This window comes from Diospyros lotus, chromosome 5 (assembly GCF_014633365.1).
Source record: "Diospyros lotus cultivar Yz01 chromosome 5, ASM1463336v1, whole genome shotgun sequence".
NCBI classification, from domain to species: domain Eukaryota; kingdom Viridiplantae; phylum Streptophyta; class Magnoliopsida; order Ericales; family Ebenaceae; genus Diospyros; species Diospyros lotus.
In genome coordinates, this window is record NC_068342.1 from 12506884 (window position 1) to 12578972 (window position 72089).

Here is a 72089-nt window from a genome sequence, read left to right on the forward strand (position 1 = left end):
CTGCACAACCCAGCCATCACCTCTCTTCTCTCTCCCTTCTCCCATGGCCGTGGGATTGTCGATCGAGTTACCTTGTCTTGCCTCCCCGCTAGCATCGTCACATCACTGACCGTATGCTGGCACCTTGTCGATCGTCGTTGAACGGTCGACGAGGCAACAATGCTAGCGGCGAGGAGAGACGAGGCTCAGCGACGCGGTCTGCGGTTGCGCGATCATAGAAAAAGAGAGAGAGGAAGGAGATGAGAGCTAGGCGTGCGGTCATGAAAGAAGGGAGAGAGGAGAGAGGCGAAAATTGGGTAAAAGCATTTGGATTTTTTTGACCCATTTAGTAAGCCCATATCTAAGCGGGCATCGTAGAATAATCCCATTGTAGTAATAGTCCATGTTTAAGTTAATTTCAACGTCACAGTTTGAAAAAAATCTCTCTCCCTCTCTCTCATTCTTCCGCGTTGGTATGTTCTAAACAGTCGATCATGAGAAAACAAAATCTCAACTTCCCTCACGAATCATCGCTCATGGATGCTTCATCCAACTCGTCAATGGACGCAAAGCAGATCATCGACTCACTCACTGCGCATATCTCTCTCTATAACTCCTCCTCCTCCTCCCGCTCCGTCCCCGGAAACCCTAATCCCAGATCGCAAATCCTCAAATGGTTCTCCTCTCTCACCGTCCACCAACGCCAATCCCACCTCACAATCGTCGACCAGAAGTTCGCCCAGATTCTGCTCCAGATGCAACGCAAGCTCCGATCGAACGGCCACGGTTTCTTCATCATCCTCCCCGATATACCCTCGAATGACGGGCTTCCAAGTCTCTGCTACCGGAGGTCCCATGGCGTTCTAGCCAGGGCTAGCGAGTCGAATGAGTCGGAACGGTTGGTGTATGACTCGATTCGGTTGTTTAATTCGAAGGAAGGGGAGAAGGTCGATGAGTGTTCGTGCTCAGCCGACTGCCTCGATTCGGTCGTGGTGTGTGAGGGGTTTGTGGAAAATGTGGATGGTTTTGTGGCCGCGATGGATGGGGTGTCCAATGCGGCGTTTTTGAGGGGGGAGGAAAGTGGGTTGGGCTTGGATTGGGTTGAATTGGAATGGTTGAAGGCCAAAGGCTATTACAGTATTGAGGCATTTGTGGCGAACAGGTTGGAGGTGGCATTGAGGTTGGCATGGATGAATCTGAATAGTGGCAAGAAGAGGGGGGTGAAATTGAAAGAGAAGGCCAGCACAGCAGGCGTGGCAGCCAATGTCTATTGGAGGAAGAAGGGTTGCTTGGATTGGTGGGGTAAATTGGATGCTGCAACGAGGAGGGAAGTATTTCGAGTGGCCTTGGGAAAATCAGCCAAATCCCTGGTATTTCTTGGGTTCCTGTGTTCTTGCATCAAGTTGGTGTTTTTTTGCAGATACACATTTCCAAACTTTGTAAATAATGCACTCTTAAATGAATTTTCACTCTGAGAAATGAAATGGAACTACTGCATTCACCAAAATTATCGTATCTGAATGCTAGAGTTGTCTGAAATATGAACACGTTAACCAGGAAACAACAGAGATTTAATTAAAATTGGAACTTCCAATTCATGTTGAGGAAAGGTCTCAAGGACCTCTTCGGGTGTGACTGATTGATGGGGTTGTGTTTGGTAAAAGTCTCCCTTCTTGTTGTGGGGAGGTTTGTTTCTGCGTTCAGAAACCTTTGGAGAAAACACCTAGAAAGGAAGCAACATAAAAACCTTGCTTTTGGTTGCTGACCTAGGTGCTGAAGTTTAAATAAAAAACGTTGGGAAGTCTTTTGCAAGAGAGTTCCATAAAATGTATGGAGTTGATGCTTTTATTTGACACCATTTTTTTTTTGGAGTTATCAAGGTTTGATGGGAGTATGAGTGGGTTCACATGATAGTAAGCTAGGAATGACTTTGCAAAGTCAGCCAAACTGGCTCTCTGTTTTATAAGCAGAAAGCACCCTAGCCAAATGCTCTATTGTGCTGAAGCAACCTGTGCATCAGTGCCAAATGGGCCGATATCAGTCTGTAGGCAATGAGAAACCCACTTTTAGCTTTCAGACAGTTCCCTATATGGACTAAAAGGGAGATGTCTTCATGTCCTTATCATACTTGTGTACAAAAAGACTCCTTTCCTTGAGATTGTCTTTTACCAAAAAGAATTGGTGCTCGAGGGAAGTATGGCTTTATCAAGTTAAAAATTAGTAAAATATTGGAAAAGATCATTCAGGTAGCATTCAGCCATAGCCAGCTCATCTTTTTGAAACTTTTTATAGAATATGGAGGTGTGAAAAGGGCATATTGATTATTTGGGTGGTGTTTGTTTGTTCTTGTTTTTCTCCATGCAGTTGGCATCCCTCTTGATGCTATCTTCTCTAGTTTATTTATATCTTACTAGTTGTAGTTGTTTCTCGTGCCCAGTTTTCTGCAAGTGGGTAGCTTCTCTTTTAATGCTATTTTCTTTTATTTTACAAAAAATTACATCAATTCTATATCGTTATGAACTTTTTCTTGTTTATCAATGGAGAAGAAAAAGAGCAATTTGTGTATACATGATAAACACTGTTTAGAATGTTTTCCCAAATTTTTGTGTACAATAAAAGGAAGGCTTGAGAAGGTACTCTTTTTTGTCCAGTGTGGTGCATATGGAGGGGAGAAAAGCAAGATCTTTTGTTGGAAACCTTATCGTTTTGCTTTTTCTTTGACATTGAGAGGCATTCCTTTTCTTCTGTAGCTTTTCAGTCTACTCCAACATTTTATTTAATTATTTTGGTTTTGGGGGGGGGGGGGGGGGGATCAATCTCCATGTACTTCAGAGATTCTTCACATTTTGCTTGTGCCATCTGAAAAATAATAGTGGAACAACAATGTTCAGCAATTGCTTTGTCATAGCATTTGTTCACACTTGTTAGGAAATTTTTAGAAAATGAACCAAAGTTTTAGGAAAGGTCAATTTGTGCTGGAACTGCTATTATTGCTTTACTGGAACAACCTGCTGTCAGTTTTGGAGACACCCTTTCATCAATTCATTCTATGATGTGAAATTCATCTTTGTTTTCAGTAATACATTTTTTAGCACATAGAAGTTGCAGGAACACAGTTCAACTAATGTTCAGCAAGATTCCTCTAATTTTCAGCAAGACAATGAATTCGGATCCTACCTACTTCCAAATGTTTTCCCCCCAAGCACTTTCTGCTTCTGTGCTTTCAATTCCTCTACAGCTAAATGACTATTAGCAGACCCAACTGATCAATTCACTCTTGGAGGTGTAAATTGTATGTTAAGGATGGTGCTCTACACATTCACAAGTAGTTGTCCTTTTGCTAATCAATGGTATTGTTGCTTCTTCCCGAAAAATTGATACCTGCCATAAGCCAGCCTTTGTAGGAGAAATTGGTACAAAATTTTTCAGAATTTTTACAGAGAACATATTGTAAAAATAGCCATGTGGCACAAAAGCTCCTACAGCTCAGTAGGATACATGTCACATGCATGACCGATGCAAAGCTTCTTAGGTGCTCCTGGAATGTGTCTCATCCTCCACTTATGTTCTCAAAAGAACAAATTTTGTAATTTTAGACATTTCCTTGACATCTTAGACATCTCTTGCTCATAGATTCTAGAACCTCTTCGTTAGAGCCAAGGGCAACACATGCTGTATAATGGAATCAACATATTCCCTGGCTAAAGTTGACGTGACACAGTGTTGTGGTTGCCACAATCCAAGCGGATCAAGCTGGAAACATGTGCTATTAGTAAATGGCAAGAGTAAAAGCATGATTTGAACCAGACTCTGTATAATCATGTATTTTAGCTTTGGTAAACACATCATGACTGCATATATTTCCATGACTTATTATTTGAGTTTACCATTCTGGTTATTCATGTCATTATATATACTTTATATGTGTATATGTGTTTATTGCTGTTGTCCTCTCATGCTACTTGAAGGGATATATGACTACAGATGTATTTGTCCACACAAATAAAGCAAACTTTGAAAATGATGAAGCATGGTAATTAGTTGGTCTGGATAATATACCGATAGAAGCATGAAAACGAATAGGAGAATAGGTTATTTTATGGTTATCAGAATTTAACACAATCCTTAAATTGAAGAAGATACCTGATGAGTGGAGAAAGAGAACTCTAGTGCCCCTTTACAAAAGTAAAAAAGATGTTCAAAGTGAAAGTTATTTCATTGATCAGTCTCATTATGAAACGTTGGAAAGAAAGATTGAACAAAGATTAATGAGAGAAATCAAGGTCTCTAAAAACCAATTTAGTTTTGTGCTTTGTAAGTCAACAATATAGCTGTCTACTTATTGAGGTGTCTAATTGAAGGGTGTAAAGACATAGAAAACATGCATATGGTATTTATAGACTTGAAAAAAATCTGTGATGGAATCTCCAAAGAAGTATTCTGGAGGGTCTTAGAGGAGAAAAAGTTTGGATTGCTTGTATATAGGTTATTACACATTTATGCGATTCGTGGAGGAGATATTGAGGTTTTTCCAGTTTCAATTGAATTACATCGAGGACCTATAATGAGCCAATCTCTTTGTTCATGTGATGGATGAACTCACAAAGCACATCTAAGAAGAGGTGCCTTGGTGTGTATTATTTATAAATGATATTGTTTTGGTGTATGAGATCAAAAAGATATGAATGTTAAATTTAAATTGTAGAGGAACATCTTAGAATCCAAAAGTTTCAAGTTGAAAATGGAACATATGGAATGTAAGTTCCATTGAAATAGAAGTATGAATTATGTCATAGTGAGATTTAAAGATCAAGTTATTATTAAAAAATAAATCTAAATTTCTCAGATCAATTATTTAAAAAGAAGGAAAATTATTGAAGATGTTACTGATATAATTAAGATAAAATGATTAAAATGGAAAGTGTGTGTAGCATTTAATACGATCGTAAAATCCTTTCAAAGCTAAAAGCAAAGTTTAATTGAACAATTATAAGACTATCTTTGTTATGACTCAAAATGTTGGATAAGTAAGTAGTAACATGTGCAAATATGGATATAATTGAGATGGCAATGTTACAATGGATGTGCGACTATATAAGAAAAGCCATAATTAAGAAGAAAATTGTATACCTAGCAAAAATAAGAAAAATATGTAACAAGGTTAGAGTGGCGCGTTGATAAATCTCGAATTTGAGACTTATGTAGTTTGGGAAAATTAAGCAGCCGTAGAATTCAAATTGGAGGGAGAGAGAGAGAATTTGAAAGGAGGGAGAATTGAGAGGAAAAGAGAGAGAGAGAGAATTTTGGAGGGAAAGATTTATGTTCTATTCAATTGCATAAATCTCATCCTCGACGCCTCTTATCCTTTTATAGGCAGCCTTATGGTTGTAACTGCAAGGGTACAAGTTGTTAGAGCTGCAACCGTTTAGTACAGTGTTGAATATAGGATTGATTAACACACAAGAAATCACCCTTTCTCACAGCAAAAACTCATCTGATAGAAAACAGTAATAGATAAACCAATATTAGAGTAAATCAGAACAATAGCAGAAAAGTAAGGAGACAAGAATCTTATCCTGGTTTAGGCATGAAATGCCCTACATCCAGACTGCTGGTGACCGAGTCAAAATCCACTAGAAAGCCAATAGGATACAACACTCCCTCTCACACACTCTTGGCTATGAACAATAGCCTCTCCTCCTGAGAATACAAGGACCGAGCTAAGCTGTTGAAATCCTGAATGATTTGAAGGGGATTTGGAGGAGATTGTGGTAAGAGATTGAGATTGAGAGATCCAATATTTGGAATGTTTAAGATGATTATTTGGGGCTGATTATTTGGGTGTAATTTTATGTTTCCATATTTGTTCTCTTTGTTCATGTTAAATAGGGGCTAAGCATGTAAAGGGTAGTAAGACTTATGGAATAAAAGTCTGATTCGATTTCCATATTCTTATTGTCTTCATGGTATCAGAGCCCAGGTCACTCTGAAAAACCCTAGCAAGCCATGGATGCCAGCCATGAGTTCACCCAGTCGGTAACTCAGGAGGGAGAATTAGAGATAATCCCCTCCATGGGTTCGACCGGCGGGTTTGAAAATTCTTTAATTTGTCTTCCTGTAGAAAAGCTGAATGGGAAGAACTATCGCGAATGGGCCCAATCCATCAAGTTGGTCATCGACAACAAAGGCAAACTGGGCTTCCTTACTGGCGAGATCAAACAACCATCTTCCAAGGAGGTGGCAGTCTTCTAGAAATGGCTGTCTGAGAATTCCCTCATCACCTCCTACTTGATCAATTCCATGCGACCAGCAATCAGCAAAACATACATGTTCCTGCCGACGACAAAAGATGTGTGGGAAGCTGTTCGCGAAACCTACTCTGACATCGAGAATGCCTCTCAAATCTTTGAGATAAAGACTTGGCTGTGGCAGATGAAGCAGGGAGAAGGGGAGGTGACGGAATACTACATGGAGATGCTGAGTTTGTGGCAGGAACTGGATCTCAGCTGTGAAGAATCTTGGGAGTGCATGGGTGACAGTGTGCGATTCAAGAAGAGGATGGAGAACGAGAGGGTGTACGAATTTCTGGCTAGGCTCAACAGAGAGCTCGACGGTGTGAGGAGCCGAGTCTTGGGTTGTCGGCCATTACCTTCCATTTGGGAGGTATTCTCCGAAATTCGGCGTGAAGAAAGTAGGCGGAAGGTGATGATGAAGGAGAAAATTGGATCTGGGCCTAAGGCTTTAGCCCTTGTGACTCGTGGGCCTCCCACAGGATCTGGGTTGAGGCAAAACAAAAGGCCATTTTGTGACCATTGCAAAAAATCAGGCCATTCCAAAGATACTTGCTGGGTTTTACATGGCAAGCTTGCTGATTGGAAGCCCAGACAGCCCAATAAATCTCATAGGTACCAGGCCTTGACTGAACAACAAATAGAAACAACCCATCATACTCAGTCAGCCTTTATTGGGGGTTTTAACCCCGAGCAACTTGAGAAGTTATATGCTATTTTTTCAACTTTTCAAGCCTCGGGTCAGTCTTCTATGCCTCCGCCATTAGGTTCCTTAGCCCACAAAGGTACTTTTTTGACTGCTCTAAGTACTACTTCGCATCGTACTCCCTGGATTATTGATTCTGGCGCATCCGACCATATGATTGATACTCATCATTTATTTTCAACATATTCATCTTGTGCTGGTAACTTGAAAGTAAAAATTGTAGATGCTACTTTATCCCCAGTAGCTGGCAAAGGGAGTATCCGTATTTCTGAATTTATTACTTTGGAGTCTGTTTTACATGTTCCTAATCTGTCTTGCAATCTGTCATGTGTTAGTCAGCTAACCAACCAATCTCATTGCTCAGCTACATTTTTGTCTTCCCATTATGTCTTTCAGGATCTATCATCGGGGAAGACGATTGGCAGTGCTAAGGAATGCGAGAGACTCTACTACTTTGATGGCGCTCAAATGAGTAAACAGTGTCATCCTTCTATTTGTAATTTTGCATCTAGTCCTAGGGATAGTGACCTTTTGTTATGGCACAAACGAATGGGTCGTCCAAATTTTCAATATTTAAAACGTTTGTTTCCTTCACTTTGTTCGAATAAAACTCCTTTGGATTTACAATGTGAAGTCTGTGAACTTGCAAAACATCGTTGCACTACTTTTCCCTCATGTCCTTATAAACCATCACTGCCTTTTACTTTGATTCACAGTGACCTTTGGGGGCCTTCACGTGTTCCCAATAGGACCCACACAAAATGGTTTATTACCTTTATTGATGACTATTCTCGTCTTTGTTGGGTGTATTTATTACATGATAAAACTGAAGTTAGTTCTATCTTCATGAACTTCTACACTATGATTTACACTTAATTTCACACAAAAATCCAAATTCTTCGTACTGATAATGGCACTGAGTACTTTAATCATTCTTTGGGCCCCTATCTTCAAGACAAATGTATTGTTCACCAAAGTTCTTGCATTCACACCCCCCAACAAAATGGGGTTGTTGAACGGAAAAACCGGCATATTCTTGAGGTAGTTCGTGCCCTACTGTTTACCTCTCACATGAAAAATAATTTTTGGGGTGATGCCATTTTGACCTCTGCATTCCTCATCAATCGAATGCTTAGTTGAATTCTCTCATTTGCAACCCCTCTCCAAAAATTCCAGGAGATCTTCCCTAATTCTTGGCTCAGTTCATCTCTCCCGCTTTGTGTTTTTGGGTCCACCGTGTTTGTCCACATTCACGCCTCCCAACGTACTAAGTTGGATCCGAGAGCCCTCAAATGTGTCTTCCTTGGTTACTCCCCTACTGAGAAGGGTTACAAATGTTATGACTCTCTTTCACAGAAATTATATGTTAGTCTGGATGTCACATTTTTTAAGCATACTCCCTATTACTCGCTTCCGGGAGAGTCCTTGAGTGAAGCTCGATCCTCAGACACCGATTTTAATGTTGCGATCTTTGAGTCTACCCCTTACAATATACCCTCTCCTTCTTTGTCCAATGCTGAAGGAATCTTGAACTCAGGGGGAGATGTGGGAAACCAAACAGACAGGGAACCACTTGTCTACTCAAGGAGACCTAAATCAAAGCCCGATGAGACTCTTGCATCCGAAGCACCAAAAGACTTTGAACCGGTGATAGCTCCGACTACTCATGAGCCAAAACCCAATCCTGACTAGGTAAAAAATCTCGATGACTTACCCATTGCTCTTAGAAAACAACCTCGTTCATGTACTCTCCATCCTATCTCAAAATTTGTATCTTACAATGCTCTTTCTGCCAAGTGTCGTGCTTTTACGTCTAACCTTGACAAAATCCAGATTCCTAAGAATATTCAAGAAGCCTTGGAGATTCCAAAATGGAGAGAAGCAGTGACGGAAGAAATAAGGGCATTAGATAAAAATGGAACTTGGGAGGTGATGATGTTGCCAAGGGGGAAGAAACTAGTGGGCTATAAGTGGGTGTTCACGGTGAAGTACAAGGCGGATGGCATAGTAGAGCGGTACAAAGCCCGCCTAGTTACAAAGGGGTTCACTCAAACATATGGTATTGACTACACCGAGACATTTGCACCAGTGGCAAAGTTGAATACTATACGAGTTCTCTTGTCCTTGCCAGCAAACCTGGACTGGCCACTCCATCAGTTTGACATCAAGAATGCATTTCTGAATGGTGAGCTAGAGGAAGAAGTATTCATGACACTACCACCAGGATTTTACAAGGAGGGAAAAGAAACCAGAGTATGTAGGTTGAAGAAATCTCTGTATGGGCTCAAGCAATCACCAAGAGCTTGGTTTGATAGATTTGCGAAGGTAATTAAGAATCAAGGATATCAACAGGGACAGTCAGATCATACTATGTTCTTCAAACAATCCAATGATGGAAGGAGGACCATTCTGATCGTGTATGTCAATGACATCATTCTCACTGGATATAACATAGGAGAGGTGGAGAGGTTGAAGAAAGTCTTAGCCATAGAGTTTGAGATAAAAAACCTAGGCCAAATGCGATATTTTATGGGAATGGAAGTCGCTAGATCCAAGAAAGGAATTAGTGTCTCTCAGAGAAAGTACGTTCTTGACCTTTTGACTGAGATTGGTATGCTTGGTTGCAAGCCAAGCAATACCCCGATCGAGGTAGGGAAAAGAATGGAAGACGTTGGAAAGCCTGTGGATAGAGAAAGATATCAGAGGCTAGTAGGTAGATTGATCTACTTATCCCACACTAGACCTGACATTACTTTCGCTGTAAGTGTTGTCAGTCAGCATATGCATTCACCAAAGGAGAGTCACCTAGAAGCAGTGTATAAGATTCTCAGATATCTGAAAAGATCACCAGGGCGAGGTCTATTCTTTAAGAAAGGAGATAGTAAGAAGATAGAGATCTATACAGATGCAGATTGGGCAGGCTCAACAGAAGATAGAAGATCTACTACCGGCTACTGTACCTATGTTTGGGGAAATCTAGTAACATGGAAGAGTAAGAAGCAGAATGTGGTAACTAGAAGTAGTGTTGAAGCTGAATTCAGAGCTGTTGCACAAGAGATGTGTGAAGGGCTATGGTTACAAAAGCTTTTGGAGGAACTACATATCACAGTAGAGTTCCCCATCAAACTATACTGCGACAACAAAGCTGCTATCAGTGTTTCCCATAATCTTGTTCAGCATGACAAGGCTAAACATATAGAAGTTGATAGACATTTTATAAAGGAGAAAATTGAGAAAGGGACAATCTGCATGACCTATATTCCTACTAGAGAACAATTGGCAGATATATTCACTAAGGGGTTATAGAGGTCTAGATTTGAAGAGTTTATATGCAAGTTGGACATGATCAACATCTATGATCCAACTTGAGGGGGAGTGTTGAAATCTTGAATGATTTGAAGGGGATTTGGAGGAGATTGTGGTAAGAGATTGAGATTGAGAGATCCAATATTTGGAATGTTTAAGCTGATTATTTGGGTGTAATTTTATGTTTCCATATTTGTTCTCTTTGTTCATGTTAAATAGGGGCTAAGCATGTAAAGGGTAGTAAGACTTATGGAATAAAAGTCTGATTCGATTTCCATATTCTCATCGTCTTCAAAAGCTCTCTCTTAATTCTCTCTAGAGACTGTGTAAGAAAATCAGAAAGAATGAATGCTGAATTGCCCTACCCCAGAACCTATCCGCCACTATTTATAAGAGAGAGAGGCAGTTACAACCAAGGACTTATATGCAAATAAAGAAATAATAAGGATTGTCGGAAATAACTTATAGAAGTTATTTCCGTTACATTTTAAACACATAAAATATAAACATACAAATTATTTCCAGCTACATACAAAAGCCCTCTACCGAGACTTGGCAACTTAAATAATGCAAATCCTAACATACAACTATGGCTTATTACAAAACCAGGCTAATTACAGCCTTGCCCCCTAACTATTAATTACATTCATGCCCTTGTTTGCCTTTTAGGGTCGTGACATTTCCCGTCCCCTTGAGATCTTTCTTGTCCCCTAGAAAGGACAGTAGTTGGGTTGCTCGGGAGTATTGCTTCAGCAAGTTCGGTAGGTACTCCCAGGTTGCATTATCTGGGTGCAGGTGGCTCCATTGGACCATCACTTCAGTTAGGGGAATAGTATTCTTGTAAGTGATCCTCCGGTCCACAATAGCTTGGGGTTCCATGGGCACCTCTCTGTCTTCGTCTATTGGGGGAAAATGGGGGCTGGTTGTGGCTGTAGGCTCCATTGTTTTCTTCAGCAGTGACACGTGGAACACTGGATGAGTGGTTGTCCCTTCAGGCAATTGCAGCTTGTAAGCTACCTTGCTCACTTTAGCAAGCACCGTGTATGGCCCAAAGTACTTGGAGCTCAACTTAGAGGCAGGGGTTGATGAGAAGGAGTGTTGGAGGAACCTCTTGACCTTTAGACATACTCTATCACCTACATTAAATTCCCGATCACTCCTTCTATCTGCCACTTGTTTCATCTCGTTTTGATATGTGGTTAGTTCCTTCTTCAATAGCTGTGTCACCCTCTGTCTTTGTTGTAAATACTCTTCCACGGTAGGTACTATTATGGGGGCGTTCATTAGGGCAGGTAGGAGAGGGGTTGGGTACCCAAATATGCCTTAAATGGGTAGTTCTTGATGGCATTGTGGTAGCTTGAATTGTACCACCACTATGCTATAGATAACCATCTGCTTTAACTCTTGGGCTTGGCAAAATACATACATCGTAGGTAGGACTCCAAGCATTGATTCACTCTCTCCGTTTGCCCATCCGTTTCCAAATGGTATGCCGTGGACATATGTGGCCCTACTCCCAAGCCTTTAAACAACTTTTGCCAAAAATGCCCTGTAAAAATATTATCCCTATCGGACACTATTGATCTTGGGACCCCATGAATCTTGACCACCGAGTTAAGGAACTGCCTAGCCACCTCTTGGGCTGTGAATGGGTGGGTGAGACTTACGAAGTATGCGAACTTAGTTAATCTGTCCACAATTACCAATATAGCATCCTTGCCCTCTGACTTGGGTAGTCCTTCAATGAAGTTAGACACCCCTTTCCAAGCCTGTTTCGGGATGGCCAATGGTTAGATGAGTCCCGGTAAGGCCACATGCTTGTGCTTGCACCTCTGACAAGTAGGGCAAGACAACACAAATTCCACTACTTCTTTCTTGAGTCCTGTTCAAAAAAACATCTATCTTACCTTGTGGTAGGTAGCTTGAATGCTAGAATGCCCCCCTAAGGGGGAGTCATGCAAGGATTGCAAAATCCTTCGTTTGAGCCTCTGATCATTCCCCATCACTATCTTGCCACGACATCTGATTAGTCCCTGTGTCATGGTATACCCCTTGCTCCTCATAAGATTCACTGCCAAATGTTCTTGTAGTTCTTTAAGCCACTCAGTATGCTCATAGCTCTTTGTGATCTCCTTTACCCAATCAGGGACCACAGCTATAATGGCACTGCAGTTGGCCTGTTAATCTCTTCTGGAAAGTGCATTAGCCACTTTATTTTCCTTCCCTTGCCTATAGTAGATTGCATAATCCCAGCCCAGCAGTTTAGATACCCCCTTCCTCTGGAGCTGGGTGTGTAGTCTTTGCTGCAACAAATGCCTCAAACTGTCATGATTAGTCTTAATGTTAAAGGGGCCTCCTTCCAGGTAGTGCCTCCACTTGTCCACTGCCACTAAGACTGCTAGTAGCTCCTTGTCATATACACTTAGTCCCAAGTGCCTTGGGGCTAAGGCTTGACTAATGTATGCCAACGGTCTGCCTTCTTGCACGAGCACTGCACCTACCCCCAATATCACTAGCATTTGTCTCTACCACAAAGGGTTTTGAGAAGTCAAGGATATCTAATACCAGGGGTTCTTGTCATTGCCTCCTTGAGGGCTGTGAATGCCATTTCAGCCTTGCGGTTCCACTAGAACTTATCCTTCTTTAGCAACTCGGTCAAGGGCTTACTAATTATCCCATAGTGTGAGACAAATCTCCAGTAGTACCCTGTTAGTCCCAAGAACCCTCTCAATTCCTTCACAGTAGTAGGTTGCGGCCATTCAGTCAAAGTAGAGATCTTCCTTGGATCAATACTAACTCCTTCCCCCGACATTACATGCCCCAAATATTCAACCTCCTTTTGTGCAAACAAGCATTTGGACATCTTGACATACAATCGATTGTGTTTAAGGATTTGGAATCTTGTCCTTAGGTGGGAAAGATGAAGTCCCAGGTTAGGGCTACATATTAGTATGTCATCAAAGAATACTAATATGAATTTTCTTAGGTAAGGGGCAAATAATTGGTTCATCAAGGCTTGAAAGGTAGTGGGGGCATTAGTGAGCCCAAATGGCATAACAAGGAATTCATAAAGGCCTTGGTGGGTTCAAAAGGCGATTTTTGGGATGTTTGCAAGGTGCATTCTAATCTGATGGTACCCAGATTGCAAGTCTAGCTTAGAAAAAATGGCTGCCCCATGTAATTCATCAATCAAATCTTCTATAATGGGAATAGGGAATTTATTCTTAATGGTTACGGTGTTGAGCTGGCGGTAGTCCATACAAAACTGTCAGATACTATCTTTCTGTTTGACTAATAGGACAGGTGATGCAAATGGGTTCTGGCTGGGTTGTATAATTGAGGAGGAAAGCATTTGTTTAACTTGTCTTTTGATTTTAGATTTTTGTATGGGTGGGTAATAGTAAGGCCTGATGTTGATTGGTTTTGAATTGGGTTTCAAGGGAATGGTATGGTCCAAGGCTCGGGTAAGGGGGAGAGGTAGGTTCAACAAACAATTCTTTAAACTCAATCAAAACTTCATTGAGTGTGCCCAAGGGGGTTACCTTTTCTTGAGATAGTGTAGGTTCCACTATCTGCTTCTCATTGCCCCTTGTTCCTGTGCAACCTTCTTCCTCCATTTCCACAGCTTGAATGGAGAATAGCTGGGAAATGTGGAACTTCCTCTTTTTAAGCAACTTATGTAATTTCTTCCTTGTAATTACTTTGCATTCCCTTGTCTCTAGTTTTCCCACCAATGTTAGCTTCTTGCCATCCACCTCAACTGTCACCTCTAGCTTATTGAATCCACCCTCAACACTCTATCACAACCCCCTAATTCCAGCACCCCTTAGGTCCATCGAGAACTTCGGCCCTTGCATGAGCCACTTGAAATCCGTGCATTTGTAGTGGCTAAACATATGGTTACCATTGGCCGCCATGTAGGGGAGAAGTTAGGATTTTGATTCAGTGGGGGCGAACTTAAATACAAAAAATATAATTTCAAAAATAAGACAATAATGATGATATTAAAATGCAAAAACTTTTTACAAGTTGGAATGAATCGTCTTGATTTTTTATGTGGAAATGATTTTGAGATGATTTTTTATGTGGAAATCGTCTTGATTTCTAATTGGGCTTTTTAGTCATAATCTTTTTCGTTTACAAAATATTTTATGTGCTTACTAACCTTCTCTCGACACTGGCAAAGAATATTTTGTGAGTTCATCTTGGTGTCATGTACCTAGCTGCTACATGAGAAATATTGTAATAATTAGTAGCTTTTCCGTTGATTAGAAGAGAGTTGAGCTTGCTGGCAGCATGTGCGACAAAGCTAACTAACGCCTATAAGTGGGTAGGCAAGTTACTGATTCTAGAAGGGATTTTAGGCAACCGTTTTGGCACCTATTCCCAATTGAGTAGGATAACTACCCTGCCTCAGCTAAATTGTACTCACTTTTGGATAATTGAATCAGTATTATTTCCCTCTCAGTTCTCTCTCTCTCTCTCTCCCCCTCTCTAACTTTCCCTCCGCAATTCTCGACTCAATCTTCCTTCTTAGTTTTTGCGAGTTACTCTCTTAATTAGAGAGAATTCTCACTGTCAAATTTAGGATCTGACATCTTGGTATCAGAGCAATTCCCGGGTCGAAGTAGCAGAGCAATGGCGGATGGGATAAGAAGGAGGTAAATGGAGATGCAATTGTAACAAGTATCCGCATCAATGGCAGAGGTCCAAGGTCGGGTGGATATAATAGAGGAAAAGGTTGGGGTGGCAGTAGATCAGAAGTTGGATGTGTTGGCAAAACGGCTCAGAGGAGATATGCGCTTGTAGATTAGGGAGGAGATGCAGGAAGTAAGGGAGCAAGGAAGCATGTTGTGCGATCAGCTGCAACAGTTTATGTTGATGTTCTCGAGCCAAACTCAGGTGAGAATATCGCTTGACTTTCCACCAAGAGAAAGATCAGAGCCAATTCTTCCCGAAATTGGTGTTAGTAACTGTCGTGTCGGTTCATCGGGGTTGGAAGGAAATCCGGCCATGGAAGGAGACTTCGTACGGAGAGGAGATGAGAGGTAATGAATCACTCATAGCAGTTGGGATTTCTAGTTCCCAAGCTAGAACTGCCGGTGTTCGAGGGAACCAAACCCTGGTGGTGGGTGTGGAGATGCGAGAAGCTATTTGAAATTCATCAAGTGGTCAAGAGGCAGAGGGTGTCACTAGCCTCGGCCTACCTTCATGATGCAGGAGATGAATGTTTTCAAGGGTGGTCTAGGGTGAGGGAGACTTGTAATTGGGAGGATTTTGCACAAGGGCTGTGTGAAAGGTTTGGTGAACGGAGCCGGTGGGATGCGGTGCAAAAATTCAACCGTCTAAGGTAGGAGGGAACGGTGTTGGACTACCAGGTGAAGTTTGAGGAGCTGAAATTCCTAATGCTAAACAAGAACCCCTTGTTCCCTTTTCTGACCGAAGAATATTTCGTGTCAAGCTTCATAGGGGGACTAAATGATGAATTGAGGATGGCGATGCAAGCTTTTCGACCAAGGACAGTGCAAGAGGCATCAAAAGGGGCCTTCCTATAGGAGATGACATTTGAAGTGTTGTTAAAGAAGCAGAGAGGACAGAATAGAGGAGTTATGTCCGGAGCAATGCCATATGGGGGAAGGCCTACGGGCAAAGAATTCATGAGGACTGGACAAGGAGTAAGGTATCCCTCGTTACCCCTAGTTTCCCAAAATTATCAAAATAGAGATAAATTGTTGGAACAGAGGAGATTGGCAGGGTTGTGTTTCAAATGTGGAGACAAATATACACTGGGGCATCAATGTGAGAAGCAGCTATTGTTGGAAGGGGGAGAAGAAGAAGAGGAAGAGGAAGAGGAAGAGGATATGGCAATAATGGTTGAGGCGCAGGAGGAGGATAATGGGGCCATTTCATTGCATGCCATCAAAGGAGTGGCTGGCAGCAAGATAATAAAAGTAGAGGGTCAAGCACAGGAGGGGACCCTAATGGTGCTGATTGATAGCGGGAGTACTCATAGTTTCATCGATGAGGGTACAACCAAGAAGATGAAGTATCCTCTGTCTAGCACACAACTACTGTCAGTTATGGTGGCCAATGGAGAAAAAGTGATAGGTAAGTCCACTTGCCTAGGATTTTGTTGGGAAATGCAAGGCGAATTATTTGAAGCTGATATGAGGTTATTGAAATTGGGTGGCTGTCAAATAGTGCTTGGGGTAGATTGGATGAAGGGAGTAAGTCCAATCAGTTTTGATTTTAATAAAATAGAGGTCTCCCTAGAGAAGGAAAGAAGGAGGGTAATTCTCCAGGGCAATTTGGAGATAGGATCATGTAAACTGATAAGAGGGAAGAAGCTGCACCAATTGTTTCGAAAGAAAATGTCTCAAGTGGCTCATCTCTTTGCCATTGAGACCAGGGAGGTGGGAGCAACCTATGAGGAATTGGAGGAAGATAGCTCATAATTCAACCACCAGCATTCTCACAGCCCATGGTAGGTATCTGAGTTGGCTTTACTTGAGTTATTACTGACAGAATATCAATACCTATTTGTAGAGCCTAAGTCTTTATCCCCTCTAAGATCCCTAGATCATTCTATACTACTTATCCCTCAAGCTGAACTTGTTAATATCAAATCTTACAGATAGCCCCCAAAGCTAAAAACAGAAATTGAAAGATTGGTGAAAGACATGCTATCCCAATCTACCATAAGACCCAACCGTAGCCCATTTGCATCCCCTGTCCTCTTGGTCAAAAAGAAAGATGGAACATGGTTTTTTTTGTATTGTTTATAGACAACTAAATGCCATCACCATCAAAGATAAATTTCCCATACCCATTATTGAAGACCTACTCAATGAACTTAAAGATGCCTTTATCTTTTTCCAAATTAGATTTAAGATCCGGGTACCATCAAATAAGAATGGACCCAACAGACATTGCCAAAATTGCCTTTAGAACCCATCATGGGCACTATGAGTTCACTGTTATGCCATTTGGCCTTACTAACGCCCCAGCCACTTTTCAAGCCTTGATGAACCAAATATTTGAACCCTATCTTCGAAAATTTGTGTTAGTATTCTTTGATGATATTCTAATATACAATCCTACATTTAACCTTCACCTAGAATACCTTAGGACTACTTTTAAGATCTTGCGATTCAATCGGTTGTACCTCAAAAGGTCCAAGTGTGCTTTTGCACAAACTCAGATTGAATACTTGGGGCATGTTATATCTAAGGAGGGTGTAGGTACTGATCCCAGCAAAATTGAAGCCATCATAGCTTGGCTGAAGCCTAATAATGTCAGATCATTACGGGGATTCTTGGGGCTTATAGGATAATACATAAAGTTTGTGAGGAATTACGGTCAGATCAGCAAACCATTAACATAACAATTGAAGAAGGAAGGGTTCAAGTGAGATCAGAAGGCAAATAAAGCATTTGAACTACTCAAGAAGGCCATGAGTGGGGTACTGGTGCTGGGAATGCCCGACTTCAAGAAGCCTTTTACATTGGAAATAGATGCAAGTGGGGTGGGAATAGGAGCAGTCCTATCTCAAGAAGGTAGACCTATAGTATTCCTTAGCCAGGCTTTGAGCCTCAAACATCAAGGGCTTAGCATATATGACAAAGAATTGCTAGCGGTACTTATGGCAGTGGACAAGTGGCAACATTACTTGGAAGGAGGCAGGTTCATTATCAAAACGGACCATGAAAGCCTCAAGTTTCTCCTACAACAGAAGCTACACTCCCACTTACAGAAAAAAGGAATGGCAAAGTTAATGGGGTTGGACTATGTCATTCAATTTAGAAGAGGATAGGAGAATGTGGCAACAAATGCCTTATCTCGCTGCTAAGAAGGAGGGGTGCTGGCTACTATAACATCAGTGGTGCTTGATTGGTTACAGGAAGTAGCTAATAGCTATAACCAAGGCACATGGGCAAGAGAGCTTTTAGAGCGACTAAGTATAAATGGAAATTGCAGGCCTAATTATACGTTGTTCAATGGGTTAATAAGATACGGGAAGATTGGTGATTAGAGAGAGTGAAGCCTTAAAGAATCAAATATTGCATTCCCTACATTGCTCTCCGCTTGGAGGCCATTCCGGAATTCAAAATACCTACAGAAGAGTTAAGCAAGTTTTCTACTGGCCCAACTTAAGAAGTTTGTGATGGATTATGTGATGAAATGTGACATTTGCAAGAGATGCAAACATGAAACGGTGCCCCAACCAGGGTTACTCCACCCTTTGGCCATTCCCAAAAAGGCTTGGACCAATGTTACCGTGGATTTCATTGAAAAGTTACCAAAATCAGAAGATAAGGACTGCATCTTAGTGGTGGTTGACAGATTCACCAAATTCAGTCATTTCCTTTGTTTATCCCACCCTTTCATAGCCCAAGAGGTTGCAAGAACGTTTTTGGATAACGTGGTGAAGTTACGTGGAGTGCCACAGTCTATTGTATCTGACAGGGACAAGATCTTCACCAGCTTATTTTGGAAGGAGTTAATGAAATCTTTGGGCACTAAGCTACATATGTCAACGGCTTACCATCCTCAAATGGATGAGCAATCTGAATGAGTAAACCAATGCCTTGAGTCCTATCTAAGGTGCCTCTGTTTCCTAAGGCAAAAAGGGTGGCACAAGTGGTTAGCCATGGCCCAATGGTGGTACAATTGATGCCACCACAGCTTTATTAACATGACTCCTTTTGGGGCACCATGCAGCTATAAACTAGCATTGTTGCCAGCAGTTGAAGAACCAACAACAGTGGCGCTAGTGGAGGCCTACATGCAACAAAGATAAGAAATCTTGAAGCTACTGAAGACCGAATTGACCAAGGCTCAAAACAGGATGTAACAGATGGTAGACAGAAGAAGAAGCTTGAAACTCAGCCATCAACACCTCAAAGCTATCTCTCACCAACCAGTATCCAAGTTAAGCCCCAAATTCTACGGTCCATTTCCAGTGTTGGCTAAGGTAGGGCTAGTGGCCTACCGACTACAACTATTGGAGGGAGCTCGAATGCATCCGATCTTCCATGTCTCTCTTCTCAAGAAAAGTGTGGGGTCACAAGTTCACAAATCCTTCCCTTTCGTCCAGTCTCCATGAAGAAGCGGAGTCAACAGTTCCTATGGCTATATTGGACAGGCGTGTGATCTACAAGCAAGGGGCTCCTATCATCCAAGCACTTGGACAACAACACATGGGAGTACCTCCCAGATTTACTGAAGCAGTTCCCAAACACAGCCAGCCTATACTGCATATTTCTTGAGGACAAGAAATGTTTGAAGGGGGGGGGGGGGGGGGGGAAGATGTCACGTACCTAGCTGCTACATGAGAAATATTGTAATAATTGGCATCATGTGTGGCAAAGCTAACTAACGCCTACAAGTGGGTAGGCAAGTTGCTGATTCTAGAAGGGATTTTAGGCAACTGTTTTGGCACATACTCCTAGTTGAGTAGTATAACTACTTCGCCTTAGCCCAATTGTACTCACTTTTGGATAATTGAATCAATATTATTTCCCTCTCAATTCTCTCTCTCCATCTCTAACTTTCCCTCCCCAATTCTCGACTCAATCTTCCTTCTTAGTTTTCGCAAGTCTCTCTCTTAATCAGAGAGAATCCTCATTGTCAGATTTAGGATCTGACACTTGGCATCTTTAAGCAAGTTTTGATTTGTTGAGTTTTTTTGTCTTGTTTTCTGTTTTAAGCTCATTGCTAAAGATGGTAATAGGTTTTTCATTTATCTATTTACATATTTATTTTGATGAATTTTTAAATAAGTTTTATGTCTATATCTTAATTTTATATTTATTTTAATTTTTAATGGAAAATTGAGATTTCTCAGTTGCATACTTGTTTTAATAAATATTTAAACGACTCTTATGCTTATATCTTAATTTTTATATTTATTTTAGTTTTAAATAAGTAATTGGGACTCATCCCTAATCCATTGCCATCTTTGCCTATCATTAGGCTATCAACTTTGTCTATCTGGTCGTCTTCAACATCACATCTTGCTTAGAGAGAGGTAAATGATCTCTAATTAATTTTATTTACTTGCTTGTTTTAATCAATTCTTAATATATCTTATATCTAAATCTTTATCTTTATACTTCCTTAAAGACCTGTTTATTGGAACTTTCTAAATCTAGTGTTCCAAAAATCGGCCTAGGCGATCGCCTAGGCGCCGGTGAGGCGTTAGGCGGCCCCTGGTCGCCGCGAATATGGCCTAGTTGGCCCCTCTAGGCGCCAGCCTGATTAATCAGGCGGCGGCAGTGTCTAGCCGCCTGGGACGCCTAATTTTTGGGTTTAAATCTTACCTTTCGTCAATTTCGAAGCCTTTCTTACTCCTCTCAGCCGTCTCGCCCTCTCATACTCCTCTTAGCCCAAGGCTGTTGTTGCCTCAACGCCGTCGGTACCTCCTTGCTGCCTCCAGCTCCATCGCGACCTCCTCACCGCCTCTACGCTGTCATGCTCCATCCTCCCTGCGTTAACGCCGCTGCCGCTGTCAAGCTCCATCTTCGCTTTCGCTTTCAACCCCTCTCTCTCTCTCTCTCGCGCGCGTTGTTGGGTGTTAGCTGTTAGGGTTTATTATGTTATTTAATTTTCTTTTCTATTTATATGTTAGATATATATATTTTCTTTTCTATTTATATGTTAAATATATTAGATATATATATTTTTCTATTTCTATTTATATGTTAGATATATATATTTTTTTCTTTTCTATTTATATGTTAGATATATATATATTTTCATGCCACTTTCAACTTTGATTTAATTGAAAATAACATCAAGTTACATCACAAAGTTAAAAAAAACAAAAAAAAAACAGTTTTCTTAAGCCTACCTAGGCACTAGCCCTAGCCTGGTGCTCGACTAGTACCTGGCGCGTTTTAGAATACTGTCTAAATCTTGAGAAATTAATTATTTTGCTAAGAGTAAGATCAGTCAAATTACTATTCTTAGAAATCACATTCAAAATATTTATATTTTTAGAATACTAAACTAGCAAATAGATTATAGAGTAAACTTTACAACTATGGTATTAAAATATGATTAAGGTTTTGTTGGGTATTGTTTATGGTGGAGTTTAAGCTTATGGATGCCTTTTAAAAGGCAGCTTATAAAAAGTTATTTGAGTGTTTAGTTTATTAATATAAAATATTATTATTTAAATACTTAAAAACCAAAAAATTTTCTGGCCAGTGGGGGCAGGCCTCATGTGGCTCTGCCCTTGTCGCTGTGATAGACAACGGTGTGGTGGCCACTAACTTACACTGTAAATCAGTGGTAGTAGCTTAACTGAGGAAGCTATGTGTATTGCAACTATCTATGAGGACCATCAACTTTCTCCTTTTGACTTGCCTCTTGACTTTTATTATCTTCTCTGTTGGCTCTCATTTCAATGCATGGAAAGATATCTCCCTTCCTTCATTTCTACCTTTGCCTCCCCTACCAACTCCATGTCTTCCTCATTGACCTCCCCTTCTTCCTCATCCTCCTCCTCTTCCTTGCCTTCCATCTTCAAGAGTTGTTGTTTGCACTGATGGCCTGGTCCATACTTATCATCACATTTGTAACAGAGCTCGAGCTGCCTTCTCTGCTCAATTGTAGTACCCTTCGCGCCATTGTAATTTGTCTTAGGGGGTCCCAGTGCTAATCCAACACTCATCCCCTTCGTGTTCACCCCTATAGGCTGTGGAGGGTTCACATTGCTCCTAAGCCACGGCTTACCCCTCCCAAAGATGGCCTCTAACGTTAATTCTGGAAGCCTGGCCTTCTCTGCGGCTTGCCTCATGGTGGTAGGGCAACATCATTTTGAGCATAGATCGTATTTCTCCTCTAAGGCCACTCACAAAATTCGATACAAAATACTATTCCATTAGGTAATGGCTGTGCATTTCACATAAGAGCTCTCAATTCTTTGAACTTGTCCAGGTAGTCAATCATCGTTCCTGTTTGCTTCGATATCTTGAACTCCTCAATCCCATTCGACATGTTCTTCTCCCTGAACCTTACACACAGCTCTTCTGCAAACTCATTCCATCCAGCCTCCACCTCCCTCGCCTTGATCCACCTTTGATAATAGGAGTCGGCAGTATCATTGAGATATGTAGCTGCCATGGTGACCCTCTACACCTCGGGCACATTATACAATTGAAAGAATCTCTCACATCGACAGATCCACCACCTCGGCCTGGATCCGTCAAACAAGGGAATCTCCAAATGAGGCATAGGGGTGGAGAAATTAGTGTGAGAATTTAGACCTCTTACCGGTGCTCCAATGCCCGCCTCTGACGGCTCACTTGGTTCAACCAATCCATTAGGTCGTGGGAGTATTCTGTGGCCAGAATGACTGGGATCCCTCATCGGTCGGGATGGGAATTTAGGCGGCAGCCTGAATTGTGGAAAGGCAGAGAGCATATTGAATATGCTATCAATTCTTTGTCCGTACTAATCAATGGTTTCCCAGTGATTCTCTAACTCCCGTTGCATCGCTTCTCTGGCAGCGGCTTGATCTTCCTTGTCCTGAGTGATCACCTTATGAGTTTGGTTCATTCCAAATTCCAATGCCTCCATGCGCGTCTCCAATTGCTTCATACGTGTGCCTTTCGTTATTGATTTTGCTTGAGTTGATATCATCTTCAATCTCCGAGGATGTCTCGCTCTGATACCAAATGATAAGTCTTAGATCTGAGACTTATGCACAATGTTCTAAAAGGCAGTTGTCTAGGCCCTGCCTAAGCACTAAGCGGCCCTTGGCCGCCGCGATTAAAGTTAAATCGGCCCCCTTAGGCGCCGACCCGATTAATGGGACCTGATCGGAGCCTAGGTGGCCCAAGCGGCTACCTGGGTCGCGCGCGGCCTGGACCTGTCGTCGCTTGGGTCATTCACTCTCTCTCGTCAAATGTGGCCTGGATTTGTCGCCTTTCTCCTTGCTGCTTGTTGCTTCATTTTCATTCTTGCTCCTTGCTTGCAGCAAGCAGCAAGCATCATCTTGCTGTTGCTGTTGCTTGTTCATCTTAAATAACGTCAAAAAATTAAAATTAAAAAATGTATATATATTTATCCTAGGCACTAGGCCCCCGTTGGATGCCCGACTAGCACCTAACGCGTTTTAGAACACTGCTTATGCAGTTTGGGAAAATTAAGTAGCTGTATAATTCAAATTGGAGGGGGAGAGAGAGAATTTGAAAGGAGAAGGGAGAATTGAGAGGAAAAGAGAGAGAGAGAGAGAGAGAGAGAGAATTTTGGAGGGAAAGATTTATGTTCTATTCAATTGCATAAATCCCATCCTCAACGCCTCTTATCCTTTTATAGGCAGCCTTATGGTTGTAACCACAAGGGTACAAGTTGTTAGAGCTGTGACTGTTTAATACAGCTATAGCTTATTACAATACCAGGCTAAACTACAGCCTTGCCCCCTAGCTACTAATTAAATTCATGCCCTTGCCCGCCCTTTAGGCGTATTGAAGATAAGACACACAAGGCATGATTAAGATGATCTGAATGCATAAGAAGAAGGCCGGTGGACACAGACACATATTTGAAATGAGTGGATAGAATTAAAGAAGTTTACATCCAAAGAGGTAGAGGAGGGCCAAATAAAATTGGTAGAAAACCTTTCATTGATGTTTCTTTTTTGTTCTTTTGCCTCATCTGATCAAGGAGATGGAGGAAAAAAATTGATAGAAACCTAAAAGCAAATCACAGTTACAAATTAATGCTGTCAAATTTTGTAGTAAGAGGCTATTACATGAATAATATTTATGTGGAGTTTCCAGGTTGTGGTTTGAGTTGCAAAGGGGACAATTTTTCTGAATGTCTTTGTGTATGGTTGTATGTGATTTAAAAGGTTATGAACACCAGAAACATTGGTGGGGTAGATAGTTGGTACAATGCCTTTGTTCTAGTTGACATTTTGTTTCCCTTTTGGGAGTTTATATCCTTGAATTGCAATGCAACTATTGTGTGAAGCTTTCAGCATGTTATTCTAAAATGCTTGCTTATATTTTTGCGTTATTCTGATACTTTTAACATTTCAGACAGCTGAAATCTTGAAGACGGGAACTAATACCTCTGAGGATCAAATATTGATCTTTGGTTCAGGAGTGGAAAGGTTACAGAGATTCAACTATACCTTGTCGTCACAGCAGACTGTAGCCACATCCTCAGGAGTGGTTTGCAGTCCTGCTTCAGCCTCTGGGAAGACTTCTTCAATAACCTATATGATCCATGGTTTGTATGTTCTTCAGGAGATTATCACTATTTTATTAGCATGTCAACACAGTGAATTCGATAAGGAGAGAGTATTTCTTAGTTCTTTGGCTTCCATCAGCACCATTTCCGATTTTATATTTAGGAAGCTGCGAGGATTGCTCATGGTTATTTCACTTGATTGTACCAAACTTGAGCTACTAGAAGGAAATTCGAACTTTCCCACAAAGAAATCCAAAGAGAAAATCAGTGCAGCTACCCGGAGGAAAAAGGGTGGGTCCCGCAATATGAAAAGGTTAAATCCTATTCCAATAGCCTCCAGAGACGATATTGGACTCAATAAAGCTGCCAAGGTATCATTCCCATTTCCCCTTCTTTTTCTGAAGTATTTTTGTTTTGTTCAGATAAGTTCTTGAGAAAATTTAGATTTTAGTAGTCCAGAAGGATGATCCAGGATCATGGGTATGGCTTGCCCCATACTAAGGTTGGTGACATTGTCAAGTCAAATTGGATGGCTGGTACACTTCAGAAGAAGGGTCCAGATACAGAGATTCCTTCTTCAGCAGTTGTCATGGTTGTAATTATCTTTTCAATTTCGTTAATATTTATTATTGATGATACCAATGCATTGTAACCCATTGACTGTACTCAGGGACCTACTGAAGGATCAGTCCGCAAAAATGTCCAAAGTGGTTCCAGGAAGTGTAAGAAAGAGAGCAATGAAGTCAAGAAGTTTGGTTTAAATGATCCTAAAGTTGGAACTTGTCAAACCAGAGGCTCGAGAATTTCCTCTTCCTCCCAAGTTGAGGCTGCAAAATCTGATTCAGTATCTGAAAATTCTGTTATGCAGAACATAGCAAATAATGTTTCAACTGGTAATGACAAACTTTTGCCTTTGAGCCCTTTTACTGGTGGGCCTATGGGAGAGGACAAGCTGGTCCAAAGCAATGAAGAAGACTACTCTACATCGTCACAAGGGCCCATTGAAGAGCAGCCCAGTGGATCTGCTGAAGGTCCCATTGATACTGGTTTGGACCATTACTCAGACAGAGTGAAAGAATATCACTCTACATCTTCCAGTTCTGAAATTATGAATAATACGGTGGACTCCAGCATAATGTCTCCACATATGCTTGTGGTTGGATCTGGTGATGTTATCTGCACTGAAGATAAGGACCATAGGAATTGTGGTCATGTAAGTGAAACAGACTCTACGTCACTGTTGTCTGATGTAAGAACGAAAGCCATTGATTCAGAGGAGGAAGTTACACCTATTCAGGAGCAGAAGAGTAGAAGCATTTATGACACTCAATCCATAAATTCTTCAGGATGCCCTTCTTATGAGTGGCCCAGGGTTTATCCTCTGCATTTTCCGTCCATTAATTCACACCTCCCTCCTGCAACTGATAGATTACACCTGGATGTTGGCCACAACTGGCAAAATCACTTCCGTCAATCTTTTGTACCAACATTGCATCAGGTGAGAAATACTGACAATGGATGCAGCCGGATTCTGTCTCGACAATTGCCAATGAGTCTAGACTGGCCACCAATGGTACGTAATGGCTATGGATTAGCTCCGACAGTTGCTTGTAGTCATGATTCTGGGTTTATCTCGAGGCGGCAATCTTTTCACCAGGGTTTCACTGCCCAAAACATGCAACACAATGTCTCAGCCACTGATGATGATAGGATATATTCTAGGGATTTTGTCGATTTGTCTGATTTGACAAATTCTCAAGAACTAATAGATGAACAAGATAACCACTGGATATCTGAAGAAGAATATGAGGTTCATGCAGTTTCTGGGATGGATTACAGCCAGTACTTCGGTGGTGGTGTGATGTACTGGAACCCTTCTGATCACCCAGGGACGAGCTTCTCTCGTCCTCCTTCTCTTAGTTCTGACGATAGTTCATGGGCTTGGCGAGAAGCAGACATGAATAGGGCTGTTGATGATATGGTTGCCTTCTCTTCGTCTTACAGTACAAATGGATTGACTTCTCCTTCTGCTGCTTCATTTTGTTCTCCTTTTGATCCTTTGGCAACAGGACACCAGGCTGTTGGTTTTGTTATACCGGGGAGCGAGGTAACTGGAAAATTACTGCATTCCTCTTCAGCAGTGACAGATTCAACAGCTGAGGAGAATGTCTCTGGATCTTTGTCAAGTTTACCTGGTGATAGTGAAGTGAAGACAGGAGATTCACTTCCTTACCCCATTTTGCGACCCATTATCATCCCAAACATGTCACGGGAAAGATCAAGATCTGAATTTAAGCGTAGTCATGATCTTAAAAGCCCATGTGTCCCTCCTAACAGGCGGGAGCAGCCTCGAATCAAGAGGCCACCTTCACCGGTAGTGCTTTGTGTTCCACGTGCTCCTCATCCACCTCCACCATCTCCTGTTGGCAATTCCAGAAAACATAGGGGCTTTCCAACAGTTCGATCTGGTAGCTCCAGCCCAAGGCACTGGGGTGTGAGAGGTTTGTTCCACGAGGGCATTAGCTTTGAGGAAGCCTGCGTACGCATGGATGGTAGTGAAGTAGTTTGGCCTTCCTGGAGAAATAAAAGCCTATCTGCCCATGCAATGGTTCAGCCTGTACCAGGGTCTCTGCTGCAGGATCGTCTGATTGCTATGTCCCAGTTAACTCGTGACCAGGAACATGTGTGTTGTTTTATTCTTTTTTAACCTCATGTTTAATTTTGTGGATGTGTTTTTCTCTGTTTTCTCACACAACAATTATTATATCACAGCCAGATGTTGCACTTCCTCTACAACTACCTGACTTACTGAATTGTCCAAATCGTAAAGCTTCTCTGTCATTGATGCACAGCCTCCTACATGATGAAATTGATAACTTCTGCAAGCGGGTATATGCTAATACAATTTATTTTCTGGCATTCAATATGTGCTGTTACGTCAAATTCTGCTGCTGAAACTTCTCCCTTTCTTGCATCTGTGTGATTGTAAAAATAATTGGTGGTTCATGTTTACGATGACATATAAGGTTGCGGCAGAGAATTTGAGTAGGAAACCTTACATAAATTGGGCTATAAAGCGGGTTGCTCGTTCTCTGCAAGTTTTATGGCCCCGTTCTAGGACAAACATATTTGGTTCAAATGCAACTGGGTTGTCCCTTCCATCAAGTGATGTGGACCTTGTGGTTTGTCTCCCTCCAGTGAGGAACTTGGTGAGAACTTATACAGCTCTATCTGCCCTTGTTTTACTTTCTATTTTTTGTCGTGCGTGCATTTCTGGTAAAGAAGTTGGAAGTTTGGAAATAAATGAACCTGGAGTGTGCTTTTTCTAGGAGCCCATTAAAGAAGCTGGAATTTTGGAGGGACGCAATGGTATTAAGGAAACTTGCCTCCAGGTAAGTAGGCAATCTAAAAAACACTAGTGTGCTTGTGAAAGTAATTGTTATAATAAGAATTCAATTTGTTAGCATTTCCCACCCCCATTCAGGTTCTTCTACATTTTGGAGCTTCTGCTTTTTCTCTGGCTGATGATTTGGTATTGCCTGTCTTAGCATGCAAATAGTAATCAAAATATCAAGTTACTTAAATCGATAATGCTGTAGCAAGTTGTGTGGTTACTCTTGCATGATTTTGGTGCACCATCTCCAAGCATCACATAGAGGACAAGATGATTGAGTAGGCTTCTTTGAACCAAAATATAGTATCTTTGACATGATGCACCTTTGGTTAGAAAATTAGAAGTAGTGGATGAATCTTGTTTATAGTGCTTCTCTTTCTGTGATCCCTATTTCTTTCGTTATTCCTTTAAATGCTAACGTTTTTCTGCTTCAGTGCTGTTTACTCTGTGAAATGCTGGAATCAGACAAGTCATTATCATTTTCTTATGTAGTATTACTACATCCTTTTGATCCATTAAAACATCACTTATTTGGTGCTGCCATAAAAACCAAAATTCCGCTGTTTTGTTTTCATAGATTTACTTTTAATACTTTCTCTTGTCTCCTCTAGAGCTCTGACTCCATTTCATTCTAATATCTATACACTTTTGAAGTTGACTTTGAAACTGCTGTTTTCTATAAGGTCATCATTGTTTTCTTTGATGATGATGTAGCCTATCCTACCTTCACATTGTGCAAAATTTTCCTTTCAGCATGCAGCTAGGTATCTTGCTAATCAAGAGTGGGTTAAAAGTGATTCTCTGAAGATAGTAGAAAATACTGCTGTAATGCTTCTTTCTATCCATTTAATTTCCTTATTTCTTTGTCCATACATATTTTCTTCTGACATCATCTCATCTAATGCATTTATGCTTACAGATCCCTATCATCATGCTTGTTGTGGAAGTTCCTCGTGACCTTGTTACCCCTGCAGCTTCCGCTATATCAACAGTAAAAGAACTCACGGAGGAGATCACTGAGGGAGCCAATAACTTCAGGGCTAATCTGGTTAATTCAGAAGCCTCTTCTTCACTGAAGTGTTCCAATATGAATAATGGTGATGGCAAAGATATGAAGTCAATTCGTATTGACATCAGTTTCAAGTCACCATCACACACAGGGCTTCAAACTACTGAACTGGTAGCTAGCTTCCAATAAAAGATCTGCTCTTTGTATTTTGCGTAGTCAAATCTTGTTCCTTGACATTGTTCTCATGTTTGGCAAACACTTACACGAACTAGGTTCTTCAGTGTTTTGAACTGGTTCAGCAACAGTTCGGTAAAAATTGTTATGAAACCATGCAACTTAAAAAACATTCAAAGGAGAGGGTCATAAGAATGGTTGAGAATACTCTAATTTAATTCTTTTTTTGAATTACGTCCTTGCTCCTTGGTAACACCTACCTTGTATTACAATGCATCTGGGGGGAATGCCTATTATTTAATTTTCATTATTCACTATTTTTAATTCAATGCTCAGCAGTTATGTACTCCTCACCTTATGGGATTCCTTTTCATGTCTCAGTAATTTCTTTTTATCTAAGATAATATCTCAGGAGTCAATTTTCCTGTTTCTGACAAGTGGTGTTGTTGAAACTTGAATCATTTCACTGAATTTTGATTACACTTTATCTCGTGCAGGTTAAAGAGCTAACTGAGCAATTTCCAGCTGCTACACCTCTTGCTTTAGTATTAAAAACGTTCTTGGCAGATCGTAGTCTTGACCAGTCCTATTCGGGTGGCTTAAGTTCATATTGTTTGGTGAGTTCTGATGTGTGATCTATTTAGTCGTTTTGATGCCAACATTTCAAAAAATTATTGATGTACTGGCTTATGATTTATGTGGTTGAATTCTCAGTTACATTCAGCTTTTTATTTTCTTGGAAGATCATTGCCTGTATGCACTGAGCAAATAAGTGTTTTTGAGTGTGTTGTGTAATAAATGCATACTATATGTCTCAAGAAAATTTTAGAAAACAGTTGCAAGATTTCATTGACAGAAGATAAGATGCATGAGATATGATAAGATGGTTTGGTCATGTGAAAAAAAAAACCAATAGAGGCTCTTGTTAGGAGAGTAGACGGAATGGAACAAGTATTTAGTAAAAGAGGTAAATGATGACAAAGAAAAACTTGATGGGAGAATCTTAGGCATGACGAGTTTTAAGGCCTGCCATTGATAGAAATGTTTGGCAAGCAAGAATTAATGTAGACAACCCCACATGGTGGGATTAAGGCTTGATATGTTGTTAATTGTAAGGTTGCATTGCTTTAATGTACATATTGTTTGTCAATCAAGAATGAACTTGTTAGCAAAAATAATATTGGGGAAATACATGTTGCATGAATGAAAGAAGTTGAGATGGGTAGGCATGATATAAAAAAGGAGTGTTAGATTAAGAAAAATCAAATTGATGAGATGATAGAGGTTTCATTTACTAAATCTAAAATGAAAGAAAGTTGATTAAGATGATTTGTGCATGTTGATCAAGAATTGTAAGTGCTTCAATTAGGAAGAGTAATGCTGTCTATATTGTGATATAAGAAGCATGGATACAGGCATGAGACACAAATATAACACAACAATATTCAAAAACTAACACATGGTGTGGCTCAATCTCATTAACAATAAGTATAAATGTGTTTTTGTATTTACTGAGGCCTTTTCATTTTTAATGAACTTTTACATCCTTTTACAGGTGTTACTTATCACACGTTTTCTTCAGCACGAATATCATCATGGACGGCCTATCAATCAAGTAAGATGTGAAACATTGAACCTATGGGGTAGTTATCTTTTTTCCCCCATGGTTTACAAGGCTGTCAAATTAGAGTGATCGTCTTCTTTTTTGGAGTTTAAATCTGTCTTCAAATTTGTTATACGTTACATATCTCTCATGCCAATTAGAAGTGTTGATAGTGAGCCACACAGTTTGCAAGCTTGTGTACAAGATGTATAATTGGTCTCATGTTGCTCTAGAAATGAACGAAGTGTCCTCACCAATGCTCAATGCTGTACAAGAACCATTTTATCTTAAGAAATAGAAGAACAATATCTAGAAATATGAATGTTCAGCCTGAGAAGTCTTGAACCTGGCACTTAGATGTATGCTTGTGCTCAGCAGCCATATTGCTCCATGCAACACGGATTTTAATGTTATGTACCTTACCATGTACATGTTTAAGGCCCCACAAAGAATTAGTTAAAGGTTTAGATAACATAAAAATGTGTGATCTAAGTGAACTTTTTGCTTTAGTTACTTGGATCAACTTAGCTTATATTTTCCTCTGTTGTTTAGGTTTATTTGTCCATAATTTTAACATAACCACGCTTAGGTTATCTGTCATCCTTTCTTTTGTTTTACTGAGCCAGACCAAGTGATGCCAGTGTTGCTATTGTGGTGGATGGAGTGTAGTTTTTCCTTTATTTGCTCTTTTTCCTTTTTTTGTGCTTCTGCTCTTTTGAGTCTATTTTGTTCCCTCAGTTTTCTCATTAAGTACCTTTGTGAAAATTCGGCATCAATTGTATGGTTTAACTCCTTATTGTCTTCTTGTTATGGGCATGCCAAGGTTTGCATTTCCAAATTCTTAGTGCTCCAACTTTATCTGGATCTTCTTCTTGTTATACATACATGACCCACGTGCTGCTACCTTTATATTCATGCATTGCCTGTATAATCAGGGCAGAATCATTATATGAAGAAAGTCTAATCCCCAATTTGTTGGCTGCATGCAAGGCATAAAAGTTTTCACCTTGTATTTATGCACTATGGTAAATGTATTAATCTATATTTTTACTAATTCATTTGTGTATTATTTACTTGTAGAACTTTGGGAGCCTTTTGATGGACTTCTTTTACTTCTTTGGGTAAGTCAAAAGCGTTTGAATCTTTTTTTGTGTATTATATACTAAAAGAACCATCATAAACCAGGTACAACACAGAAAACTCAGAAGCTAAAATTAAACAGCTCATATATAAAAATAGAAAAAGAAGAGGTAGAAAGAGGGGCAGAGCCAAACAAACATCTACATAAACAAAGAGAAGAGAATAGAGGCTTTAAGGCAATAGACAGAATGCTCCTCCATCAAAGGAATGAGATGCCAAAACCGTGTCTGTGACAAGTGTTGAATGCCTGAACCAAAATTTTTTTGCACATAAAAAACCAATCAACCAAAAACTGGCCTCTTTTCCTTGGCTCACCCATTGTCACAAGCTTCCATTAGCAGTGAACCAAACAAAGAAAGCCACCCTAGGGGTGTTTTTGGTTCCAAATGGCTTTCTAGGGGAAAGACTTCCCCATCTTGAAGAACACCAATGAACAAATCCACAGCCAAACCAGTATATTGACCTAAAGGAGGATAATCATCAAGAGTGTGTTAAAATCAGCAGGCAATTAGGCTTTTGAAAGGGTAGACAAAGACCCCTACCTCTTCGGCTTTCCCTTTATTTATAACTCTAGAATATACAGTTTTAGAAATCTAGAAAAGGAAAGAATATACATAGAAACATTCTCCTAATCACAGCTGATATAAAATAACTGCCATTTAGATTGATTGCTATCTTCCTTTTTTTCTTCCCTGATTTATGCCATTGGATCTGCCATTTACAGCCTTGCACCACCAAGTCTACCTTTCTATAATAGCCACATACACATAGCTGTACCAGCTGTTTACCCGAGAATCCAACAAAGAGAACTTGAAAATGCTGTCAGAACTCCAATTCCCAGTCCTGAAAGTTTCTCCTAAAAGGGGGACCAGACACAACCAAATAGGTGTCACAATCCAAGGGCAATTTTGAAATCTTGTTGTTAAGGCAATAGCCACTTGTATTAGTTAGGTGTTGCTTTGTTGATTGTTTCCCTTACGGTTTATGCTCGTAGCTAGTGGGAAGAGCCTATATAAGGCTAAGATGTAAGAGGATGGGAATTCATGTTGAGAAATAACATAATTCTTTCCCTCCTATTTCTCTTCCCTCTCAATTCTCTCTTTCAATTTCTCCCTCCAAAACTCTCTCCTCTTCCTCGATCTCCCTCTAAGCTCTGTTGTGTTCAAGTCTCATTTGAGAGACTTGACATTTAGTATCAGAGTCAGCGATCTCCGGCATAGAATTGGCGTGGCTGCGGAAGAACATAATATATCAGATCACGTTGAATTGTGATATGTGACGTGAATTTAGGATTTGTGTTGATTGGAAGGAGTGGATTGGTCATAGATTGTTATTGTGGAAGGGACGAGATTGAAGCAATTGGAGTTAAGAATGGAAGCATTGGAGTTCAGAATCACACAGACTCACAAAGCTGTCACTCAAAGCAGAGAAGATGTAATTGTGATTAGGGAAGGGATGCGTGAGGATCTCACAGCCTCTTGGGAAGGCATGCAAAGAGAATTAGAATGACATAGAGAAACGATGAAGTAGTACGGACAGATAATCAACAGCATGTTTAACATGCTGTCTTCACTTCCTCAATTCTAGCTACCTCCAGAATTACCTTCCAGATCTGTAGTTGATTCAGGTGTGGTAGGCCAAGGAATTCTTCCTAGGCCTATAGGCGTGGTGGAGACATAAAGCTTATCTGAAGAGGCACCAAGAGTGCAGGTAAGAGAATTGTCTTCTCATAATACTGCTCACAGACTGATGTTGAGGTTAGAAATACCTATATTCAACAGATCCAAGCCTAGGTGGTGGATCCACTAGTGTGAGTGTTGAAGATATTTCTGCTTTGTTGTAGTGTTGCTGCTGTTTTTGTAAGTGGTTAGTTAGTTGTTTCTGTTTGACGCGTTTTAATATGTTGTATGAAAGTCGACAGTATATAAGTCGGCTTTCCTCTTATGTTAAGTGTGTCATTATTCATTTGTTCCGTTTTTAATTGGAAGAGCACCTGAGGTATTTTTCTACTTTTGTTTTTCATTCTTTCCATTGTGAAGCTCTCGCTTCATGGTATCAGAGCCAAAGACTTACATCAATGATGTCGCACAATTCAGCCTCATCCAATCCTCCTCAATCTGCTTCAACATTGTCTGTAGCTACTCAGTCGGATTTTACGACAGTAGCAAAGGCATTTAGTTTCGTTCTGACGAAACTTAATTCCAGTAATTATCTTTACTAGAAGGCGCAAATCATGGCGACTATCCGTGCGTTTGATCTAATGCAGTTTGTTGACAAAACTGCTCCACCGCTTAAGTATCAGTACTCCGATCAAGGAGAGCAGGAGGTTGTTAATCCAGATTATCTTAGTTGGATTTGATCTGAGCAGCTTCTGTTAGGCTGGTTATTTTCAACGATTGACAAGGAAGTCCTAGGTCAGGTAATACATTGTGAAAGCTCGTCAGAGGTGTGGCCTTTTCTGGAGAATTTATATTCTCAACAAATTGTTGCTCGCTCGTTTTAGCTGAAGCAACAACTTAGATCGATAAAGAAGAATGATCTGTCAGTGAATGATTATCTCTTGAAAATCAAGACTATGGGACATTCCTTAGCTGCTATTGGTGATATGATTAGTGACAAGGGCTTGTTAATGGCGATATTGAATGAATTAGGTGATGACTATGACAATGTCATAGGTTTGATCACCTATCAGATGGATGAGATCAGCATAGATAAGGTGCAATATCTTTTGTTGATGCATGAGCAGAGATTGTCAACTGAGAATGTTTCTCAGGTATCAAATGGAAATACTTTTGAGAATGCTACAATGTTAGTGAATTTTGCATCTCAAACAACCAGAGGAGGTAGGAATTCCACTAAATTTCAAGGAGGAGGTAATTACAGAGGAGGAAATAATCGAGGTCGAGGCAGATTGTCAGGCAAACGGTTTTATTGCCAATTATGTGGCAAACCAGGACATTTTGCTGATCGATGTTATCATAGGTTTGACATAAACTTTCAGCGAAATTTTAATTCATTTGGTAAAGAAGGTGGCAGCACATCTCAATTCGACTCTTAGGCTTTCATAGCTTCTTCTTAGGAGTCCAATCGAGGTTACTTGATTGAATTAGAGTTTCCATTTGGGACTTCATATGGACATGTGTCACAACCTCCTTTTGACTCCAGACCTCAGTATTCTCAGCATTATCCACATTCTAATCAATTTGGTGATCAATCTTGGTGTGTAGACTTAGGTGCTACAAACCACATCACTTCTAGCTTAAACAATCTTTCTCTTCATTCTCCTTACAATGGGACATATAAGGTAGCTGTTGGTAATGGTAAGACTCTTCCAATCTCAAATGTTGGTCTTACTCAAATGCTTACGCATTCAACTCCTATTTCCATTCTTTCATTACCAAATGTCTTACATGTGCCTAAAATGACTAAAAACCTCATTAGTGTGTCTCAACTTACTAATGAAAATAATGTCATTGCTGAATTTCACTCCACCTTTTGTTTGATCAAGGACAAGGAAATGGGTCAGGTGCTATTCCGAGGGGTGCTTAAAGATGGTTTTTATCAACTTGCTCCAGCACTTGCTCGTGCTCAGCCTCGCAGTGTTTCTTCTTCTTCTGAAATTAGCAATTTCTCTGCTATTACCTCTAAGAAGTCTCCTATCTCATTTGTTTCACACGATCTTGTTAATTGTTGTAATAGGCAAAATTTATCTTTGTCTAGCTTACAGTCCTGTTGTAATAACAATAGAGTTTGTAAATAGTGTCATGATAGGCTGAGTCATCCTTATTTCAATGTATTGAAACATGTTCTCAATAAAATACATATTTCATGCAATTCTAACCATCTGTCTTTTTGTGATTCTTGCAAATTGGGTAAGCTACATCAACTTCCTTTTGCTTCTTGTCAAATTTCAGCAAAGCATCCTCTAGAAATTGTATATTTAGACCTGTGGGGTCCATCCCTAGTCTTGTCCATTGAGGGATATAGGTACTACATAGTTTTTGTGGATGCTTTTACTCGTTACACATGGCTGTATCCTATTAGACAAGAGTCTGACACGTTAAATGTCTTCAAGACCTTTCATAAATTTGTTGAGTTGCAATACAAATCCAAATTTCGTGCTCTTCATATAGACAATGGGGGAGAATTTAAAGCTTTACTGCCCTATCTTGCCTCTTATGGTATTCAACATAGATTTTCTTGTCCCTATACACACCAGCAAAATGGAGTTGCTGAAAGAAAACATAGGCATATTGTTGAAATGAGTCTATCTCTTTTATCTCATGCTCAAATGCCTCTCAAATTCTGGGTTGAAGCCTTTCAAACAACTATCTTTACTATTAATTTGTTACTAGCTGCACCATTACAGTTTCAAAGTCCCTTTGAAAAACTTTATCACAAACTCCTTAACTATCTTCAGTTGCAACCATTTGGTTGTGCTTGCTTTCCGTATCTTCGACCTTATAGCAAGCACAAGTTTAATTTTCATTCTACTAAATGTGTGCTTTTAGGTTACAGTCATGTGCATGCTGGGTACAAATGCATGGATTCTTCGGGTAGAGTGTATATAACACGTCATGTCATTTTCAATCTTGATGAGTTTCCATATTCTCAGTTGTTTCCCAGTTCAGTTTCATCAAACTCTTCATCTAAACAATCGTCTTTCTCGGGTGTGTCCACAGATGTTCTTAATTTCTTCAAACATTCTTCTGTCTCTTCTTGTTCAGCTCCTCGAGTAGCACCTATTCCTTCTTCTATTTGTCCTGCTGCTAATTCTCATTCATCTCCTGCTTCTGACCAACCATCTCTTTCTCAACCTTCTCGTTTATCTTCCAATTCAATTTCAAACTCTTCCTCCAGTTCTACTCCTCCCCATCTTCAGTCTACAATTACTACTCCAGCATTGTCTATTCATCCAATGATCACTCGTTCTAAGGCCAGACAGTTAACTCTTTCTTCTCCACATGTCCTACTGAGCTCTCTAGAACCTAATACTGTTCAAGAAGCTCTTTTAGACTCCAATTGGGCTCAAGCTATGAAAGAGGAATATTCTGCTCTTCAATGCAATAATACATAGGACCTTGTTCCTCCTTCCTCTGATATGAATTTGATCGCTTGTAATTGGATTTTCCAGGTTAAATACAAGCCTGATGGGTCTATTCTTAAGTATAAAGCTAAGCTTGTTGCAAAAGGGTTTCTTCAAACTCCTGGCATTGATTATGCCGAGACATTTAGCCCGGTAGTTAAAGCTCTTACTATTAGAGTCTTATTTTCTCTGCAAGAGGCTATTTATATGGTGCAGCCTGAGGGGTTTATTAGTTCAAAGCTTCCTTCACATGTGTGCAGACTGAAGAAGTCTCTTTATGGCCTTAAACAAGCTCCACGAGCTTGGTACAATAAGTTGCGAACTGCTCTGCCGGATTGGGGCTTTGTGCGTGCTATCTCGGATGCTTCTTTGTTTTTAAAAGGGGAGTCTACATATGTGTTGTTTGTTCTGGTGTATGTCGATGATATTCTCATCACAGGCTCCAATACAGCTGCTTTACATGCCTGTATCAAAGATCTAGACACCTATTTTTCCCTCAAGACTCTTGGATTTGTTAACTATTTTCTTAGCTTTGAGGCCTATAGGGATGCTACTGGCTTGTATTTGACTCAGTCCAAGTATACATTGGACTTACTTCAGAAGGCTGCCATGACTGGTTGTAAGCCTTGTACAACTCCCATGAGTTCAGGCTGTTCATTAACTACTGATGGTGATGATTTTTCGAACCCAGTTCTTTATCAGACTATTGTTGGGTCTCTTCAATATCTCACCTATACTCGTCCGAATATTGCCTTCACTATTAATAAGCTAAGTCAGTTCTCAACTGCTCCAAAGGTTCAACATTGGCTTGCCTGTAAACGTTTACTTCGTTATCTGAAGGGAACAATTGGATTTGGTCTGAAGTTCACCCCATCTTCTTCTGGTTTGGCTCTCTCTGTGTATACTGATGCTGACCATACTGGTTGTAAAGTCACCAGACGGTCCACTAGTGGTGTCTATGCCTTTCTTGGAGATAATCTCTTAGTTTGGAGCTCAAAGAAGCAAACTGTGATTGCTCGTTCTGTTGGTGAAGCAGAATATCGAGTTATGGCGCAAGGTGTTACTGAAATCTTGTGGTTAAAGACTTCACTAACTGAATTGAGTTATCCTTTTCCTGCTACACCTATTCTCTGGTGTGACAACCTAGCTGCTAAGTCTATTGCTGAAAATCCTGTGTTCCACTCCAGGACTAAGCACATTGAAGTTGATGTGTATTTTGTTTGCGAGAAGGTTGAATCTGGAGATGTGGAAATTCGGTATGTTCCTTCTTAGCATCAAGTTGCTAACATTTTTACCAAGGGCTTGCCTACGGATCGGTTCTTGTTTCTATGTAACAAACTTCGACTCCACATGACACCTGTTGGTCATTGCACAACTGTTTCTGCTCACAGTTGATTATGGAGTCTCGTTTGATGGGGCATGTTGAAGATATTTCTGCTTTGTTGTAGTATTGTTGCTGTTTTTGTAAGTGGTTAGTTAGTTGTTTTTGTTTGTTGTTTCTGTTTGACGCGTTTTAATATGTTGTATGAAAGTTGACAGTATATAAGTCAGCTTTCCTCTTATGTTAAGTGTTTCATTATTCATTTGTTCTGTTTTTAATTGGAAGAGCACCTGGGGTATTTTTCTACCTTTGTTTTTCATTCTTTCCATTGTGAAGCTCTTGCTTTAGTGAGCACTTCTTCCAGTTTTATAATGCTGAACATCAAAGGATTACCCTTGCCACTGCTTATCTGAATGATACGACTGATGCGTGGTTTCAAGGATAGTCCAGATCTAGAGGAGTAGAAACAAGATGGATTGATTTTGTTGAGGAATTGTGCAAGCGTTTTGGGGAGAGAAATATGGCTGACATGATTGAGGAATTTAACAAACTTAAGTAGGAAGGATCGGTTTAAGGAATTAGGTGCTCTAATGTGGAATGCTCAACCCTTCCTTACAAAGCAATATTTTGTGTCTAGTTTTATCAATGGCTTAAAGGACGAGCTAAGATCTATGGTGAAGATGATGATGCCAACAACGGTGAGACAAGCGACAAAAAAGGCCAGGTTGCAAGAATTAACCCTTGAAGCCATTTTCAAAAAAGAATAAGACCTTCCCAAGGTCGGTGCCTACTTTTAGCCATCCCATGAGGGGTAATTCCCAAGCCTTAATTGCTGGATTGACTCCAGGCATACCTAAAGGAAACTCCCATCCACTTGCTAACAAAACTACCACTATAGAGCAAATGAGGTTGATAGGATTATGCTATAGGTGTGGGGATCGATATAGCCCTAAACACTAGTGTAAGAGACGACTCTCAAACATGGAAGGGGTAGATGAAGACCAAGCATGGAAAGTGGAGGAAGAAGAAAGAGAGGAAGCAGAGACCATGCCTAAGGAAGAACAAGGGGACGAGGGTGGAGAGATCTCTATCCACGCTCTTAGAGGGGGACTAGTTGGGAAAATAATGAAGGTGAGGGGGCAGGTTGGGAAGAAGAAGCTCATGGTGTTGATAGATAGTGACAGTACTCACAGCTTCTTGAATGAAGCCATTTCCACCAAGATGAAGTGTAGAATGACAACCACCACCCCCTCATCAATGACAGTGGCTAATGGAAATAAAATGTATAGCCACTACAAGTGTGTGGACTTTAGATGGATAATGCAAGGGCTAGAATTCCAAGCTGACTTGAGAATTTTGGAATTGGGAGAATGTGACATTGTTTTAGGAGTTGACTGGATGCGTATAGTCAGTCCCTTAACATTTGACTTCAACAAATTAGAAGTCACTGTGGAGATAGGGTGTAAGAAGTTGACTTTGATGGGCAATATGGAAGAAGGGGAGTGCAAAGTGATCAATGGAAAGAAATTACAAAAATTGACGCAGTGTGTAGCGCGTGTGTGAAAACACACACCAAAATAAACCCTTGGAATAGCAAACTTCAATGGCCGAAGCTTGGCTTTCAAGAAGAAACAAAAACAAAACTGTTTTGCTAAGAAAACCCAAATAAGTTGCTGAAATTTGATTAAGAAAAACTTTATTACAAACTCTAAATCCTAGGCATATTTATAGTATTTGGCTAATCCAAATCTATCTAATATTTGTAAACAAAATCCAACTAGAATTCTAATAGAAATAAATTCTAAATAAAAGTCAACTAGAATCCTAATAAAAATAAAACCCTAATCAAATATGAAGTAAAATCCTAAATCAAGTAGAAACATGAAATAGAATCCTAAATCAAGTAGAAATATAAAGTAGAATCCTAAATCAAGTAGAATTCTAAAACTTAAGAAGTATTAAAATAACATTATGGCACTATTATTTGGTGATACTGTTCCGGTTTGGTTGGATCGGCCTTGAGCCGAGTCTTGATTGGTGACCGCATCATTCACCTTCACTTGAGAAAAATTCGACCTCGAATTTTGATCCCGTTTGAACAAATCCACATCCGGTAAGTACGATAAGAGATTAGCCACATTGAATGTTTGGAAATACTCATATGATTAGGAAAATCCACAACATAAGCATTATCATATATCTTCTTTGTAATCTTGTAAGGATCATACTTCTTTGGCTTGAGCTTGTTCTGTTGTCCTGCTAGAATCCGTTTCTTCTTTAAGAATATCATGACTTCATCTCCAATCTCAAATACCTTGTGTTTTCTATGCTTGTCAGCTGTCGCCGTGTACTTCTTATTTGTGCAACCTTTGCTTGACACCTTCCTAAACTGCTTGAATTTTTCTGCTAAGGGAACATGAGCAAAGACACTCCTCCCCTTCTTAGCCATATCTGCATTGGCATGGGTCCAACCATTGCCATGTTTGTTACCCTCTACCTCCATTGTATTATTACTGTTAGATTGAGGATGTTGAACATTCCATTTTGAGCGCTTCTCTAATTTGGTAGATCTTATCACAAGTCTTTCTCCTCTCATTAGCTTTCTTGATTTTGACTCCTCAACGGATTCTGAATTTATTTGTAGATTTTTCTTGCCAGGAGAAGCATTCTTTTGCAACTGTTTCGAATAAAAGCTTATTCCATGACTACCAACAATCTCTCCATCACTTAAAATATTGATGCTTGAATCTTCCTTTGGTCTAAGCATTTGATCAGCTATAACAACAATTGAGTTAACTAGCCTAGGAGATCCAACACCCCTATCCACAAAGAGACTCATGTGACCATCTTGCTTTTGCAATTGCGAAGGTGAATATGTTCTTATTGCCTTAGATTCAACCATGCCAGAGCTTGAATAAACTGTAGAAGGATTTGCTACCATGACCTCCATCTCCTTTATAGTCGCAAGTCGATCAGAAGAAACACCACCATCATTGGGTTGCGAAGCAATGCCTGAGCCCTCAGGACTGGAAAATACCCTAGTATGAGTCAATAACCTTGGAGTTTCTGTCATGTTAGCAACATAAATCAGACCTGAGTTTGTAGACGTTGAGGTTGCTGGGACAACATAATCTTCGAAATCAAGCTCCAAACTTATCGAAAAGTCATTCTTTAGTTTATACTCATCGTTTCCCCAATTGTTGTGTTGCTGTGCATTCCTCTTAACCCCTTTACCACTAGGGTTGGCTATCATACGACCAAGATCATCCTCATCATCGCTATCATCCATCATTGGTCTTCTAGGATTAATGAGGACAGATTAATGGCTGGTCTTCCCGGTTTAACATAGCCGGCTTGATTCATGCCATTAGTCCGGTTCCGATTATCCTTAACTCGTTGTAAAACGCCCAATTGGTTGCGGATTCGCTCTAATTGCTGCTCTATTGTACGAGTTATTTCCCGTTGTTCTTCAATTGCTCTCCAAACCGCGGGCAGCCCCCAATCACCGTCATGAGGCTGGTTGCTACCGTTACTTTCAAGATTGGCCATCTGATTGGTTGATGAACCGCTCTGATATCACTTGACACAACGTGTAACGCGTGTATGAAAAAACACACCAAAATAAACCCTTGGAAGGGCAAACTTCAATGGCCAAAGCTTGGCTTTCAAGAAAACACAAAAACAAAACTGTTTTGCTAAGAAAACCTAAATAGGTTGCTGAAATTTGATTAAGAAAAACTTTATTACAAACTTTAGATCCTAGGCATATTTATAGTATTTGGCTAATCCAAATCTATCTAATATTTGTAAACAAAATCCAACTAGAATTCTAATAGAAATAAATCCTAAATAAAAGTCAACTAGAATCCTAATAAAAATAAAACCCTAATCAAATATGAAGTAGAATCCTAAATCAAGTAGAAACATGAAATAGAATCCTAAATCAAGTAGAAATATAAAGTAGAATCCTAAATCAAGTAGAATTCTAAAACTTAAAAAGTATTAAAATAACATTATGGCACTATTATTTTGGTGATACTGTTCCGGTTTGGTTGGGTCGGCCTTGGGCCGAGTCTTGATCGGTGACCGCATCAAAAATTAATAGAGTAAAGGGCACAGTTGTATTCAATACAAGCTATGGAATGGGGAGGAATAGAAGTAGAAGTGGAAGGGAAGAAGCATCAAATAGCTGGCATCTCTGCCACTCTCCAGCTTTCCACTAAGGTACAACTTTCATATAGCTTACACATACTTTTAACTAAATTTAAGGACTTATTTGTTGAACCCAACTCACTACCACCCTAGAGACCACTGAACCATTCCATACACCTCAAGCTTAACTCTACCCCTGTGAACATCAGAGCCTATAGATATTCACCAATTCAGAAAGCATAAATAGAGAAACAAGTCTCCAACATATTATCCACCTCTATCATTCAACCTAGCCAAAGCCCGTTTGCCTCTCTTGTTCTCCTTGTGAAAAAATAAAAAAAAGATGCAACATGGAGGCTTTGTGTTGACTACCGTCAACTCAACTCCAACACCATCAAAAATAAATTCCCTATACCCCTCATTAATGATCTATTAGATGAGTTATCTGGGGCCAAAATCTTTTCCAAATTGGACCTAAAGTTCAGATATTACCAAATCTTGATGAAGCCCTCTAATATACCAAAGATAGCTTTCCTTACACACCAAGGGCTATATGAATTTGTTGTCATGCCCTTTGGGCTCACCAACGCCCCAACTCCTTTTTAGGCATTGATAAACCAAATTTTCAAGCCTTAGTAAGAACATTCATATTAGTTTTCTTTGATGACATCTTCATCTATAGGCCCAGCTATGAACATCTAACCCACCTCAAAGTCACTTTTGAGGTCCTTAAATCTAACCAATTACAACCTTCCCATAACTACCATCTAACTATCTCTTACAACTGTAATTTATTGATATTCCCTTCCTAACCCTAGGATCGTGATAATTTTCCCCCCTCTTCAAACAATTCTTGTTCCCAAGAATTAGAGTAGATCCACAGCCCTAGGAAACTGCTTCAACAAGTCAGGCAGATTTTCCCAAGTGGTGTGCTTCGGATGGAGGTGAGACCGCTATACCAAGACCTAAGTTAAGGGCAGTGATCCTTGGTAGATGACCCTCTTCTCCACAATAGCCCGAGGTTTGACCGCTTCTTCCATTTCTTTTGGTGGCAGATCCTGGCTTGCATTAACCATAGGCTCCTTAGCTTGCTTGAGTAAGGAAACATGAAACACAGAGTGAGAATTCACTCCCTCTAGAAGTTGCAACCTGTAAGCAACTTTGCCCACCTTGGCCACTTAAAATAAACTGTCCCCCACATTGAACGACTTGTCGCTTCTTTTTTTGTCAGCTATTTGCTTCATTCGATTTTGGGTAGCGACTAATTCCTTCTTGAGAATGGTCAACATTTGTTGTCTCTATTGCAAGTATTGTCCTACTACGGCCATAGTAGGATTTGGACTTGAAATAGCAGGCAAAAGGGAGGGTTTGTAACCAAACATAGCCTCGAATGGACACCTCTTAATAGCACTGTGGTAACTGGAATTATACCACCATTGTGCTAGGGCTAACCACTTGTTCCAGCTTCTAGATTTAGTGAAACACATGCAACGCAAGTATATCTCCACACACTGATTAACCCTCTTCGTTTGGCCATCTGTTTGTGGGTGATATGCGGTGGACATATGTAACCCCACCCCCAACTTCTTGAATAATTCTTGCCAAAAAACACTTGTAAAATCTTATCTCGGTCAGACACAATAAACTTAGGTATTCCATGGATTTTAGCCAGAGAATTTAAGAATACTCGTGTCACCTTTGGAGCTGTAAATGAGTGTGTCAAGTTGATAAAATGGCCAAATTTGGTCAGATGGTCCACTATCACCAAGATAACATCCTTAGCTTATAATCTTGGTAATCCCTCTACGAAATCCATACAAATACCATCCCATGCTTGCTCGGGAATGGCCAAGGGCTGCAACAACTTGGGGTAAGACACCTGCTCCTGTTTGCACTACTGACATATGGCACATGACATCAAAAATTGCACCACATTCTTCTTTTGCCTAGGCAAAAAAAACAGCTGTTTTTCCTTCTGATAAGTCACTTGCACTCTAGAATGACCTCCCAAAGGTGAGTAGTGGAGTGCTTAAGATGAATGGAATGGTCTAGGGGTCAGTGCAACCTGGGAATCTTTTAGGTTATACGCTTGCCAATGGTTTGGTTCGATATAAAGCTAGATTGGTGGTAGGGGATGACTAGTCTTTGAAAGAAAGGATCTTGAAAGCATTCCACTGCTCACCTTTGGGAGGCACTACTTGGAAGGGAATCCTCTTATAATTAAAACAGATCATGAGAGTTTATAATTCCTATCTCAACAAAGGTTACATACTTAGTTGTAGAGGAAGGGGGTGTCGAAGTTAATGGGGCTGGATTACACCATTCTCTACCGAAAGGGAAGGAAAATGTGGTGGCTGATGTCCTATAAAGCAGGGGAGAGAAGGGCAACTATCAATCTATAATTGTTATGGTACTCGAATGGGTTAAGGAGTTAGCTAGGAGTTATGAACAAATTTCATGGCTGAAGGACGGACCTTATAGCCAAACTTACGGTGCATCCTACAGGGAGTCCAAGATACACACTCTCCAATGGCTTGGTTAGATTCAATGGAAGGCTGGTAGTGGGAAATGACAGTTCCTTGAAGGAAAGGATTCTGGCTACATTGCATTGTTCCCCATTGGGTGGTCACTCAAGAATCAGGGCTACATATCATAAGGTGAGACACTTATTCTATTGGCCTGGACAAAAGAAGGATGTAGTTGAGTTTGTCTTATCTTGTACCACTTGCCAGCATTGTAAACATGAACAAGTGGCCTATTTGAGTCTATTGCAACCATTGGCTATACCTGAATAGGCAGGGGAGGATATTTCCATGGATTTTATAGAAGGTCTCCTTAGATCTGGAAGGAATGATGTAATACTAGTTGTGGTGGATTGACTGACCAAATTTGCACACTTCATTAGTCCCACACATCTTTTTTCAGCTCAAGAGGTGGCAAGAATTTTCCTAGATTCAATGGTTAAAATTCACAGGGTGACTAAATCAATTGTGTTTGATAGGGACAAGATTTTCACTAGCATTTTCTAGCAAGAATTGTTTAAGAACTTGGGAGTGGGGTGGGCTACATATGTCTATTGCATATCATCCCCAAATGGATGGCCAAACTGAGAGAGTTAATCAATGCCTAGAGGCTTACTTAAGGTGTATGTGCTTCACTAAACCTAAAAGTTGGAATAGATGGTTGTCTTTGACACAATGCTGGGATAACTCTAGCTACCACTGTGCTATCAAACAGAGCCCCTTTAAAGCAGCATTTGGTTATAGGTCTCCCCTGTTGCCAGCCTTATCCAACACTACAGCCACCATGGCTGTCGTGGAACAATACTTGCAATAGAAACAAGAAGTGCTAACTATACTTGAGAGGGAATTGGCCACAACTCATAACAGAATGAAACAAAAGGAAGATAAAAGGAGGAGTGATAGATCCTTTAATGTGGGGGATAGGGTCTATTTAAAGGTGAAGAGATTCCTACAACATCCTTTTTTAGCTACCCCAATCCCCAAACTCAATCCCAAGTACTTTGGCCATTATCCCATAGAATCTAAGGTGGGAAAGGTGGCCTATAAATTGCAGTTGCTAGTAGGGGTCAACACTCACCTCGTGTTCCGTGTCTCATTACTGAAGAAGTCTATTGAACCTAATGCTACTACTAGCCAAGGGCGAAGATTTGGAAGAAGTTCTGGAGCCTCGGGCCATTATAGTCTTATAGATAAGAGAGTTATCTACCAAGGCGCAATTCCCTTGACTCAAGTGTTGGTAAGGTGGTTGCACATGCATCCTGACCACACAACTTGGGAATACCTACCAGAGTTGCTCAAGTAATTCCCCTAAGCTACTGGCCTTCTCTAAGTTCTTGGGGATGAGAATGATTTCAAGGGGTGGGGAATGTCACAATCCAAGGGCAATTTTGAAATTTTGTTGTTAAGGCAGTTGCCACTTGTATTAGTTAGTTGTTGCTTTGTTGGTTGTTTCCCCTACGGTTATGCTGCTAGCTAGTGGGAAGAGCCTATACAAGGCTAAGATGTAAGAGGATGCGAATTCATATTGAGAAATAATAGAATTCTTTCCCTTCTATTTCTCTTCCCTTTCAATTCTCTCTTTCAAATTCTCCCGCCAAAACTCTCTTCTCTTCCTCAATCTTCATCTAATCTCTGTTCTGTTCGAGTCTCATATGAGAGACATGACAATAGGGTAGCCTAAAGGCAAGTAATAACAGTGAATTTGCAATTTCTACCTAAATGAAAGAGATCTAGAAAGAGAAAACAAAGGGGTTTATAACCACTCAAACTATCCTACTATAATATTTTCCAGTAACCATTACCCTTGTTGAATCTTAACTGGAAAGAGCTTCCCTATTGGCATAATAACTCTCCAAACACCTGTCCCGTGAGCCAACAAAATGGCTTCAGTCTACCTGTCATCCCTCAAAAACCCGTACTTATAGCCACTATTCTTCTCCTTAAACAATACACTTTCAAGACCACACCTCTAAAGTCACCTTACCATCTTCTTTGTTTAACAAACTGAGATTTCTATTATGTAACCCACCTTCTTCCAAGGAAAACAAACTTTCTTCCAATTCACTGTATGATTTCTTCTCTCATCTTCTCATTTTGATTGTTGAATCTTTGGTTTGATTCAAGAGATTGATCTTAATAATTTATGTTAACCATGATTACTGTTCAACCCTAGGAATGTTTTTGATCCTCGCCAGATGTGTATTTCAGTACGAGGGAGTGGAATATACATAAATAGGGAAAGAGGATACAGGTAATTGGAAGTTTTTTTTTTTTGAGATTTGTGTTGTATGGGAGCTCTCTTTAATTCTTTTAGTGTACTCTTATTGATCTATTGTTGAATCTTGTAGCATTGATCCAATCTACATCGATGATCCCCTTTTTCCAACTAATAATGTGGGCCGTAATTGCTTCCGAATACATCAGTGCATCAAGGTCAGTCATATGTAGGTTTCACTTTTAAAGTATTTTGTATTTTCACCATTTTCGTATCTTGCTGAATACATGTAAATTGGACTCTAAAATTGACTTTTGCTGTAATTTTTTAGGGCATTTGCTAATTAATATGTTCTTGAAATTTAAAATTTTAGTGTCATCTGCTTCCAATAAAGCAAAAGAGTAGAGAATATCATTCTTTACAGCTCAAATTTTTTAATCTAACTGTCTTGGAAAAAAGAGGAGAGAAATTTGATTTCTATATTATCTGAAAATAGTATGGTAAATAATTTTTGCTACTTCTCCTATGCTAGGATTCTATTACAAAGGCAAAACAGAAATTACAAGCAGTAAAATAACTAACTACTCCTGAGGAATAATATGCTACACCCAACCCTACTATAAGCTGCCATACACCCTAGGGTCCTGACAGATTTGTGGGGACACTACCATATATATGTCGAGTAATGCTACTTGCACATCTAGGTTGACACCCTATTAATCAACCTAGATGTGCAAGTAGCATTACTCTATATATGTCACTGTGAGTCTCTGACTCTTTGACCTTTAGCACCTGCAGCTGTTTGGGCATGCTGTATGTAGTACCATGTATTTCTAGTATTGATCAATGATCACATGAAGTGGATGCAGTATGGTGAAGGCTAGCTTTGTTTTTGATTTGTTACACTTCTATTAGTTGGAAGTGAGAGAGAGATGCATTTTCCCTAAAATTAGACAAACAATTTGGCTATGCTTCAGTTCCTTATCTTTATATGTTTTCTAATTCTTAGGAAGGAAAATATATCCGGTGTCCTTTTGTTTCTGTTTGGTTGTTTCATTCTTTGTTCAATGTAATTGTTTCTATGCCATTTACTTCATAACAGGAAAATAATAATGTTAGAAGAGAATACTTTCTCCTTTCATGTATGGGCTTTAAACTTGATCTGATGAATTGATTTGAGGTTACTAGTCATATGAGGTCTTTGTTATAAAGTCTATTTATTGCAGTTTTCAGCTTAACTGTTTTCTAAAACTGCTTTGATTGTCAGTGACATCAGCTTCACTGTGATAAAATCCCAGGATTTTGTGGACAATTATTTTTAACATATATTGATTTGTTAATCTGTTTTGGCTGTAAATCTTGAACTGTCATCTGATTTTCAACCAAATTTATAGAACCTGTATCTTAGTTACTACTGAGAAGAATACAAATTTCTGGAGCAGTGTAGTAATCTATTTATCTATCTATTTTGGTTAATTTGATAATATTCCATTGATGGACATTCACTCTTCTGCTAAGAGACAATTCTGTTTATTGGTGTACTTAGTTTGTGGTCCTATGAACAGAATTTTCTTAACATGTGTTTTATTATCATCTATTGATGTTATATTTCTCACACTCAAGCACAGAGCTTGTTGCAGGCATTTGCAGATGCTTATTCCACTCTAGAGAGTGAGCTTAAATGTCTTCCCAATACTGGTGAATCAACTGCAAGGCCTGTGTATAATTTACTTCCAAAAATTATTCCAAGCATCGGTCTTTCATAGGGACATCAATTAGCTGAAGAATCTCTAGATATTTGAAAGGTACTTAAGCTGATAAGAGTAGCAGAAATTCTTTCATTTACCTTTTTTTTGGAGTTGTGAGTACTACTGCAATAGTTTGGTTATGTAAATCTTCTAATTTCTATTTGAGTTTTTGAGAAATTGCTTGTATTTTTTGTGGGATTTTGCCTCTTTGCTCCTTCTGAAACCTTTTAAGAGAAACATAATTTTTTGTTCACAAAATTTAAAGAGAAATCAGCTATTGAGTCAGCCATTTTTGTTATTGCTTTCTGAGTCTTAGGCCTATTGCTGTAGAATCTATTAATAGTACCCAGGGTTTTTAAGGGCTTATTTTTTGAGTGGAAGGGTCTGTTTTTAGAGCGTTGATTGAAATTGAACTAGAGAAAAAGTTGGCCGAAGGAATGAAAGACTATTTACCTGTAATGAGCAGGATTTCTAGCCATTTGGAATATGAAATTTAATGCTGTATTGGCTATGATCCTTGTGGGACAAATTTATGTGGTTTTCTTAAGGTAGTCAATGCTATTATAAATGTTTGCTATATACTATGATTGTAATTACCCTTGGGTACTCAAAGCACATTTTGTTGCAGCTATCTCTACCCAGTTATAACAAGAAAAAAAGAAATAAATAAATATTGGGTATCATCAGGAAACATCTTCCTGCCTCAATCTACTCATTTTGAAATCCTTGGTATCAGAAAGGTAAAGGGTAGAAATCTTTGATCTTACATTTTATGATGATAATTATATGGGGTGATTGGATGGTAGGAAACTTGAAAGGAAACCTCACTAAATTCTGTAAGTCAGGCTCATCTTGTTTGCCCAAGATGTGGAAATTCCTGTCCCCTTATATCAATCTCACAAACATCTTATCTATTAGCATTCAGAAACTGCATGGGAACCAGTCCAAATAGAAAAACTCACATTGGGTTCATGGGTAGTCGGGCTCAAACTGATGACTTTCATCACATCAATGCGATCATCTAATGCTGTGTTATATCCCTTCTTTGCATCGATTTTCTAAGGCAAAGGGTTGAGAATCAACAACAGTTATAAATATGAGAAAGAATGGGAATATTCAGATTTAATTGTCAACTACCTCTATCTCAGAATAGGATTTAGTACAAATTTGAGCTATAACACACCCTTCCTAAGCTTAATGTGGAGGATCCTATCTAAAGAGGTTTTTTTTTTTTTTTTTTTTTTGGGTTTTTGGTGGGGGGGGGGGGGGGGGGGGGTTGTGTCTTAGAGAGGGAAGACCAATAGACTATCCTAAGAGGAGAGTGGAGGATTCCACCTAGTGGGGGTTGGTGGTGTTGGTCTTGGCTATGCCCATAATAAGCTTGCAAAGAGGGGAAAAATATATTTATATGCTAATGATAGCTAATAAGAGTTAATATTGTAAAAAAAGTTCACCCAAGAAGAATCTAGGTAATTCTTGTGCATTATGCTTAAGATAAGTAATTAAATTTTAAGAATAGAAAGAAGTCACCTGGAAGATGTGTCTCTACTTGAACAAATGCTGGAGAGCTGCAGTTTCTCTTGTTATATGCTGGACAGTTAATTAGTGTTCGCAGAGTGGATTGCCCACTCAAACGGAACAAAATGCAATGAACTTCTTTGCATTTTCTTATATATGTAGGATGAATAGAGCATAATTGACAAATGTTTGTGGTGCATTTGTGTATGTAAACAAGAGCTTCTTCGACTACTCTTAGGTTGTGGTATTTTATATTAATTTCTAGTCCCATCCTTTCCCTGTTGTATGATCATGTCTTTTGTTAATTATGAAAGAAACCTAGTAATCAAATCATTTTTACGGATTCAAGGGAAAAAAATTTACAAGCATTGCAATAAACACGTTCTTCTAGATTTTCCATAATATCCTATCCTCCTGCTTCTGCACCATCATAGTCTATGTGACAATTGAAGATGCACAAGTCATATGTGTGATGTATAAATGATAATCAGTCTGTATGTCGTTTGGACAATAAGAGACCTCTTTTTCGCTTACTAGTTGCTTCATTTGTTAAATGGAGTCCATGAAATCTTGACTTCATAACTTAATACATCAGTGCTGTAAACCTCAAAAGATAGATGTGTAAACATTATGGCATCTCTCTGTTAATTTTCATTTTTCTGACATAATTTTATTCTTGTGTCTCCTGATTTTTATATTTCCTCTGAAACTATCTTTAGAATACTTCCTTGTCATCATTATGGTTGCAGTTTAATCCTTTGCTGCATAAATGTGATTGCTATTTATGTTATATTACTTTTCATATTCTGTGGACGGGGATTTTTCATCACAACTGATGAATGATCTGGTTTCCAAAGGCTGAGCTGAAACCATCAGGAAACTGTCATCTCTCCAGACCTCTTTGGAACTGCATAAAAATGTGGGGACGTAATCCTATTATCTTAAATTCATTTCTATTTTCTTCTTGGTTTAATGCTGAAAAGTCTTGTAGTCCGACAATGTACTTCTGAAATGAACTTTATTGGTATTTCTTGAAGTGCAGCTTTTAGTATGTTAATTGGAGCAAAATTCTGCATGGGCTTTTTTCTTAAAAATACAAGTTACTATAGTCTGAATTTTTCTGAAAAATGGATCATATGACTGTTATCTGCTGGTTACCCCCACCCCCTTGCAGAAGAAATTTTACTAGCTTTGATCTGTTATCATTCCCTCACTAGAGGGTTGTATCAAGAAGGGCATCCAATTGTATTTGTCTCATCTTTTTGCATGGATTTATATTTGTCACTGTGATTTTTAGAAGTTCAATTGACATAATGAATACATGGTCTTGGTTAGGATTAGGATGTAGTTGATGATTTGTTATCACCTCAAGTTCCTATTTGCAGAGTTTTAGGAGACCTCTAGGCATTAATCACTGTTGACATCTAAAAATTAAAAAAATTGGAGGAAAGTTGGCAACCGCTTGACCTCTGTGGGAAACCTTGTTTTGGAAAGTGTTTCTTAGATTTCCCTGGTTTAGTTAATTGTGTGTGTCATTTTTGTTTCATTCAGTTGTCTGTGGAAATGTTGTGGCCCTTCATTTGATTGATACGCCCTAAATGGCCACTTGGATGTTATGTGGGCCTTTACCACATGTTTCATATTTATGGTTTATGCAAATTGTTTATAGATTGATGCAACTTAGGTTTTTTGTTTTTTGGTGAGAATGAAATTTGCTTATGAAGATTTAAGCTGATGGTGGGAGTTCTAGGATTGTGATCTGTGGTCCGTAATGATAACTCCAGCTTACTGAGAGATGGCAGTTTGTAGAGTTTTAGTTGCTATCTATCTTTTATGCCCGTCCTTTTGTTGCCACTCAGATTAATCCATGTGTTTACCGCATATATTATTTAACCTTTCAGGCTCATACTTGCAGTTGGAATTGTGACGCTAGTCGGTGAAAAAAGTTTCATTGACTGGTTGAATTTGGCATCTTATTCCTTGAAGTTGCACGGATTTTAGTCCAAATCTTAACAAAGAGGGGTCAGTGATTCTGTTACAACTTCTTTAATGTTTTATAGGGCTTCAATGTGCCAGATCCATATTAAGTATTCGTTTTCCATTTTGGTTTCTTCTTTATGCTCGAGCTGTTACTTGGCAATTTAATTTTGCATTTCAAGCACATTCTTACACTTGTGCAGTTTCCTAACAAGTCGACGCTGTTGTTAGAAGTTGGATGACTCCAGAGTCATGTTGCTGTGCACGTGCCAGACGTTTAGCCACACCCCTACAAGTGATGGTGGTGTGGTGGATGATCGTTGAAAATGTTACATGCAGTGAATGCACCGAAGATGTTGAACCATATTCCAAGGTGCACTTTCTACGGATTTTTTTTAAATGACAATTTTGAAACTTATTTTAAAAAAAAATGCTACAGATTTGGAAAGCTACAAACTCTTCCCGATCAATACTCAGGAACGAGTTTCATGCGGTTAGCTGGCATTGTGATACTAACTTTGGAAGAATTTATAGTATTTTTACAAATAATTTAAAGTTGTATTATTTTTTTTAAATTAAGTTTTCATATTGTACCATTTAAAAAAAAAATATTCCGGTTCCTCCTTTGCTTTAGGTCTAGACATTTAGGGCCGGGGCACAGCTGGTTTGAGTCGTAGGCCCGCCCGCCCGCCCTGGAGTTTCCGTTGCTTGTCGAATTGGACTCATGGTTAACTATGTCCGATTATTCAAGTGAAGCCTGTGGCGTTGAATTCCGTATCACATGGAGAATTGGATTGCCATGCTGCCGCCGCTGAAGAAATTTCTTATATCACTGGCAAGTAATTCCATTCCCCCAAAATGAAAATTGCTGCTTTGGTTTTGCCTTTGTTTGATGGATCAATCTGCCTACGCTACTTTGTGGAAAATATTGTTTTTTGACGATTGAAAATGGGTTTTATACTTGTGTTTGTTTAGGTTGGTTGCACCTGTATGCTGCGACTGCGGCCGTCTTCTGTAAGTTTAATTAATTTGTGCGTTTGATTGATCGTTGAGTATGATGGTTGTTTATGTTTGTGGCCTTTTTATATTGAACCAGTGTCTCTCTCTCAACGGTCAAATAAATTTGATTAGCGTGCTTGTGTTCCTAAGGCTCTCCTGTGCCGTGCCATGGGCACGCCATGGTGGTAGGTGGTTCCAAATGGAGGTTCGTATAATTTGGTTGGTTTATTTTAGTTTCTAAATTTTAGAAAACCATGATTTATGGTTTGGTCTTGACTTGTTTTTATTAAAACGTGAATTGGTAAGATTACTTGTATGATATTTATTAATAAATAATTTAAGTATGTTGTATTCATTAAATTATGTTTTTGCAAAAAATTTGTATAGAAGTTATCGTAAAAATATTAGTTTAAAAATGTGTTGCAACGCAAAATGTATACTTAACTTTTGTTCAAACTATAATTTAAAACTGTGAGTTGGTTTGATTACTAAAAATGGTTTGATTTAATTTAGAATATAAGTAAAATCATAATTTATGTTTGGTTTTTTTTTTGGGGTCAAAATGTTGCGCAGTTCATCCTGTTCTTTGTTCACAGAAAATTAAGAAAACACCAACTCCCTTGAAGAAATAGAATTTGGGTAAAAAGCTTATATTAAGAAAACAAATACAAAATATAATGCAAAAGATAAAATCATTAAGCTCCTAAGCCACCTCAAAACAAAGTGAAGTACAAACCGATACGCCGCCAAAACGGTCATTCCATAAAGTCCAAATCTTTAGGTGGCCCATTCAGAAGCTTTTCCTGAAGTTCCAACTGTTTTGGTAGGACTAGTTCAATTCCCTGGCCCGACAGCGCAAAATATCTCTCCAGCACCATCTGTAAAAACAACGAAGACATGAGAGGAAAAAAAAAAAAACAAGGATAAGGGAATTTTTTTATTGTTATTTTATATGATCAGCTCAAAATAAGGGCAACTGGGTGAAATATATACCCAGTCTGCCTCTTGATTTCAGCCCAACCAATTCGGAAAGCGCATCACTTTTTCTCGAACCATGATAGTTGTTTTGGGGGAAAAATCCTACTACTTTTGCCCGACCGACCTTTTTATGAACTAATGACTTTTCAAACATTTCACCCAACAAAGGCATAGTAGACGTTTCACCCAACAACGGCATAGTAGACGTTTCACCCAGTAGGGGAACTATTTCAAAATATCATTATTCTGGGTAAAAGGGTCATTTTCCCTATTCGGCAAAACCAGTCGGAATGTTTTCTTGGAAGAATTCTCATTCCACAGTTCACCACTTTCCTTTCACTTTTCCTTTTCCAGCTGGAAAATAGATGGGACTGGCACCATAAAGGTTAAATTAAAAAGACTTAAGAGTTGTCCTCGTATGAAGAAATACATTAGAAGACGAACCGAAACTCAAGAAAACCCAAGGTAGGGGAATGAATACCACGGCAGCATATGCGTCTAGTTCCCGTCGACGAGTAGACTTGCTAAGATCCCTGACAATTTTAATATAATCAACTATTAGAGGGTATATGTTCCTTCATGTTGGATGTGACAGAAACAAATAATTCTACATGCCACATACCATAAACTAACATTCATAGTGGGCAACATACCATAACCAGAAGCACAGATGAATTAAGCACAACAAACTTGAAATGCAAATATTTATTGTTTTGTGTGTTTAATTTTTTAATGATGCCATCATAGACAATGTGATGTTATACAAGTGCCAGGAACGGATACTTGCATTTACAATTAACGTACCCTAATGGAATTTGTATTTAAAATTTCAGTCCCGCATCATACCAACCACGTGTTTCAAGAATAGAGTGCGCACACATACAGAGATTATTTAGTGTGCCCCCTAGAGAAGTTGAAAACCAAACCAAATAACCTAATTGCTCTTAAACTGTTTTTCTTATAAAAGATTTTGATCTTACTTTTTTATGAGCAGAAGCACCCAAACCTAGGTTACCCACCAAAATGTGATCAAACTAACTGAGAAAATGACCAAAAGAACTCATTCAGAAACAAAAAGGAACCATTCAACCCCCGTGATCCTAAGATATGCCCCTTTAATGGTTCCACCTTGTAGCAACAAACACTCAGTAAGAGAGGTCAATTCATGTGCAAAAGGAACCAGGCTTGGAAGTCATATGTCATTGCCGCTTTTATAATTCAGACATATAAAGATTCATGAAGGAAAACTTACATATCAATCATTCGACTCATGGCATCAGCTGATGTCCCATGTTCATCCAGCAGGTAAACTCTCCAACCTCTGTATTTCAGAACAGAAATCTGTATATAAATTGGTCTAAAATTGGGATAGGAAACAAAGTCCTGAAAAAAAAAAAAAAAACCATTTCAACTATTTTCAAGCAGCATTAGACACATGATACTTTGGCCATATTACAACATAGTGTGTGGTTTAATCTTAAACCAATGCATAGGCTTGTCAGTCTTCCTAGCACGGTAAGTCAAAAGAATTTCTGCTGTAACATTACAAATAAATTGGCTACGGAAGCTAACTTACAACAGTTGATTATTATTACATGAGTTAATGGGGGAAACGAAAAGAAGTTCAGATTGATATTCAAAATCAATGTGAGATTCTTATAGCAAAACTAAAGCACCAAATTGAGCAGGTAATCAAAATGTAAAATTCCACCAACTATACCATGTGAGTGTTGGGTCCATGTATGTGTCTAGGTATTGAAATCGTGGTCTCATTCCAAGGATATAGGAACACCGCTAAATGCAAGTTTAAGTACTTATGTCATTTATATAAAGCAAAATGATAGTTACATGCCTGCACAGAATTCTTGTTTACAAAAAGATTCTTCTAATTTATCATGTTTGTAACTTAAGTTGCTTATTAGCTTCTCCTTGACTCCTTGGGAGAAGGAAGTCCTCATGGACAGAAAATTATTTAACATCCCATGGAAAAGTTCAATTAATATAAGGCAAATGTGGCAAAAAGTTTCTTAGAGATACAGTATACTTTAGAGTTTCAGGAATAAAGGCACCCATAAATTAATAATTGTTGTTAGTAAGTATGATTATACGCGTGAAATTCATTTTTATTATATTATTGAAATAAAAGACACGGAGAGAAAAAGAAAAATCCCCCAGGCAACAACATACTATCAGTAGTGCTTCTGTTAACCAGTTCTCCAATACAGAAAAAGAAAACTAAGAAATGTGAATTTGAAATAATAGCATATGCTCCCCTTTAAGGAGGAAGTGTTAAGCGACACATGGTCTTCTTACCCTCCTCTAATAAAGAGTCGCCACAAAACTGAAGACACCAATCATAACTCTTAGTATTATTCAATCAATCATGGCAACAGAGTAATGCTATTCATCCCGAGTAGAGATGAACAACAGTCCATGTGGTAGATACATGACAATGTTTGATTGCCATTACAATAAAATCTGTTGGGCCTTTTATTTTTTCCAATCAAACACTGTCACGTTGCTGCCAAATGCCCTGCTATCTATCTCTACCGGAGAAAATAGCATTACTCTCGCAACAATTTAATGAAATCATGACATGAACGAAAAATAATTAAAATTATCATGAAAAGCAAGAACAGAAGAATTCACCTCTCCGCAGCCCGAACCGCGAGCCTCCCGGCAACGCTGCGGACTTTGTTCGATTGCTGCGTCTCCTGGCCATCACAAGCCCTTGGAAGCCCAATTATGAACTCATCCACCTCCTACTTCTCTCAACGATCGGAAACAAACCAAAATCACGCATCACCGAAACCAAAGAAAGGGAAGAACCTGATAGACGATACCTGTGATTGAGCGATTTGGAGAAGACGAAGCTCAAGCTTCTGGCCTCGAAGCTCAAGAACCTACGGCACAAGCAGCTCAACAAAAACCCTAAGACGGAGAGAGAGTTTAGAGAGGGGGCACAGCACAGTGAGGTAGTTACCGTAAGGGGACGAATATAGAAGCCTTTGCTGAGGGCGAGGCCGGTGCGGGACATTCCCAGATCTAACCCTAGGCTGAACCCTCCTCTCCAGGCCGGATCTCGCTTCCGGCGGAGGGCATTGGGGGGAATTTGCTCTTCCAAGGACGTTGCCCTAGTTTGCGAGACCCAGAATGGAGGAACCACACCCAATCCCGAAAGCTTCGCCATTCAGCCACTGCTACTGGTTTGCTGCTGCGCTAGAGTGATGGAGAAGATGATGAGTCCTACGGCGTCGTTTCATCAACCTGTACATGGGCTTGGATGGTGGGCTTTTAGTTTCATTCATCCGTAGTTGGAAATATATAAAAATTTTGAAGAAAAAATTAAGGCTGTGCTAGAATTAAAAATTAAAATATATAATAATATAAATGTGAATGATATTATCGTAAAATTAAAATTAAAAAAAAAAATCACTCATACTAAAACATATAACTAAAACTCATTTCTTTAGAATGAAGTCATTGACTCGTTGTCCTATTAAAAACTAAAATAAAACACTATAATCACTTGAATCATGCTCCTGCTTATGTTAATGTTTCTTAGAGTGACTAAAGAAAAAGTTTCAACTGAAACAAGTTTTTTTTTTTAAGCAAATCCAACAGGGGAGAAGTAGTAGTTCTTGTACATCAACTATCCAAGCTTTGAAATTCCACGTGGCATAGAGTACACGTCGACTATCCAAGCTGCTTGAAGGGTTTGATTCACGTAATTTCATTTCTTTCCAGGGCTTCCTTAGCCGTGACAGATTCCAAGGAGATTCCCACCCCATCATAATCTAATTTCCCCCACTACCATTACATGCGTATGCGCGTGACTTTTGGGAAATTCTATTTACAACGAGGATTTTATTTTTTGCAACCTTTTTTCATCAAATTTTTTAATTATTTTTCAAAAATCTTATTTTACCCTTCTGTCATCCCACCATATTATCTTCCTTCATTTTTTACTCTACATAGTCACTCCATCTCTCTCATTATGCTCATTTCTTTTTTTCTCACACCCATCTCTCCATCTCTCTCATAATGAGCACACACAGAAATATGTATATATATATATACAAACACACACAGAGATAATTTATTATAATAAAATAAAATTAAAAAAATATAAATAAATAAATTATTTTTAAATAGCTATATTTTAAATAATTATAAAAATTTTAACTAATTTTAAATTTTAAATTATCGTGAGTTAAATTTTTGATACTCAAAAAAATTTAAAATTAGTTAATTTATCTTATTAAATTACTTAAAGATATATATACTTAAAATTAATTATTCAATCAACTAATTTAATAATATATATATCTTTAAAAATTAGTTGAATTTATTTAAAGATAGATGTATCTTTTAAAAGAATTAACTAATTTATTTATTTATATTTTTTATTTATTTATTTTATTATAATAAAAAAAATTAATTAAAAAAAAAAACTTCCCCAAAAGCCAGCGTTCGGGAAACACTGGGTTCCCCGAAAGCTGGCTTTCAGGGAACATTTTGATAGTAAAAAAAAAATTAAAATTAGTTATTTTATTTTATTAAATTACTTAAAGATACATATACTTAAAATTAGTTATTCAATCAACTAATTTAATAAGATATATATCTTTAAAAATTAGTTGAATTTATTTAAAGATATATGTATCTTTTTAAAAATAATTTATTAAATAAATTCAATTAATTTATTTTTTAAAAAGAATTAACTAATTTAATTTATTTAAAGATAGATGTATCTTTTTAAAAGAATTAACTAATTTATTTATTAAATAAATTCAACTAATAAGATATATGTATCTTTTTAAAAAGAATTTATTTATTTATATTTTTTATTTTTTATTTTATTTTATTATAATAAAAAAATTAATTAAAATAAAAAAAAAAGCCTTCCCAAAAGCTAGCTTTCAGGAAACACTGGTCCCCTGAAAGCTGACTTTTGGGAAACATTTTGATAGTCAAAAATAAATTAAAATTAGTTATTTTATTTGATTAAATTACTTAAAAATATATATACTTAAAATTAGTTATTCAATCAACTAATTTAATAAGATATATATCTTTAAAAATTAATTGAATTTATTTAAAGATATATGTATCTTTTTAAAAATAATTTATTAAATAAATTCAACTAATTTATTTTTTAAAAAAATTAACTATTTTAATTTATTTAAAGATGGATGTATCTTTTTAAAAGAATTAACTAATTTATTTATTAAATAAATTCAACTAATAAAATATATGTATCTTTTTAAAAAAAAATTATTTATTTATTTATTTATTTTTTATTTTATTTTATTATAATAAAAAAATTAATTAAAAAAAAAAAACTTCCCAAAAGCCAGCTTTTGGGAAACAGTGAGTTCCCGAAGCTAGCTTCGGGGAACATTTGATAGTCAAAAACAAATTAAAATTAATTATTTTATTTGATTAAATTACTTAAAAATATATATACTTAAAATTAGTTATTCAATCAACTAATTTAATAAGATATATATCTTTAAAAATTAATTGAATTTATTTAAAGATATATGTATTTTTTTAAAAATAATTTATTAAATAAATTCAACTAATTTATTTTTAAAAAAAATTAACTAATTTAATTTATTTAAAGATTGATGTATCTTTTTAAAAGAATTAACTAATTTATTTATTAAATAAATTCAACTAATAAGATATATGTATCTTTTTAAAAAGAATTTTTTATTTTATTTTATTATAATAAAAAAAATAATTAAGATAAAAAATAAAAAAAACTTCCCTGAAAGCTAGGGGTCGGGAACGCTAGCTTTCGGGGAACCTAGCGTTCCCCGACCTCCAACTTTCAAGGAACGCTAGGTTTCCCGTAAGCCAGCTTTCAAGCAAGTTTTTTTTATTTTATTTTAATTACTTTTTATTATTATAAAATAAAATAAATAAATTCTTTTTAAAAAGATACATATATCTTATTAGTTGAATTTATTTAATAAATAAATTAGTTAATTTTTTTAAAAAGATACATCTATCTTTAAATAAATTAAATTAGTTAATTCTTTTTAAAAAGATACATATATATTTAAATAAATTCAACTAATTTTTAAAGATATATGTCTTATTAAATTAGTTGATTGAATAACTAATTTTAAGTATATGTATCTTTAAGTAATTTAATAAGATAAATTAACTAATTTTAAATTTTTTTGAGTATCAAAAATTTAACTCATGATAATTTAAAATTTAAAATTAGGTAAAAAATTTATAATTAGTTAATTTATAATTATTTAAAATATAGCTATTTAAAAATAATTTACTTATTTATATTTTTTTAATTTTATTTTATTATAATAAATTATCTCTGTGTGTGTGTTTGTATATATATATATATATATGTGTGTGTGCGCTTTGGAAGAGAGAGATGGAGAGATGGGTGTGAGAGAGAAAGAAATGGATATAATGAGAGAGAAAGAGAGATGGAGTGACGGTGCAGAGTAAAAAGGGAAGGAAGATGATATGATGGGGTGACAAAAAGATAAAATAGGAATTTTGAAAAATGATAAAAAATTTTAGCGGGAAAGGCTGCGAAGAGTAAAATTCTCACTATGAATAGAATTTTCCGTGACTTTTGTAGCATTGAACAAAAACATGTGATACTATTATTATATCATAATTAACTTAAAAATTGAATTTATTCCCAAATCGGGTTGATTGGAGAAGTCTAAATTAAATTTCAAAAACCAATTTTTTGTTCGTACATCTCACCTTCACGAGAGTGAAGCCGTCCTACCGAACCTACCTATAACAATAATTTAGTACCAACAGGTCACTTTTACTACGGCTTGGTCTGAGTATAGCTATAGTAACCGAATATGCCGCGAATTCTCTTACTTCAACGGTCCTTTTATGCCTTTTTCCAACCGCCACTTCATCACGCCAAGCATATGCCCTCTAAATATTCTAATCCCCCCCCGGTTTAAAACTCCCCCAACTTTACTTCCACTGCCTTCATCACACCAAAGTCTTCATCTTCTTCCCTATTTTGATCATTTTCTGTTGTGGGTTATAGAGATTATTGAACGTTTTACTTGGGTTCGATGAAGTTCGGGAAGAGGTTAAAACGACAGATTCAAGAAAGCTTGCCGAGCTGGCGGGACAAGTTTTTGTCGTACAAGGATTTGAAGAAACTTGTGAGATTGATCTCTTCGGCTCCAGCGGCCGCGGCAAATGGATCGTCTGAGTATGGCAAGGCCGAGGCGGAGTTTGTTTATTTGTTGAACAGTGAGATCGAGAAGTTTAATGCGTTTTTCATGGAAGAAGAAGAGGATTTCATCATCCGGCACAAGGTGAGTGTTCTTCTTCTTGTTTGGATTAGGCTGTTGGGTCAACCTGCCAGTCAATTGAGTTGACCCGACTCATGACTCGAATGGCAACTCAGTTGAAATTTTAGAGAATTCTACTATGAGAAGCAAAACAGAAGAAACTGATCATGAGTCATGACATGAGCACTCTTTAAAGCCCTATATAGAGGGATGTGCCCCACTACAACGCCAACTTTTGATTGTTATTGGCTATGGAGGAATTGTATGTAAGATATTCCCGTGAAACGCAGGTTGTGGAATTTATGCATAAATGGACAAATTTGAGTTTTGACTTGACATGGGAATAACCTGAAACTTAAGAATTATTCGAAACTACAACGTGAAGCAATTAAGAAATAATTGACCATGACACCGTTTTAGGTTGGAATAGATTTTTACAAAACTATATATCGCCAAATGTGTTCTTCAAAATTTATTTAATTTGAAAACTATAAGGAAAAGTTACCAAATGTTGGATAAATTGTTGATGTGTTGATCCAGGAGCTGCAACAGAGGATCCAGAGAGCAATTGGTACTTGGGGCCCAAATGGCAACCAGCCATCACAGATTGACTACGGAAAGGAGATGGAAAAGATCAGAAAAGACATTGTCGATTTCCATGGTGAAATGGTGCTCTTAATGAACTATAGCAATATCAACTACACAGGTAATTAAAGCTACTTTACTTTAATTTCATTGCACTTGATTTCCATATTCTCACAGCCCCCTTCTATGAACACATGCACTTTGACCGCCATTATTACGTTATAGGCTATTGCACCTATAATTGGCAAAATTGATTCTCCATTTAAAACTCTTAATTGGCCCTTTCCAACACTTTGAAAACTATAGGATTTGGTACAAGATTAAGAGACACTATTACAATTATTACCAAAACCCTTTTAATGTATTAACATTTGTGGGTATTTGATCATCATTTGCAGGGTTGGCTAAGATCCTGAAGAAGTATGACAAGAGAACAGGAGGGCTGCTGCGCTCGCTTTTCATCCAGAAGGTGCTGCAGCAGCCTTTCTTTACAACCGATCTCATCTCGCAGCTTGCCAAAGAATGCGAAAGCTCCATCGATGCATTGTTCACAGTAGCTGAGGAGGAACAAGTTTGGGGAGGAAGAGAGGCGATAAAAGTGTCGGGAGAAGGGATTTTCAGGAACACAGTGCAAGCCCTGCTGACCATGCAGGAGATCAGAAGAGCAAGCTCCACATACAGCCACTTCTCCTTGCCACCCCTCAACCTGCCTGATTCTGATCTCATGCTACTGTTTCAACTCAATTCGCCCATTCCCATTCCCTAACAACTTAACAAAATATCAATCTACCAAGTACCAATCCTTTGCTGCAATTAGTACACTAAGAATCTTCAGACTAAAACTATGCAACCCTTTTTTTTTTTTCTTATTTCTGGACGTGTGCTGCTAAGTGCATTGAAAGTGTTTAGAGTAAGGGGCAGCTTTGAGCAATGAAAAGCTTATAAATTCTCATTAGGATTGTCCCTCTCTGAGGATTTGCGTCGTATTGTGCATATAGCACGCAAAAATGTGCTTATGTTCATTTTGAGTTCTTAGGCCGTCTCCAAGACAACCAAATTTCCATCTCTAAACCAAAACTTAATTTGGTGAGGGGGATGGAAGAAGTTGCTCCACTGCAGCTCGCCATCCTCAAAATTGCTTGACATCCAATTAGTGAAGGCCAAATCCCTTGCCTTTTTTGGCGATCCCATCATCCACCACAGTCCTCACCATCCCTTTCCACAATGGTCACTGTCGAAAATATTGTCATCACTACAGTTACAACCATCATTGTCTAAGGAGATGACAAATAAACATGGTAGAAACAAACATATGTGGCATATGTGACAAAGGAAGAGACTAATAAATGCAAACACAACAAAATCCAAGGAACAACAAAGAAAAACAAACGCAACAAAACTCAAAGAACATCAGAGATGTGGTGAAATTCGAAGGAGATGAACAATAATATTTATTATTAAATTAGAAAATAAATATTAATTTTTTTCTTGTAAGTAAATATTAAATTTTTATAGTAATAAAAATTATAAGTAAAATAAAAAAATTAGAATTAAAATTTATTAATAAATAAATGAAATAAGAAATCAAATTGAAAGTAGAATAAGAAGTGTGTTTGGAGATAGTTTTATGCTACTTCAAGAGGAAAACTTTAGTCATAAGAAGAAAATAATAAATATTTACAAGAAAAAAAAGTAATAAATGTTTTATTTGGATCATAACATGATTAGTAATGTATTACTAAGGGTGGGTTGCCCAAAGTTGGTATATGGGTCAATGGCTGCTAGCCAAACTGTCTCACATGAGGAGGTTATGAATATAAAAATGGTAGGTGTCCCAACTCTACATAACTTTAAATAACTTTTATATTTATTTTAGTTCCATATGACTTTGTTTTGTCTGTGTAGATAGATATAGGATTTTTTTTGTCTAAAATTAAAAATTCTTTTTAATACATATATTTGCTCTTTTCATTGTGAAAATCAGTGCCTATAATACTATGAATAAAGTTTTATTTTTATATTATGTTTTTATAAATCATCAATATATTGATTAAAACTCTAACTTTTCTAAGGGGTAGTATTTAATGCTTGATATGCCATAATTTATGAGTTTTGCCTAATACCAATCAATAGTGGTGTTCAAATTTTCGTTCAAATCGACGTTTGCTAAGTAGTTTAGTCCTCGGTCTGTCTAAAGCCACTAGTTGGTCTTTTATCTAGTTTAGTCCGATTCAAAACTAATACAAGTTGAAAATTAGCTTAGATTGGTTGGGTGTTATTAAGTTTAATATTATATTTTAAAAATGTTGAATGTTATATTTTGTTATTGTTTGGTTTTGTGAAGTTTGATATTAAATTAAATGTTAAATTTGGTGATTGTTTAATTTGTTATATTTTTTGTTTTGTTTGATATTAACTTAATTTAGAATTTGGTAATTCTTATTTAGATTTTTTTAAGAAAGATTTTATTTGGATGATACATATAAACATATAAGCATGTTTTTTAAAATTTTATATTTGAATACTAAAAATAGGAATATTATATATATATATATATATATTATAAACTGTTTCCAATTTATACCCATCCAATCTTTAGTTTAAGATTCCTAAGAATCCTAATCCCAGTCCAATCCGATTTGATCTAGGACCAACGTTGTCTAATTTGATTAAATGACCGTATTAACCAATACTATCTAATTTTACATACAAGAATAATCGCTACTAAGTACTTTATTTTGATTATTTATCAAAATAGAATATGTTGATTTGTGTGATACAAAATGTATAATTTTAATACTTATTGATTAGGTTGATTTAAGTTTTATATAAACATAGTTATGAATCAATCATGACTAAGTTTGTAATTTTGGACTCAAAATCAACCAAATGACAAAAACGAAAACCAAATTGGGACAACCACATTAAATTTAAGTTTGGTTGAACTTGATCTTGGTTTCAAAATTTAGTCTTATAAAAAATATATAATCCAACATTTGTGGCACATCAAATATTAAGATGTAAAAAAATTGTTTTAACATAAATTCTAAAAGAATAGCAATTATAAGCAAAATAGAATAGCACAAAAGCAAATTAATAAAATGTAATGAAATATGGTACCGGGCCTATGGGCCGTGATAGGCGGCCTAATCCCCCTAGGGGCTCGACTTAGCCCCACCCTGACCCTACAATGCCGGCTACCTTGTTTAACACCTCTACATTAGCCAAGCACAAAAGGTTGTCGATGAAACATTTGTAAATATTTATCGTATATTTATTAAAAATAACAAATTTAATAAGTTCTTTTATAAATTTAAATTTACATAAATAATTTGATTTCTTAATAATTAATTTTACATTAAAACACTAATATGATTTATAATTAAAAAGTATTGTTGTAACAATATTTTAATGATATTACTTTCATAAAGGGTAAATTATTCAAAAAAAAAAATCTTGAACTTTAAGTTTTATATTAATTATATGATGAACATTAAAAATTATCGAAAATATACTTAAATTTTCAAATTTATATCAATTTTATAATATTAGTAAATAAAATTAACGACATTAATGTTCAATTGACCAATTTTTACTCATTTGATCAAACAACTTCACATTGGCTTTTTTTACTTATTTTTTTTATGGTCTTAGTTACTAAAATTATTTTCTTATATACTTAGGCTTCATATTTTTTAAACAAAATATATATTTTAACCTTTGTATTTATACGTTCTTTTCATTTAAATATTCGAACTTTTAACTTACAATTTTAAATCAATTACACCCTTGAATTTTTTGTTGTTTCAATTACGCACCTCAAAATTACAAAATTCAGGCGTGATATTGACTCAAAATTATATAATTCATGGATATAATTGAAATAACAAAAAGCGTGATATTGACTCAAAATTATATAATTCATGGGTATAATTGAAATAACAAAAAGTTTAAATGTCTAAATAAAAAAAAAATATATAAATACATAAGTTAAAATATGTATTTAACCTATATTTTACTTTTATACATACACACATATATATATACATAAAATATATATTTATATAAAATTTCATGTATGATATTTATTATTTAGTCTCTCTTACATTTTATTTATTTTTATAATAATATTTAAAGACAATAATAACTACAAGAAATGTGACTTTTAGTGAAGTGAAGCTAGTCATTGTAACACCTCAAAAATGTTTTTAAAATATTTGGAGATTTAAAAGAAATAAATTTGAACTTAGTTTTGAGAAAAATTTAATTGACCAATTGTGAATTGGTCAAATGGCTTAAATTTATGCGTATATGATGGTGTATATATATATATATGTGCACAATATATGTATATATTTACATATACACATGTATACATATAATAAAAAAAAAAACAGGAAAGCCATTTGGATGCTCACGTGCTAGCCCGGCCCCCCGAGTAAGGTCGCTTTCCTTTAAAGGAAGAGTGAGATTTTGTTTGTCCCTTTAACGAGGATAATCATCACTCTCACTATTTTTATGAGGGTGAAGAATAACAAAACCACATGGGGTGAATAAAATTACCGTTCCGTTATTTTTCACTCTCACAAAAACAATGAGGGTGATGGTTACCCCCGTTAAAGGGGTGAACAAAATTGCACTCTTAAAGGGACCCCATAACCAGGGAGGGGGGCAACGAGCAGCAACAGCGACCGCTGCTCGCTGCGTGCGAAGAGGTTGCCTTGGGCAGCCCCCATGCACCAAAGGGCTGAGTGCGATTTTGTTCACCCTTTTAACGAGAGTAAACATAATCTCCACTGATTTTGGAGTTATTTTTAACAGATGGACAGTTAAAAATAACAAAGGGAGACTACCCCTCTATTAAAAATAACCCCCAAATTAATGAGGGTTATGTTCACCCCCATTAAAGGGGGTGAACAAAATCGCACTCCCAAAGGGCTGCCCTCTTACATCATTGCCATCCCCATTAATCCTTGATCCACTTCTTTTTCCTCCTTTTGCCATGTGTATATAGATAGAATTCACAAAAAAATAAAGTTTTAAAAAATAAAAAATATATTATATGAAATCTCCTTAGGGTCGTATGTAATTTATTTATTTATATTTTTAATTACATCAAAAAAATCTCATTACACTTTCTAAATATTATAATCAGTCACCATATATTGTTATTATAATTATATAAAATTTTGTACAACAATCTACATACAAAATACATAATTTCAGAATTCTGTATATAATGAAATATAGAATTTTGTGTTAGTCAACTAACATATTATACAAAATTCTATATAATAATAATAATAGATAGTAACTAATTGCAACATTTAGAAAGTATAATGGAGTTTTTTGATATAAACAAAAGTACAGAAAGATAAATTACACATGACCCTTAGTGTAAAAAGGTTCTATATAATTTATCTAAAAATAAAATAAAACGAAAATTTCTTATATTAATTGACTTTTAAAAAAAAATTAAGGATCCTATAAATTGGGGGATGGTCTTCTACTTGAGAAAGTTGAAACAACTGTAAGAGAATAGAGAAAATAAAGAAAAATAGAAAAAGAAATGGAAAAAGAAAACTAATGAATGGAAGAGGAAATTTGTTACCAAACTGACTAAAGAGAGTTGGGATGCTAGGAACACTAGTAAGACGTTCTCCAATGAAATCCCAATGTGAGTTTTCCTTACCCACAAATTGTTATAGTGGATTTTTCATTTTAAATGAGAAATTAATTTTAAAAATGTACTGTGTTTGAGTTTTCATTTTGCATTCATGGTCATGTATGGTCATGGTATTTTGCTTATGTCGCTTGGGCCTAAAGTGACATGATTGGGGATCTTCTAAGAGATGCTTAAAGTGTCAGTTAAGAAAACTCTTGGAATGATACTATCAAGGTCATAAGTTACATCACAGACTATAAATTTATTTTTTCTTTCATGTACACATTTTATATAAATATTTTATTTTTGGAGGGACTCCTCACTTAAAAGGTTCGTCTTCTAACTTTGTTTCATTCTTTAAAATATTTAAATGTTCCAAACGAGATAAGTAGAGGCGAATCCAGGGAGTAGATAGGAGATAAGTAGTAGGTTACGTAGGGTGGACAGAGGTGCATGGCATGGCTACATGATTGTGTAGAAGCAATGTAACACTGACAGTTTTATGTGTATATATATATTGATGTTTGTACTAAGGCTAGCATGGGCTAAAACCCAATCTAACCCTCCCTGGGAGGCTAGCAACTCGAAAGGAAAAGAAGTCCATGAAGCATGTGTTTTAGAAGATTCATTACTTTTTAGGCATGTCATGTTTTGTAGACTCTATATGTGTTTTTATGTGATGCACTAGAAACATATATAGATTTTATTTTAATGATATCAAGTGCATTAAACATGCCAAACCCGATATAAGAACTAAGTTTATATTTAGGGCACTTGATTTTATTTCGGTAGAGTCAGACGACTTTATGTTCATATATTAGGTTTTAGCGATTTAAAAATTTATTCTCTAAAGATTTCTGACTAGGACACCCAAAAAGTCTTTCTTTTTTATTTAACTTAATATTTTAGAATAAACCAAAAATTTAGACTCTCAAGATGAGTTATTAATTAAACTAATTTGATTAGTGGAAATGAGTGCACACACAAAGATTTTGCTTTGATAAACTAAAGTGAACACAAGGGTTTAAATGAAAAGGCAATGCAAACAAAGGTAAATCTTCCTGAGCATTGTTTGAGAGAATAATCTATAGTGAATTTAAAAACAAAATGATGAAAATTGAAGGTTAAGTGTTTTGAAAGAAAGATGCATATCGTATGGATTACTGAAAGGCCTTTATGAAAAATATTTTCAAAAAACAAATCCATTAACAATGATATGAAAACACACTCCAAAGAAAAGAGTGTTTCATTTTGTAACACTCCATTTTTTTGGGCGTGTTATAATTTAGGACAATTTCAGGATAATAAATTTTTTCCTTCAAAACTAATGTTAAACCATATCATTCCTCGTATCCATCTCAAAATTTTCATACATTTATCTTGAAAGAGAATCATCATAAACATCAAATGCGAAAATCAGAATCGAACCTTAACTTTAATATTAACCATAAATAAGATTATACATCATCATTCCTCAAAACATTCAGAATTCAAAATAGCAGAACTTAAATACATAGGAAACATAACATACATTCAATTTATCAAGCACTTTGCTAAGTGTCATTTCATGCCTCATTCATCCTCGTTTCTGCAACAATCTTTATCTGAAATGTTTGAACATTTCAGGGGCAAAGCCCAAGTTAGATGAAGGGAACAATAAACATATTTCGTGAATGCCATAAACATTTCATTAAGACATAATATCATTAAGACAATAAACATATCTCAACTCCTGTGCAATGCATGACCAATAATATCATCGTGAATGTATAAACATTTCATCATAGTATGTAAATGCAATCTACATGACATATTTACATTAAGACATAACAACGTGATAAAACTATTTACATTAAATCGGGTTTTGGGTCAAACCACTTACCTCATATGTATATCATAACATCTTGATTCTCGGGATAGGTTTCTAACGTACTCAATTTGGATCCTCAACATACCTTGGTCATCATATTTATTCAAGAATATCAATATTATATTTTTTCTTAATTTCCTCATAATTTTTTCATATTTTTCCTCAATAAATCTAAATTAAATATTTATCAAATATTTCTCTATAATAATTAATAAAATAACTTTCCTGATTTTCTGAAAATTTCTAAGAAATTTTACTCACCTTAACCTAGTCTCTCAAACATTCTCGATATGCGTGTTATGATCTCAAAACGCGTGCCCAGACAATTTCTTCGCCTCGAGCATGCTTTTCTAATCCCAGATTAATTTCTAGGATTTCCGGAGACTATTTTTCTTATTTTCTTCATTTTTTTCCTTTTGCTTGTTTTCCTTCCTTATTTTTTTCCCTTCTTTATGTTCATCACCTTCTCCCCTGCATCCCACGCGAACCGCCCCTACGCCATGCCCAGTCACTGTCTGCCAGCGCCACCATCTGCTTTCTCCGACCGCTACACAACCGCCAGTCTACCGCCACCGCCTCGGGTTACCGCAGCCAGCTTCGCAACGCACGCTGCCTACGCGCAATTGGTCACCAATCACCATTATTGCTTCAACTTGCATTTTCAGCTGCCTTTTTTGCCACCGCTTGAGCCTCCGTCGGTCGCCGTCGACCTCACCGCACCAACCCCTGTCGCTACTTGCCGTTCACGGCCGTGGCTGGTTGCTGCCTAACCGCTGCAAGCTTGCAGCCATGGTTGCAACTTGTTGTTGCGGCCTACTCCTACCACCCTTACAGCTGCCTCCGGCCTCCGGCTTTGGTTCCCAGCTCTCCCTCGATCTCTCAACCATTCTCTCTTCGCAAACTCTCTGCTTTTCCAATTCTCTGCCATTTCCATTTTTCTTCCAATCTTGGATATATATATACGCGAGCCATATCTCTCCAGACAACTCCTCCAGATTTTCTTCCTTAAATCGCTCCAAATTTTCTTACAGAATTTCCTCAATTTTGCCTACCAAATCTCTCTCAAATCCCAAACTTACCTCTCAAATCCCAAACTTACCTCTCAAATGCTGCAAACTTGTCAGCCCCACGCGCGTACATACATACATATATATATATACATAAAATTACACTTTTAAATCCCATATTTCATCTCTATTTCAATTGAGTAATTCTCTAATTATAATTACACCCTCAAACGTTAAATTAATTTGTATTACGATACCGAAAATCCACAATTAATAACTTATGGCTTACTCAATAGGTACGATTTTATCTCTGCGACCTCACCGGACCTTTGTTTCTTGCTGAAAGCACTTTATGGTTGATCCTTACGCAAAACCAGAGCCCTCCTAGGGTTCCATTGATTTCTCAGGAGTCCCCTACGACAAATTTGATTTTTCAACTTGAATCACAGCTGTATCGAAAACTATCTCGATTTCAATTTCTTTTAATACCATAAATCCTATCTCAGAATACTCGTTAGAACCATATTAATTTCCTTAGTCATCTACATTTTAAGGTATTTCCTACAGTCGATTTGGTACTGATAACTATAAGAAATTATACTTAAGTCCTTAATCTTTTGATAATTTCACATATGACCATGTTAAAATTATTCTTGAGCGCTTTTGAAAATCCGAGATATTACACATTTTATATCATAGCGAACTTAAAAGAAAAGTTTGCTAAATGAGTAGTAACCTAAAAGGTCTGAGTTTTTATTGAAAATTGAATGTGGATTATACAATTTTTGTTTCAAACTTCTAACATAGGTAGTTGTTGGTTTGATGAAATGACCATGGCGTAGAATGGAAGGGTAGTTGTTGGTTTGATGAAATGACCATAGGGCAGAAGGGAGATAGACTTGAGCTTTTTGAAATCCACCTAAGGAACTATTGGAAAGAAAACTTAGGGGAACATGGTAAAATAAAGTTCAACAACGACCTCTTCGAATACCTAGATGGTCCATTGTTGATACATCGTGTTTGTTGGATGAATGATCATAAATCGGGTAAGGATTAAGTTTGTACACCAACGCTTGAATGAGAATTGGAAAGAGGGTAGCTAATAAGGTATGCAAAAATGAAAGCATAGTGTCGACGTTCAGATTCAGCCGACCGTGATTCATAGGCCAACAATGAGGTAAAGAAGCCCAAAATGCAAGGATGAGGAACAGAATAGAACGGATATAAGGAAATTTTTACGTGGTTTGGCAAAAACGATGCCTACTCAACGACTGTCCTCTCGGCATTCCGGCAAAGTAACATTATAGCATTTTTCTTATTCTTCTTTACA

At 37.6% G+C, this 72089-nt stretch overlaps 3 protein-coding genes across 11 annotated transcripts; 2 read left to right on the plus strand and 1 right to left on the minus strand.

Annotated features, from left to right (window-relative positions):
* Positions 1 to 384: 384 nt before the first annotated feature.
* LOC127801296 (uncharacterized) lies at positions 385 to 53493 on the plus strand. Of its 8 annotated transcripts, XM_052336261.1 has the most exons (20): positions 385 to 1349; positions 24333 to 24857; positions 24941 to 25081; positions 25157 to 27169; positions 27259 to 27375; positions 27513 to 27695; positions 27816 to 27878; positions 28634 to 28705; positions 28800 to 29060; positions 29561 to 29680; positions 30619 to 30678; positions 31747 to 31787; positions 47061 to 47138; positions 47236 to 47320; positions 48731 to 48907; positions 52270 to 52390; positions 52549 to 52718; positions 52980 to 53184; positions 53321 to 53359; positions 53442 to 53493. In XM_052336261.1, the coding sequence occupies exons 1-15, from the start codon at positions 474 to 476 to the stop codon at positions 48866 to 48868; spliced, it is 4773 nt and encodes a 1590-aa protein (XP_052192221.1). In that variant the 5' UTR covers positions 385 to 473; the 3' UTR covers positions 48869 to 48907; positions 52270 to 52390; positions 52549 to 52718; positions 52980 to 53184; positions 53321 to 53359; positions 53442 to 53493. The 8 variants fall into 8 exon arrangements, with proteins under 8 accessions (XP_052192221.1, XP_052192220.1, XP_052192222.1 ...); XM_052336260.1 differs by having other exon boundaries at positions 53321 to 53493; XM_052336262.1 differs by having other exon boundaries at positions 52577 to 52718; positions 53321 to 53493.
* A 485-nt stretch (positions 53494 to 53978) lies between these two features.
* LOC127801297 (uncharacterized) lies at positions 53979 to 57594 on the minus strand. 2 transcript variants are annotated; one of them, XM_052336269.1, is made up of 6 exons: positions 57306 to 57594; positions 57166 to 57225; positions 56972 to 57084; positions 55575 to 55643; positions 54804 to 54855; positions 53979 to 54222 (listed from the first exon to the last, which is right to left on the minus strand). In XM_052336269.1, exons 1-6 carry the CDS (start codon positions 57510 to 57512, stop codon positions 54100 to 54102), a joined length of 624 nt encoding a protein of 207 aa, XP_052192229.1. In that variant the 5' UTR covers positions 57513 to 57594; the 3' UTR covers positions 53979 to 54099. The 2 variants fall into 2 exon arrangements, with proteins under 2 accessions (XP_052192229.1, XP_052192230.1); XM_052336270.1 differs by having other exon boundaries at positions 54767 to 54855; positions 57306 to 57593.
* A 3679-nt stretch (positions 57595 to 61273) lies between these two features.
* LOC127802496 (SPX domain-containing protein 3) lies at positions 61274 to 63182 on the plus strand. The gene is made up of 3 exons (XM_052338331.1): positions 61274 to 61656; positions 62173 to 62338; positions 62616 to 63182. Exons 1-3 carry the CDS (start codon positions 61408 to 61410, stop codon positions 62981 to 62983), a joined length of 783 nt encoding a protein of 260 aa, XP_052194291.1. The 5' UTR covers positions 61274 to 61407; the 3' UTR covers positions 62984 to 63182.
* The last annotated feature ends 8907 nt before the right edge of the window (positions 63183 to 72089 follow it).

Coding starts and splice junctions, on each gene's coding strand:
- LOC127801296 (XM_052336260.1), top strand. CDS start 474: ATGAGAAAACAAAATCTCAACTTCCCTCACGAATCATCGCTCATGGAT. Junction 27,376..27,512: donor TTGATAACTTCTGCAAGCGG/GTATATGCTAAT, acceptor ATGACATATAAG/GTTGCGGCAGAGAATTTGAG. Junction 29,061..29,560: donor GGCTTCAAACTACTGAACTG/GTAGCTAGCTTC, acceptor TATCTCGTGCAG/GTTAAAGAGCTAACTGAGCA.
- LOC127802496 (XM_052338331.1), top strand. CDS start 61,408: ATGAAGTTCGGGAAGAGGTTAAAACGACAGATTCAAGAAAGCTTGCCG. Junction 61,657..62,172: donor ATTTCATCATCCGGCACAAG/GTGAGTGTTCTT, acceptor GTGTTGATCCAG/GAGCTGCAACAGAGGATCCA. Junction 62,339..62,615: donor TAGCAATATCAACTACACAG/GTAATTAAAGCT, acceptor CATCATTTGCAG/GGTTGGCTAAGATCCTGAAG.
- LOC127801297 (XM_052336269.1), bottom strand. CDS start 57,512: ATGGCGAAGCTTTCGGGATTGGGTGTGGTTCCTCCATTCTGGGTCTCG. Junction 54,856..55,574: donor ATGAGTCGAATGATTGATAT/GTAAGTTTTCCT, acceptor TAAAATTGTCAG/GGATCTTAGCAAGTCTACTC. Junction 54,223..54,803: donor TAGACGCATATGCTGCCGTG/GTATTCATTCCC, acceptor TTGTTTTTACAG/ATGGTGCTGGAGAGATATTT.